The sequence below is a fragment of the Diplotaxodon limnothrissa genome, linkage group LG1, assembly GCF_057381915.1.
Source record: "Diplotaxodon limnothrissa isolate DT_005_m linkage group LG1, D_limnothrissa_male_GT1.1, whole genome shotgun sequence".
NCBI classification, from domain to species: domain Eukaryota; kingdom Metazoa; phylum Chordata; class Actinopteri; order Cichliformes; family Cichlidae; genus Diplotaxodon; species Diplotaxodon limnothrissa.
In genome coordinates, this window is record NC_140596.1 from 10,805,286 (window position 1) to 10,877,374 (window position 72,089).

The following is a 72,089-nucleotide window of genomic DNA, read 5'->3' on the forward strand; positions in this document are numbered from 1 at the left end:
GGCCTTGTGCACACACAAAATGCCAATCAAAAGTCGCAATTCTTTGATTCATTGCAGTTTGCGCTGGCAGTTGCATCTGAGAGAAGAGCGGTGACACAATGTGGAACAATAATTACCCCGCAGTGTTAAAGTCCTCCAGTGTCTTGGTGCTTTCATAAATAAAATATGTTCAAGATAATGGATTTATGCTCAATAATTCATCATCAGAATGTTTCAAACCAAGTGATATGTGTCGCAGTATTCTGTAACACAGCGCTTAGCCAAATTAAGTTATCTTGAAACAGATTTATTGACAGGGCTACTGCTGTTTTCATTTACTCAGCAACCATTTCTTAATTACCCCTGCAAAACACATAAAACAAACAATGCCAATGGACTGATTCTAAACCACTCAGTGTCATTATTAACTACACACCGTGCATTCGAGTCCGGACCAAAAAGTACCAAACATTACAACTCGCTCAAACACTTTGAGTGGCTCTGAGTTAGAGTGAGAGGAGAGCAGTGGGACTGTGATATTTGTCATTCATGACCTTGGTGCTAGCCAGCCATACAGGCAGTTTGGTTTGATGACCCATCAGAGAATCTGTCTGGGTCCTTGCAAGAGCCAGAGGACCAGGGTGACATCCAGGTCTGCGGTCTGTTCAGCTGGACGGGGGTCAATCAGTGGAGCTGAAGATCCAAAGCCAGCTGGAGAGCCATGATTTGACTGGCCTTCATGTCCAGAGTGTCCCATTCCCAGAAGCAAGAGGAGGCCTCACTGGCACGTTGGAGAAGGCTGCTCATACTCATAATTAATTGCATGAGTTTGTATGGTGTAGGACCAGCACAAGCATATTGCGGTTTTGCATTAGATTGCTAGAAAGACAGAAAACACATGCATATATATAAACAATGAAGTACAAATCATCTGTGTTAGTGTAAAGCAAGCCCTACCAATGTGATTATGGTTAAATCAGTTGTCTCAGCCACAAACAAATACAAATGGGACAGATGCACTTGCAATCAACTGCAACAAGATACCCACTTTAAATAAAAACAACTCCATTTCATCAAAACACACATATGCGGTGCTTAAATCTAGAAAAGGCTTAAGCATCCAGCAGAGAATGAGGGAGAGAGAAAAACAATTTACATGCAAATCAAACCTTATCATCTCCATCTCTTTATGCCACTTTTGCCGACAAAATTGCATTCATATGCACAAAGGCATTCAATTACTGTAGCTGTGGCTCAACTTTTCACATACCAGCATTTTCTATTTGGAGAGGCAGGCCCATGTACATTTAATAGGTAGCCATTCTGTTCCCCGGCTCTGCGAGAGATCACTGCCAGTGTGTCAGTTAGAGGAGATGGCAGCATGTATCAGTGCATGAAATAAAGCTCATGCTCCAAAGTGACAGGTCCTGGATATTGTTGGCAAATGGATGTTAAATTCACTCTGCAACCACCAACAGCAGCCCTGGCTATGAAAAATTAACTGTACTCTGGCTAAAGGGAAGGGAAATTGCTTTGCTAGATATACCACAAAATCCTGTTTGTGAGCTATCCATCTGTCAGATCTCTTTGCAAAAAAAGTCCTTCAGCTCTCTCTATTAAAGAGTCTGCTCTCATATGCTGTTCAGAGTAATCCAGTATGAGAGCGGAAACAAAGAGATGTCAAAGAGAGTTAGAGTAAATCCTAAATCTGTGCTGATTACAAATCAGGAAAGAACACTGGCTCCAAGGGCCACAAAACAGACCAGGTACTTGTTATATGTGAACCACTAGAGGGCACCAATCACCACTGTTACTATTCAGTAGTTAAAGTAGGTTAGTTCACTTAGTGTACATTATAGTCTATAACTGTTGGCTTTGGGAAGCAAAGTGTTATACACCAAACTACATAAGAAACATTGTAAAGGATACATTTTCCACTGCACAAGAAATATTTTGTAAACCTTTATTTATCCAGGCGCGTGATTTCCAGGGGGTTTAGGGAGGTTATGACCCCCCCAATAATTAGACCCAACCAATATAATCCTCCCAATAAAATTTCAGGTATTACCAGCAAAACAGTATAATGTTTAATCATCTGGGAATTTACCCAGATTTATTTCAGCACAAAGTTACACTGATGTATATATACACAAGGCCTGGTATTATATACATGTTTTATCTGCAGATTGCTGTCGTTAAGTAAAATATCTCATGAGGTTTGAAGTCCACTCATGGTAAGCAGCAGTGTATTTATTTATTGTTTTGTTTTTTTTGTTTTTTTTTACCGTGTATTTATTTTCTATAACATGTATACTGGGATAAGTCAGCATTAGCAAATCTCCCCCCGGCACACACACACACTCTCACCCTTATTAGTTTTCATGGGTACAATACATATGGTTCACTTGGCTCTTTCTAGCTTCCAAATATTGAGACCAGTTTCGCATCCTACCAGTAGATGTCAATCTACCACTTTGAATAACTTCTGGCCTTTCTGCAACTGGGTGTCGCTGTTTTTCTCTCCTGGCAAGGTAATATATTGTGTGGTGACGCTCAGCAGCTTTGCGTCAATGAATTCCAAATTAATCCAGTATAATGATTTCCTCCCTCTCCCCCTACCCACCGCATCGCGAATGATTATTTAGAAATTCATGAATAGGGATAGAAAATCGGTCGCTGGAAGTCAGAAAGTTAGAAGGGAGGCGTGGTGATGCTCTCAGACAGCAGTGAACAGTGCAAAAAAAGTACCAAAAAAGTCGCCCACTTCTACCAGTTATAAGGTTATTGGCTGAATTGGTTGGCAGAACTTACTTTAGTAAACAAATAGGTGATTTTAAGTCTGGAAAGAAAAATCATGAAGATCATTCCCAAACAAACAAAAAAGTCAAACAACATGCTGAAACCTCTTGGCATGCAGGTTATAGTTTATCTTGGAATCTGCACATATTAATTTAAGAAATGCACACTTAAAAAGCAGGTCTTCATTGGTTTAATTGGTCAGCTTGGCCCAAAATTGGTTAATTTCGCCTCTAGATGATTATCCTACTCTTTAAAAAAAAAAGATAAAAGAAACAATTTAAAAAAAGAACATTTTTATTTGTTTGTAGACGTTTTCTGGTAAAAGCGAGTGACTAAGAACTGTAGTCAGTGAATCATTCAGCATTTGATTTGCTGGTTCGTCCCCATTTCTTTCCCAACCTGGAGACTGCGCAGAAGGCGTCGGGGGAAAAGTGCATGTGCAAGCAGAACTAAGAAAGTTCGCAGACCCGAGGTGCAGGATGTCCCGTTAAGGAGAAAAAAAAATCCTGCTGAGGAGCAGAAGCAACACAAGCTGACGGGCTGCAAGGACTGCGAACGGCACTTACCGCACAAGATATACTGTTAACCAGAGAAAATGGGCTTTCCGACGATATTCAGTTGTCGTCGGAGTCTTCTCAAATTGTTTTTGCTTCAGTTCATCGTGTTCCAAACAGTAAATGCTCGTCCTTCTCCTATTATCAGGTTTCCTGGAGACGATACCCCCAGAACAGACAAAGAAGTTGCTTTGGTAAGTTTCTGTCTTTTTTTTCCTTCCTTCCTCAGGATATGTCTAAGTAGGTCAGGCAGCAATGAACTGTTTTTACCCCTGGAGTACCAGAAATGAACAGGAGTAGTTTTCACATTATTTATTTCTTATTGCTCTAATTTTATATAAAGATACCATAAGAACGCTAACCTATTATTTTATGTTTTTATCCAAACTTTAGCATTATCTAAACAAGTTTTATGGATGCCCACAAGACAGATGTAATCTTATGGTGCTCAAGGATACCCTGAAGAAAATGCAAAAGTTTTTTTCTCTGCAAGAAACTGGAGAGATTGATGCCAAAACTGTAGAGATCATGAAAAAACCCCGCTGCGGTGTCCCAGATGTGGCCAATTATAACTTCTTCCACAGAAAACCCAAATGGCAGAACAAGGACGTCACCTACAGGTCAGAGAATTAACAATAACACACATGATTAGAGAGGCTATGGATTATGCTATAATGGGAGTGAGTGCCAATCCACTGTGACTCCAAATTAGTTCTCAAACAATTGCGGAGGTTTTAATCAGCTTTGCCTGCAAAATGGTTATGGCATTACCACTGGGTGTGATCTAATAGTTTTTGAGTTACTTGGCATGCTGCACTTTAGGAAACCGTTTACTGCACAGCACTATTTTAAAAATCTGTTGCTTTAACAATTGCCCATAAATCAAAGTTGTTGTACTGAGACATATTTGCCCCTGTCTAACCCTCTAAAACCGACCCCACCCTCTCCACAGCCTCCATTCCACACTACCCCCATCCACACAGTCTTGAAGTGCTTGCATCTTTATGTCTCGCTAACACCAGCATTCCTACACAGTATGTGTCAGGTCCTTTGTTTTCATTCTGTTTGAGGTTTACTATGATGTGGATGTAGTTTATTTATATCAGCGGTTTTGCATGTTCTGATCATTCCAGCCTCTCTGTCTGTGTGTTTATAAGAAAGACTGGAAGCCAAAGACAATAACAACTATGAGATCTTAGACTGTTTTCAGGAAAAGGACTGTGTAGACAGGCATACAAATGGGTTTGCGGCTGAACATTGTTTCAGGAGGTGCTTTTACAGATTACTCATATTGGCCTCTTTATTTTCCATGATCTTTAGTAATGAAAGGAGAATTTGCAACACTCACAGATTGTCCTGATTGGACAATTCAAGTCATGCTTGTTTTTTTTGTTCTACTCAATTTGTAGAATCCTGGGTTACACTCCCGATCTGGATGAAGAAGTCATAAATGATGCTTTCTTCAGGGCCTTCAAAGTATGGAGTGATGTCACGCCACTCACTTTTACTCGCATCATGGATGGAGAAGCTGACATCATGATTAATTTTGGCCGCAATGGTATACTATGTGTATAAACATCACACTATATAGATATTCCATTTGTTATTTGAAAACTATTGTACATCTGTACTCAGGTGGGTTTACGAGAATCACAATTAATAAAGAAATGTATCAGTTTGTTTTATAATAATACAATTGTAAGCCCTCAAAATCCTCCTTTTATTGGATCTGCCACATCTTTGTAATAGAATAAAGAGATTGTACCACAGGATAAAATTCTAAGAATGTTCCTATAATAATTAGCACAAGTCAATATTTAAACAGAAGCTCACCGAGTTCTAGACTAATGCTGAAGGAGCAAAAACATACATCTTTTTAAAGTAACATTCTTTTCAAAGTGACTCTACATCCCGCCATCCTGTATTTTAGGAATTCTTTAAAGACAGTGGGGATTATGGTATTAACCCAGTTCATTCCAAACATTCCAGCTAAAATAACCACTTGATATTTACCCGCATTCTGTCTGGTCACAGCTGACTATATTCAGAAAGAATCTAGTAATTATAGGGAAACGCAACTGAAAATCGGCCGCTGAAGAAGACATGGAATTGTTGTTTCAGAAACAGAAATCTTTGAATACATGGACAAATGTCACATCATGTCTTAAGCAGTCAGTATACATGTTTTGATTGGTTAATGATGTCATCAATAGAGCATGGAGATGGTTACCCCTTTGATGGCAAGGATGGCCTCCTGGCTCATGCCTTTGCTCCAGGCCCAGGAATTGGTGGAGACTCTCACTTTGATGATGATGAGCAGTGGACACTTGGAGAGGGGCAAGGTAATGCAAGAATGCTAGTTACAAAAAGTGCATGCAGCAAAACCACCAGTGATGATTTCTTAAATTTATTTAGTTCTTCATTTTTTTGCTTAGACTGTTATGTAAAGTTAATTTAAAACTTTGTCAGGTGAGAATTTGAAATTGTAGAAACTAATATAACTTTCAGATGCTATTTTCCAAGCATCTTTTTCTGGCACCTGACATCATATCAAACTACAGCCATCTGGAAGCTAAATTAAAAAAAAAAAATCTCTATTGCACACATTTGTATTCGCATCCATTGACCCAGATAGTTTTACTCCCAAGTACTTCCCCTTTTTAACATCCTTATGTCTGGATATTTAATTTGTGTGGAAATAATCTATAAACCTATTTTCCATTTCTCTTGGTGCTAGTCTTAAACAGATGAACAGATGAGGATCTCTTGGATGAATTTTTATTTTCTCAATATGTGTTTGTTGTTCATACTGTTACATACAAATCATTTGTACCCTGCATTATACAGTTTGGTTGGACATTTTTCAAAGCCTACTTTGAAACTGCTTTCCAAATTCTAGACAACAATATTTGCTTTAACTTCCAGGAAGTTGAAGCTTGCTATGTTATGTTAGCTTGCTTGCTATTATTGTAACAAAAGTTACCTTCTAAACATGTGTGAAACTAATGCTACAAAGTTTTATAGTGAATTGAGAAACCATCATATGAAATCAAACACCATAGAGCAAATATTCATATATCTTCACTCCTTTCTATGTATGCATTCTTTGTTTTACAGTGGTGAAGGTGAAATTTGGCAATGCTGATGGCGAGTTTTGTAAATTCCCTTTCCTGTTCATGGGCACTGAGTACAACAGCTGCACAGCTCAGGGTCGTGATGACGGTTTCCTATGGTGTTCCACCACTTACAACTTTGATGAAGATGGCAAATATGGCTTCTGCCCTCATGAATGTAAGCTTACCCAGTGGGTCCCTTTTTTGTTAAAGCATATACTATATGTTTGACATGCAGCTGTGATGTCTGTTTGGACATTTTGCTTTTGAAACTTGTGATTTTTGTGGCCCCACATGACCTTAGGCGTGATGTGCCCTACTTGGATCTTATTGAACCAGACAAAACATTTAATTAGTCTTTCAGTACTGGTAAAGCAATACTTAATATCACATCATAGCTATACTCAAAGCTGTTCTGTTGTTTTTGAACATGAAGAAAGTAGGTTGGCCAGGAAAATGCTTTTTTTTTTCTTTAAATTTGTTTTATTTGGAGTGAATTATGGAACATTTCTTCTCCAAGTTACTGCCCCACTTTACAACATGAGGCTTTGTCAAACATTTTGTTTATCTCTGTTATGTTGCTGTCCATGGTACTAACATGATCAGATGCTATTACAACTAACTGCCAAAATACACATGTTCAAAGTCATTTTATGTGATAAAAACACGAGTAAGGCCTGTTTGCACTGGAGTTTTCTATTTTGTTAAACTTTAGTTTTGAAGTAAAAAAAAACCAAACAGTTCCAATGTACCTATTTTGTTAATTCAAGTTTATTGTGTTCCCTTGTGTTATATCACTACTTAGTGATCAAGGGTTTTGTATTACAATTGAATTTCTTATTTTAGTTAGAAGAATGTAAAAACAAATACTGTTTTTAAATTTATTAGGCCATCTGTAACTTCATTTGGTTTGTGATTTGCAGTACTTTTCACCCTGGGTGGAAATGCAGAAGGGGCTCCATGTAAATTCCCCTTCAACTTTCAGGGGGAAAAGTATGATGGATGCACCACTCAGGGCAGAGATGATGGTTACCGCTGGTGTGCCACTACTGAGGATTATGACCGCGACAAAACGTATGGCTTTTGTCCTGAAACTGGTAAGTGGTGTGTCATGTGTTGTCTCTTATTCACATAACATATAGTAAAATGAAAGATAATCACATCAAGTTGATGTCCACTTAGGTGTGCATAGTGGTCACGGCCTTCATTATGCAATAACACTTAAATAAATAAATATTTCACTAGCGGTGCTTTTTTTGATGAGCAGTGCATAGTGCCTTGCCATATGTTGGGCTACAGGAATTCTGCAGCTGCGGTTTTTGGTTATGCTCGTGGTGGGCTGAATAGCTATAAAAGTATTTTAATGTGCAGTAGCAGGGCCTATTTTCCATTCTGTCAGTGGGGCTTGTTTTAGGGTTGAGGTACTGGGGTAGGGAGAAAGGCATACAGGGAGAGGTACTACCGTTGGTGCTTTCATCTGATTTTATTTGATTAGGGATGAAGCTTTGCTGTAGAGTCCTGTGTGAGAACTTGTACCGAATAAGAAATTATACTGTTTTTTTGTTTTACTCTTTCTTTCTTTCTTTCTTTCTTTCTTTCTTTCTTTCTTTCTTTTTTTTAACACAAAACCACTCTTGCCAGACTGAAAATGATCTCTCTTTGAAAGAAAATCAATTTGGATGGGTGCATTTTGGTTGTGTGCCTAATGGATTAGTTATTGATGTCGTGTGTGTTGTGCCAGCTGCTTTCATCGTGCTATTTCTGAACATCATCTGCACTCATTTCATAATAACCCAAACTTTTCCAGAAAGAAAAAAAAATCACTTTGCATAGTGAATTTATAAGATAATTAAGCAACTGAATTCAGTGCTTATTTTGCATTTACTGTTTTGCATTTTGTTGCTGTTACCAGCAATGTCAACAGTGGGAGGCAATGCAGATGGAAGCCCCTGTGCCTTCCCTTTCACCTTCCTGGGAGACACTTATGAATCTTGCACCACCTCTGGACGCAGCGATGGCAAAATGTGGTGCGCTACCACCAAGAGTTACGATGATGACCGCAAATGGGGTTTCTGTCCTGATCAAGGTAAAAGAATTTGCCAGTGGTATTTGGGGATATTTTTCCCAAGAGCCAGTGGATTGGAAGACACTGAATCTATCTTTTTCTTTTTTTTCTTTTTTTTACTGTGGAAAGATAATAGATATTTGTTTAAACTAACTTGTTTCTAGGCTACAGCCTTTTCCTGGTAGCAGCCCATGAATTTGGTCATGCTCTTGGTTTGGAGCACTCTCAGGACCCCGGTGCACTGATGGCCCCTGTTTACACTTTTACTAAAGCCTTCAGGCTCTCCAATGATGACATCAAAGGCATCCAGGAGTTGTATGGTGAGAGAAAATGCCACATAGAGTCTAATACCAATAAGTGCCTGGGAAAATGATTGTGTTGTCAGTGGATAATTTGCAGACCCCTTTAAATAATAAATACTGTGGTAAATCTGACAACAGGTGTGCCAACAGACAAGCCTTTGCCTCCAACCCAGGGTCCTGTCACTCCAATGGATATCTGTAATGAGCCAGTGATCTTTGATGCTGTAGCACAGATCAGAGGAGAAACATTCTTCTTCAAAGACAGGTAATCATCTCAGTTAGCAACTTGATGTATCTTTAAAAAAAAAAAGACTTCAATGTAAGAAAAGTCTGAAGCCCAGGCAAAGTGTTCTAGATATGCAAGCTGTAATGTTCCCAGTTGCTCTTTTGAGTCTTAAATGTGATGTAAAGGCTGAGTTTGTGAACACTGAAAGCACTGCCAAAGTCCTGTTAAATTTCCTGTCTGTGATCTGTGCGAAGAGCGATAAAGAAAACGAAATTGCCTGCTTCAGGCTGTATCGCGTGACTGAAACACAGCAGCCTGCACCAACTGGATTTCACAATCACATCACTGCAAACAATGAGCAGTTTAACATGAGGTTTCTTGTTAATTATGGTTTCTCTTTTTACAGTCTTGTGCCACTTGAAGATTGTGAGCATATTGTTGTTTTGTGATATGACAATTAGTAAGAGTTGAAAACAAGCTATCCCTCTACTCACGCAGTGACAACCAAAGTAGTCATCATTCATAAACAGTCTACACTCCTCTTCTCCACCGGCGCCAGTGAATCCAAAGTCATGTAGCTTTACTATGTGTCTGCTGGCTGACTCTGTAGAAAAGAAGTTGCATAAAGTCCTGTGGTTCGGTCAACAGTCTTCGTGAGTCAGGGTACTTCCCGTAGAAAGATGAACAGTTTCATTGCAACAGCTGAAGTTTGTTACAAAGAGCTTACCCCAGTGGCATGTTACAAAAAGGAACTGTTAGGACAAACAAATGATGGGTTAGCTGTTGACATTGTTGACACAAACACTATAATTTCAACGTTAAGAGCTGCATATCCTGTCACAATCATTTGGAAATCAGCTAAGAGTAGATGCATCAGCAAAATGCTCAAGAGTCAGTTAGCTTGGCTTTTTTCACTGAGTTACAATATTTTTCACCTTGCTGTGGCTCTAGCAGAGAGTGTGCAGCGAACCATGAAACTTTGGATCAGTTGTTGGTCATCAAGTCAGCTGAAATGATCTTTTTCTTCCATCTGAAACATTATATATCTTATTTAACTGTTGGGACAATTTTTTTTTTAAAGTGAAAATTTTATTTTCACTTTAAGCATTGTTGAAGTCTGAAAATGCACACAGTCACATTAATGTAAAGGCAAGAACAAGTTTCCGACATACCTCGGCTCTCAGGTCACCGTTGTTTAAATGAAGCCATGGAAAAATAATATCTTAAAAAAGAAATGACATTGTGTCTAAATGATAGGATGACAGCAGTGCTAAGCATCACCTACCTGGGTGGAATGTAACAGATGATTAAACTGTCATTTTGCAGAGAGATGGTATTCAGAGCAAACTGGTTCAGTTTAAGGTGGCTAAAAGTTCCATATACATATGTTACACTGAAATTTAGCTGAGCTGTAACATATTTAGACATTTTCCTGTTTGCCAGATTTTTTAGCACCATTGTGCACTAATCTAAGCTGTTGTGTGATGTTTTCAAACACATTTAATTCAATATGACGTGAATTTTAGGTTGCTATGTGAAAATTTAATCAAGCAAAGTTTAAAAGTTATTCTGAAGATCAGGGTGGGAAAATGAGGACATAGTATTATGAAGTTACTGTAGTGAACAAACAGTATATCTCACTGAAATCTGGGATCGGTAAAGTTTTAGTACAGGCCTGTTGGTCCAACTTCATAAGTTGCCTGAAGGGCATGTCAGAGTTGTATGCTGCAGAGTTCTGGTACATGCTAAGTTTTATAGCTTTACAGAAAGAGCTGTACCCTCTGGGCTCTGGGGCTAAGCTCACTTGACTCTCCCACTGTAAAAGTGGAATCTCTCATTCTGTTAGCTCAGCATATTTATGTTGTGAGACAAATCTTAACGTGATGCAATGAGTAATACTTGCAGCACTCCCTGAGCTCAGCATATAAGTGGGTCTGTCTGTCTCAAGGCTTAAGGAGAAGGTACTTAGAAAGTCTGACTTATAGAAAATGTTTGGCCAACCTGCTGGTTAGGTCTGTTCTGAAGCGTAAAACCAGTAGAGATTGTTGTGACTGTTGTGCAGAGGCTGGTGAAAAACTGTTAAGAAAGACTGCTGTTTTATAGAAGCACTTTTGTTGAATGGTAGTAGTTAAAGATAATGACAGTATAAAAATACAATAGGCCTCACAAACACTGCCAAATACCTGTGACTGAACTTTGCTTTTGAATGTTTCATTATTTTCTGACTTTTTTGGTGCACTTTAAACATATTTAGACTCAAAAATGATAAAGATCTGTTCTCCATCTACTTTATTCTTTTTCTTCTGGTTTGTGAATGTCGAATGTTTTCCTTTTTTATGTACACCACAATCCATGTCTGAGAGGATGTAGCGTTAAACCCCACAAACCAAACTTTTTGTTTTACCATCATAACTCTCAAAGAAATACTTTGGTGTACCTTTTCCAGCTTCCCTGACAGATACTATTGTTACTCTTTCTTCAGTTGTGAAATTCTTTCTATCTTCTTTTTTGTTTTTGCTCTGTTATACAATTTTAGTGCCTTTTCCACAATGCATTTTAGGCAAACTTATAATGTGGGTCAGTACATTGAGCCATTTAAATCAATGTGTTAAAAACTTATATTTCTCACAAAGCTCAGTTGCATTGTCATAATCATCAACCTGTATTTTTACACAGTTCAAACAGGACTTTGTTAAGAACAAATCCAAGATCAATGGATTATCTACTTCAGATGTTCGGGTTATTAGTAATTACCTGTATGAAAATACAGGTAAATAAAAAAAGAATAAAACAGACTCAGAGATCTAAAACAACAGGAGTGCTTTAGAAAAATCACTTGAATATTTTCTGTACACGTATTCCCCTTACCACCCCTAGGCAGATCTTGTTTTTCCTTTTATTGAGTGCATACTGGAAGAAAAGAGAGGGAGGAAAGGATAAAATTAAAGCTCTGCTACAGACTGAAAACCCTCTGGATATTGTTAGTGCACGAACAGCAAACTGATCTGCAAGAACACAAATAAAATAATGACATTCGTAGATGGTTGGTTCAGACTGGAATATGTCTCATCTTTCATCCTGACAAATGTAACTTTGGGCAAGTGTTATGTATGCACACTTCTATTTATGCTTGTTTGTAAAGTTTTATTCTCATCTTCACTTTATCATTATGACAACTGATCTTTGTTTTTGGCAAATCTTTGTCTGTCTAAAAAATAGGTCAGTGGAAAAGAGTATGGTAAGCTGCTATTGTTGCGCAGCTGTGTATTGGAAATCCGGGCAAGATGGGTCTTGTTCCGCTGGCGTCTGCAGCCTTAGTCCTAACGAGAACCAGATGCTCATGAATCAGACCATTGTGGCTGGCTCGGCCAGCGAAGCACTTGCACTAAAACCCCGATCTCTTATACACACAGACACACATGCTTTTTCTCTCTCTTTCTCTCCCCACCTCCTCATCAGCCCCTCTGGTCCTTTCACTCTTACTTCTTCACTCTTATTTCTTCCCTAGCCTGTCTAACTCATGATTGCTCATCCACCCACTCTCTCTGCAGGTTCCTGTTCAGGTCAGTCAACTTTAGAAGCAAACCCAATGGGCCAATGCTAGTGGCCACCTACTGGCCTGACCTGCCCGCCAAGATAGATGCTGCCTATGAAAATCCAGAGGAAAAAACAGTCTTCTTTGCAGGTATTCTGAGGAAAGCAAGAGACTTTGAAAAATGCACATTTAGATCTGTTTTAATATTGACATAACCCCGCACTTATAAGGTGATGAAGGAAACAGATGCATTACTTTTAATGAGTAATGAAGATGTGTCTTCCCCATTTTACCACTTGGATGCATTTCCCCTAATGGTCAGCCATTTCTATTACCTGAAACTTTAGGAGGCACCAGAATGTAGGCCAAACACTCTTAAGTGCAGTGTGGACTCTTCCAGCATACTTATTAGTGGTTTATGAAATATTCACAGCATTTTACAAATATGACAACTTTCCTGAATACTGATGAGACTTACATGATATATCCATCAACTCTAAAGACATTAAGATGGTTTGGTAAATGTTCGACTTATTATCTCACTGCAAAATTGGTTCATAGAGTTAACCCTTGTGTTGTCCTCGGGTCAAAATTGACCCCTAGGTGAATGGCAAACAAGTATATGGGAATCCCGAGGACAACACAAGAATAAATGATTAAATGTTGATTTAAAAGTTTAGTGATTTTCATTAGAATAACATATTGTATGTATCCTAAAAGTGAGTTCTCTTTTTATCTTACTCTTCTCTCCCAGGCAATGAAATTTGGATTTATAGAGCTGATCAGTTGGAGACAGGCTACCCGAAAAGGTTGTCCAGCCTTGGCCTCCCCACTGACCTGCAGCAAATCGATGCTGCCTTCAACTTTAGGAAGAACAGGAAGACTTACTTCTTTGCTGGAGACAAATTCTGGAGGTAAGGAGAGTTAAAGTTTGTGCAAAGATTTGCATTTAATGTAATTAAAAGCCCTGTGTGACTTGACCTAGCTCTTGCAATTGAGGTCATAAACTGTTGCAGTTGTGTGCTATATCTGAACTGAGTTAGTGTTTGGTGTGACCTAAACGGTACAGTAACTCAACAGCTTGTAGTTTTTGCACATATGAAGCCGTAGTGTTTGTTTTATCTGGGAAAGTGCCATCATATGTGTTTCTGATGCACTTTATCAGATGCAAACCAACGAATGTCATTCAACAACAGAGGGTCTTTAAAAAAAAAAAGTGAAATCATGGCTATCTCACTTCTATTGTGCATATTGCACTGGTCTGCAGGCTCTTTGGCCTAAACAAACAGGTACAGCATGCTGGCCATGTCCACAGTCCCTGTCCAATTGTAAATTGACTTTTTGGTGCATTTACAGCCACAAACCTTGAGTAACTGAGAGTAAATCATAATAACAATGCAGCCAGAACAGTTTGCCCTAACTAACGTCCTATGTTATTAAATAGCAATGATATTAGTCATTATCTGGCTGATGTGCACACACCCAATTTTTAACAGGCTAAAACAGAGAGCAAAGCAAAGCAGCAACTGTACTTTGATAAAAGGACTGTGCATTATAAAAAAAACATTTTTTAAATTCTTTGGGTATGGGAGCGACCTAGTTAACAGTCTGGATTGTTACTCTACTTCTTTTACTTTTATTCTCTTCTCTAAATGATGCAAGAAAGGAACAACAGTTTATGAAACTGATGGTCAGATTAGCTACTAAAGCTCTGAAGGCATCCTCTGACAAAAATGTCAATACACTACATATTTTTGGCACAGCATAGAGTTGTTCGGTGCTAAATTAATGCTATTAATGTAATACATGTCATATGTAAAACCTCAGATGTGATTTCATTGTTGTGTGTTTACAGATATGATGAGACCAGCAAGACAATGGACTCTGGCTTCCCAAAACTTATTGCGGATTCCTGGAATGGCATCCCAGATGGCATTGACTCTGCCTTCAGTCTTAATGGCATTGGTAAAATAATACTTTTAACAAGTAAATTTGACCAAAATATGGCAGGAACAGTTATTAGTATGTGAATGAATTTGTTGCACGATTCATACCATTGTGCCATTGCTGTACTCTATTTTCCAAGAAAAAGTGATTTCAAGTTTTCAAGATATGGCAGTATTTAGGGAAAAGGATAAAAAGCTACACCTGCAACTTTGTTAGTTACAGAGCATTGTAGTTCTTTCCACTGAAAACAATATATGAGTATAAGGTTTCATAGGTATATCATTTTAGAACACTGTCATATTTTAATTAGTACTAAACAAAAAGAACAGCTCAAACTAAGCAGGAGAAGTTTGATTCCGCCACATTTCATGGCAGCCCATGCCAAAGGAATGTCAAGACATTTGACTGGAAAATATGAATCAACCTCACTATGGTAGGAAAAGTCACAGGTTCCCCAAAAGGTCTTATTTTCTGGGAATTGTGAATGTTTGTACCAGATAATATAGAAAGCCTTCAATAGCTGTTGAAATATTGGAGTCCTGAGCAAATGGGAAACTTCCTGACTCTACCGCTTCTAGAGCCATGGCTCCAATATGCCAAGAATATGCCACACAACTGTTGCTATGCTCTGATAACGACACTAGTGTTTTTATGTGTGTGTGATTACTGTCTGCACAGCAGCATTCCTTCTGGTAAAATTGCAGGAAAATCCAGTCAGCTCTATCAGTGAGTCTGGCACTCTGCCTTTGTCAGTAAAACTCCTCATATACCAGAATTGAGCAAACAGTGACGCCTTCTAGGCAAAAAAAAAAAAGTGTTTAGAGGAGTTGGCTACACAAAGAATGTCAGGAAGGCAAATAGACCATAAGGAGTATTTCTGAAGTCAGGGAGTGATCAGTGGTTTTATAATGACAGAATTGTTGCATTTTTTGTGATCACAGGTTAGTTGACACTTACTTTTACTGCTGGTGCAAAGTGCATTGCAGCCACTGTAAGAAGTAAATGGTGAATTTTTAATGTGAGACCACCAGTAAATATCTTTTGAGATTCTCACTGTCAGCCATGTATACTTGAGGTCAGAGGTGGTTAGCAAATTTTTGCCTATGGCAAGCAACCAGGGACTTTTTCATTGCTTCTCTCCTAACATACAGACAGTGCTGTAAGTGTCACATAGCCCCTTCCCCACACCGTAAACAAACATATTTATATAAAGAAGGTCTTTCACCCTCTACAGAGGCGCCTCTGTGTACCTCCTCCTTAGCATAATTCAGAGAACGCGAGGCTTGACTTTGGCTTCTGATTGGGTATTTTAATTCTTGTACGCTTGTACAGAAGCTTGTTTATTTCACTGTTATTGCGTGGTAGTTTGTTTGACTCGAGCAAATTTAATAAAGAAAATTCTCAGCTTAGTAAATGTTTTAAACACAATGTGTATTCTGCTTGTCTTTCACAGACTACAGCTACTTCTTCAAAGGCAACCACTATTTCAAACTAGAAGACAGCAGCTTGAAGATCGTGAAGTTGGGTGAAATCACAAAGGACTGGCTCGGATGTTGAACATTTCCAAAATGTCTCACAACTAACTTGTGTAATGGTGACCTCTTGAGCCTCATGAGGACATTATTGTAGTATTGAACACAACTTAAGGTCGCTGCAGTGAAAACTGTTGTAATTTTTCTATCATGGCAACTCTGCACGCTTTCCTGCAGCCTGTATAACCGGTCTCCAGATTTGTAGAACGCCACCCCTGAACCTTCTTCGTAGGCTGAACATATGCAACTGGATATTTGCTACATTTCTGTGTGACTGTGACATTTTATTTGTTATGCTGTTATGCAGATTTATTACAATATGCACCCCATCTTTTATTATTTTATAGATTTTTTTTCCCAAGTCAGACATCAGGTATGTCCACACTGCTTTAAAATGCAGTGCTATACTGTGCTGGTCAATATTGCCTTTTTATACAAATTTGATTTCTTTAACACCATAAGAGGAAATCATGTTGGCTTAGAATTATTTCAGTGTAATAAGTGCAGTTTAATAATTGTATCTGTTTAATTACGTTTTTCATTGTTGTGCGCTACATTTGAAAGAATGAATTTGCACAATGTGACCGAAAATGGTGCTTTTAGAGATCGCTTTTTGCATATAGTCATATATATACATTATATTCTGTATAACTATGTCTGATCGGACTACTTAGTATCCTCTGGATGTATAAAAGTAGTATTCCCAGACACATTATCCTTCATTTGATTAGCACTTTGTTTAGGACTATACAAGGGAGTGGCACAATAGGAAGACCAAATTATTTCCGTGTCAACTCCATGTTACATTTCCCTACACTAATGGTACAGAAAGATTAATGGCACAGGTTGCCTCTAGAGGCTGTATAGGTTTCATGCATAATGGAACCATGACAAGAGTACCGCAGTAGTATTGCTTAATTATCTTTTTTTACATGTTTTTTCCTTGTGATGGTTTGTTTATGCTTTTTGCACTGTCATCAATAAAGATGGTCAATATAATAAATCTACAAAATTGTGAATGATTAGCCATGATATGTGATCCTTATCCGCTATAGGTACCAAAAAAAAAAGTGGGAGATCATATACCTTAGTGCACTGTATACATACTCTTGCAACACATTAGTGGTAAAAGTAGATCTATAATGCTTGTGTTATGAACTTACACCAGTGTTGCTTTGTCATAGAGTTCATCTTTATGATATATAGTAATGCTGGCACTTCTTTAAATTTTAAGGTTCTATAAGTAACAAGCGGGCTAACTTTAAAATAATCAGATATAAAATTCATTGAATAGAGCAAACGGACTTTATCTAAACCCCTGCAAAGACTATAATTTGTTATGAAACTGTGCCATCTTGTGGACATTTATGATAAATGTGTAGCCTTTGCATAAAATCAGTTATTTGCTCGTGACACCGCGATCGTCCTAACTTTCTTTAGCATTTACTCCCCCGGGAGTCCTAACCAGTGTTATTTTATCAAAGCACACAACCTACGAGACAATTTTAATCTTTTCCTATCTGAACCAATTTTTTTCGAGGCATCTAAATGGGATACCACTATATTTTAGATACTGTCGAAAGGGTACTGTCTAAAGTCAGTACCTTGCAAAATTTAGTGACAGTGTACAAACATTCACTTAACAGTCTTAATTCCCCACTGCACAGCGGAGGTGGAGCTTGAAGCTACCGGTTTTGCTCTCGCGTGCTTGAGTTTTGTACTCGTCGTAACTCGCGCTTGATACCGTTTGGCTCAGCAACAAATGAGAACAGGTTCTCTGTTGAGGAAGTGAGATGGTAACATCACGGGGCTACAAATTAGAACTTCAGCCGTCATTTCGCTCACTGGACTACGATGCCACCGCAGCGAGTAGGTGCCTTGCCGAGGCAACAATCTCTGCTTTTGCCTGCGGTCATCAACCCGTTTGTCCAAGACACCAAACTAAGCAACGCTGCTATAATTAAAGTGAGTATTTCTTCTTCTTTTTCTTTTTCTTCTTCTTCTGCTTTTTTAAGAGATTGCACAAAGGCAGGATTTTGAAGAATGCTCGTTTGGTAACAGTGTTTCATAGTGTGACATAGTGCACTCAGGCTGCTGTATCCAGGGCCTGTAATCTTCTCCAACACGGCTTTGACAATCAGCTTGTAAAGCCTCCTATGCAGCACAACAGACTGAGCCATTGGGAGCTTTCTAGAAAGCTTTCCAGCAATGTGGATTTCTAGGCTCGTGCATATTTCTGCTAGGTGGGAGGTCAGTTTTCAGCCAGGCAGCAAGTGACTTGAACACCAGGGAGGTTTGGGCCTGTAATTAATATGCATAAATGTACTCCTCTGCCTGCAGTGTGTCTTGTTGGGAATTTTCTTGGTCCCTCTTCGAGCTATCTTTATAACCCTGGTTCTGATGGTGTTATGGCCAGTGTCTGTCATTGTCACCTTCAAGCTGCCTCTGAAAGGAGCTGTGGAGCCAAGCACAGGATGGAGAAGGTAACTATGGATACCAGTAACATCCAGTCTTTCTCAGAGTTGGCCACGACTTTATCACACCTAAAGCAAAACAATAATAATATATTTAGCTTATTCTTGACATCAGTTTTGTTTACTTGCAAATGATCTTTTGCTTATTTATTTTTTCAAAACTTGGTTGCCCAGAAAAACTGTTTGGCTAATCTGGGACATCAATAACCCATTTGCCTTTTTTACTGCAGACATTTTGTTTGCTAAGCAACTGCATTCACCTTGCACGCCATCTTATCACCATCTGTCAAAGTGAATTGAACTACTACTACTAAACGCTTTGAACATATCTATCAAACAATAAACATATTGAACTTTAAGTTTTGCAAAAGTAATGAATTGTACTGAGGTGAGAAGAAGGATAAAAAGTCAGTTTTCGCTCATATGCTTTACAGAAGCAAAACATGCCAAAAAAATAATAGTTCCTGTAATAATGAATTAGCAGCTACTTGTGTTCATGTCGACTCATGCTTTTCTAGATCATATCCTCTTCACAAGCAATACCTCACCTCAGTTTCCTTCAGAAAGGAACTAGTCGGTGGGGGGTTAAGGGGAACTGGAAATGATGTTTTAGCCACTTTGTTCACCTCTGATGTCCAAAAGTAATAACAGACATTATAATTATAATAATTTTCTATATCTGTTTATATCTTGTATGAAAAGGACTCATTCCACTGGACTTATTAAACAGTATGTCTGTACATATAGTCTGAAAATGACAATTAGTTTTGTAGTCTATATTTTACTTGGGTGTGTGTTGGCTTCTTCACACTTGTTCACAGTGTAAACAGTTCTTGTGATCTTAGACTACAACATTTTTCATACATTTTGCAGATGACTGACAGAAAAAAATATATAAGTTTAAACTATTGAAATCTTGTAATCTTGTGTCTTGTCTTTTTTTTGACAGACAGGTTAGGCTGTTACTACAAAGCTTTATATCAATGAATTTGTGTTGTATTGCAGATACCAGTGAAAATCGCCACCCTGCTTTGTCGAACCACAGGTTTTTTTAACCTTGATAGTTTGTTTGCATTAGTAAAATGATGAACCATCCTTCAGCTTAAAGGCTGTATACTATTTTCGGAGCCTGTGACAAATTGCTCAGAAGCACAGAAAGTGTGACATGATAGTTTAAAGCAGGGCATAAGCCCACACTGCATAATGAAGGAAGTGAAACTTAACCATAATAACTTGACTGATAGCATACGTTAAAACGTTTTACTGTAAGAGCCGATTGATTAATGTATCTTTAAATATTCATGTTTGTATTCTCTTTAATTTGTTTCATATTAAGTATGTGAAACTAAGTTCATAATGTCATTCATCATTTTGTATCTCTGACTCCATAGCAACACCCCTTCCTTCCTTTCTACAGTTTTTGAGGAAGCAATTGGCAACAGTAACATACTTTGCGCTTTAAGGTTAAAGAAAAGCACGAAATTGTGAAACGCATCCTGTTACCACAACACATCAGTCAATATACTGAACCGATAAACAAAGAAGGTCTAAATAGACCCATTAAAAATATTATACCAGCCCTTTTTATGTAAAGAATTTAGGATTTTCTCATGCAAAGCTTCTTGCACTGTTGTGTAGAATAGACAGTCACTTCCCATTCACATTTTTTTTCATTCACAAAAATTCAGCAATTTAAAAAAAAAATTTTTTATCTCCAGATTTTTGTGTCAAAGAGTGATGGCTGCCTTGGGGAGGGCTTACTTCTTCAGCATGGGTTTTCGAGTGGTGGTCAAGGGTAAGCAGGCCAGCAGCCATGACGCACCCATCCTGGCTGTGGCCCCCCACTCCACCTTTTTTGATGGGATTGTCTGCGTTGTAGCTGGCCTGCCCTCCACTGTCTCCCGTGTCGAGAACCTCGCCACACCCATCTTTGGCAGTAAGATACTTTTTGCATGATTGTTTCGAACAGGAAAGTAGGGACAAACTGTGTTTGTTATAGTCCATTTCCATCTGCCTTCACCTGAATGCACAGTTTCCCACTCTCTATGAAACGTGGGAGAGCTTGTAATATATATACAATGGAATGTCATTACTTGCTGCCTGTACTGGGTATCAATTAGTCCAGTACTTTGGAGTTGTCATTGACATAAATCCTTGTTATAGTAAGTAAAATTTACAAATGCACTCTATGAAGTAAACACGAGCTAAGACATTGATTAATATAAGCCTTTTCATCCATCTTTTTAAAAGTAATAACAACACATAACTCATTTCATATCTGTCACATGTGATTTGTTAAACAGTGATATCACTCTGTCTTATTTAACACTTACAAACGAATGCAAATAACTAAAGCCTGTGCACCAGATTAGTGGAAAATATGATCAAGATTACTATATTCTTTTGTATGTTCATTACCATTAATCTTTTGTTCTCTCTTTAGGGTTCCTTCGGAGTCTCCAGCCAGTGCTGGTATCTAGAACAGACCCAGACTCCCGGAAGAACACAATCAACGAGATTAACAAGAGAGCCAAGTCAGGAGGCCAGTGGCCACAGGTCTGGCACTGCAGTCATTCTCAATAAAAATGACTTTTATATGAATTTATTCGTTGTTTCCAAAGGAGAAAAACTGTATTCAGTGTTGACTCAGATTATTTTAAAAGCAATCTTTGCAATTTTGAGGGGTATTATTTTACCATTCAGCAAGGATGCTTTTTTTTTCAGGTTCTTATATTTCCAGAAGGAACATGTACAAATCGCTCATGTCTTATCACGTTCAAACAAGGTAAGATATAAAATGTACATTTTGTGTAGTGTAATCATTAGTTTAATTTCTATCAGCATGTCAAATGCATTTAAAAAAGATAACAACATTTTACTATACAAAACTTAGATCTACTACTGTATTATAGAACATTTAGTATTTTCTCTTAACATAAATCAAATCCATTTAATACATCGATTTCATAACAGAGAGTGCTTCTTCGTACGTTATTCCATTTAATCAATATTTGATGTGGTTTGTGTTTTAACTTTTGGTTAACTGATGCCTATAAGAGTGGTTCTGTATGTGGTGAGAGAATGGAGAAGTCAGAGTAAAATCATATAGTTTTACAGCTATGCACTTCATGTTTAACTACACGCTGTGTGTTTTTTTTTTTTTTAATTTTAATACCTATTGTTCCCCACGCCACTTTTAGGTGCCTTCATTCCTGGTGTTCCTGTGCAGCCTGTGCTTCTGAGGTATCCTAACAAACTGGTAAGTAGGGTTGTGACAGTAATAGATATTCATTTTTCGTACATATACATACACAGCCAGTAATATCTGTTCAGTGATGTAGTGCAAAACTATAGGAATAGTGTATATATTGGATTCCCTGTTGGATTTGTAGATTTGCTCACAAACAAATGAACAGTCGTATTTTTTATGATAGTTTCATTTTATTGGAGAACGACTTACTTTCTAAATCTTTTACCTTTTTTTGGTTGTGGCTCGGCAGTTCAAAGCTTCAATTCCCTCCAGATTTTCGTGAGGATTGTGGGCTTGTCTCATCATTGTGTTCACTAGGAAATCTAAAAGCATGACATTCCTATATATTTGTAAATGATTTTAAAATTTATACCAGTGTTGTAGTGGATAATATAATATGACACAGTCCTATGTGCAGACTGTCTTATACCAATGTTAAAGATTCAGGAATGAATGAATAATATACTTGTGTTTTTTCTCTGTAGGATACAGTGACTTGGACATGGCAAGGATTCAAGTCGTGAGTATGCTTTATAGAGTTTTGCCTCGTCCAGTATACATCACTCGATCTATAAGTATGCATGTCTAAATATGCATATTTATAAATTGCATGCATTTGTAAACTGTCACTTTTTCCCAGAAAATAAACATAATTATTGCACAATTATATGGCTGCCTTATTTTTACAACACTGTAGTTCTAATGAATGAGAATGTATAACAGTTTTTTTGATTATGCAGGAAAACACTTCTGCTTTTGACACTGTGCCAGCTCTACACAACAGTAGAAATTGAGGTAAGAGATTTTCTGATTTCTCGTAGTGTTTGTATAATAACATTATCTCATGAAGTCGTTTAAAGAGTTTTAGTTGTTTTGGATATATGATGTACTCAAAAGGACTCTTTTAAACTAAGGCTAGCAGAAGTTTTTATTTTCCTTTTTGGTTTAAGTGTACTTTTTGTTTGACTGTTCTCATACACTTCTCATCTGTTTACATGCTTCCCAGTTCCTCCCACCTCATATCCCCACAGAGGAAGAGAAGAAAAGCCCCGCTCTGTTTGCCAGCAGAGTACGAGAAACTATGGCCAAGTAAGTGTTCATTAGTCTTAAGCGTATAATGTATTATGTAAAGCAATTTATGTTGCCTTTTCGTAAAGAGGTTCTGTGCAAAACCACATTGCACTGCATATTGCTCAAATGCAAAGTGGAACAATTTGCTATAGAAAGTAAAAGTACTGTATAAATGTTTAAATAAGTCATAAATATAGTGTTATGCACATGCAAGGCTACTAAGCTGATAAGAAAATAAACAAGTGGTCAGTATTGGAGAGTGAGTGCAATTTGTCAAACTAAATTTGCATTTTTTTACTGTCTTTAGGTCTATATCCATGCACAGTGAATCTGGCTATTGCTTTGCTATAATCTTTGTGTGCCTCCTTTGACTACTATAGTGAGTTGATTAAATGTCTGCAAACCTTCTATTTTTAGGGCTTTGGGCGTTCCTGTGACAGACCACACATATGAAGATTGCCGCTTAATGATCTCAGCTGGTGAACTCACACTTCCGATGGAGGCTGGCTTGGTTGAGTTCACTAAAATTAGTCGCAAACTCAAGTAAGAACATGTAATATGAGCGTTACCAAAAATTGCAGTTAGTACTGACCAATGCAGCTTCAAAGGGTTCTTATTGTTGTTAATGTTGATTATGATATAACCTGTCACCATTATGTTTGGCTCAACTAGTCTGAAGTGGGACAATATAAGGAAGGAACTTGACGGTTTTGCAACCATGGCCAGCACCTGTAAGGGGGGACGCATAACTATTGAGGAATTTGCCAGTTTCTTAAAGCTTCCTGTCAGCCCAGTCCTCGAGGATCTGTTTAGACTGTTTGACAGGGTGAGAAACTTGTATGTTAAATATTTGTTAAACATTATATGTTGAAATCAACTGAACATTACCCTTTTCAAATATCGCCGTGGCGTGGCACCACTTCACAAGGTTTTAAAACAGCCAGTATTTGGCCTGGCCAAGCGAATGACATTTATTAGATGGACACATTTGAATGTGAATGATCAGTAAAATAGTGAAGTTCATTTTACTGATAGCTGTAGTATTTATGTAAGTTTAGGCACTTTAGAAAAACTTCGCTTGCAAACCCTTAAAAAATAAAACACCTTTTATATTTATTTTTATAAAGCTCTAATAGGGTATGTGAAATGAAGTGAAAATCCAATACATTTCTGTGTCACAGTGCTGCACCAGTTGGAGGGGGAAAGCTACTGAGTTTCATACTTTCTGTTCTCTTATCTGTGTTCATCACTTTCAACATGAGTCAGAGAGCATGTGTTTACTAAAAACTGAATGTTACCTTGTATCATGTGCATTTCATAAACTTGTTATCAAATCACTATAGTAGTAAAGACTTAATCAAATAGTATTATCACTATTACCAGACACCGAATAACAGCAGACAACAAGCGCTTGCACCATAAATGATTAAATGCTGTCGATCATAATAATCTTTACATTTAACAGCTCATCTGTTCTAATTGACCTCTCTCTCTAGAATGGAGATGGCACTATAGACTTCAGAGAATATGTTATCGGTGTGAATATCCTGTGTAGGCCATCTAACACTGAGGATGTTCTCAAAATGGCTTTCCAGGTGAGACCATACATTTCTCATACTGATGTGTTCATATTGGGGGCTGAATATTATGCAAATCTCTTGGAGTGAAGCAAGAAAAATTACAACAGCTCCTTTATTGACTCGCCCAAGGTAGCACTACTATGGTTTTTGCAAGGCAAATGACCTTCAAGGGTATTTATACATTTCTGTATAAATACCCTTCTGTACACCTAATATGTTACTTCTATTGCATCATGCATTTCCTGCTGATAGTAGTTTTATCACTCTATCATGATAAACTAGTAGCTATGAAGGATATATCTGAGATGCTTAAACTGTAATCTGTGACAATTTGTGAGAAGTATAATCAGTGCAACTGTTATGAATATGAATATATATGATGTTTATATATGAAATATATACCCCAAAATATAAAAAGCATATACACTTTGCAAAAGGAATAAGTTAAATGCAAAAAATGACCAATGTTAAGATAAAATCAACCAGCCCAGCCCTTACTGTCTGTGCACAGCAGCAGCTTTAGTATAGCAAGAACAAAGGCAGCATACAATTCACAGAAGGTTGCATAATGTCAGGCTAACAATGTGTGTCTGCTGTGAACATTTTGCTGGCCATAAAGTCAGATGCAATTTGAACTTACTAATCAAAACTTACTTTCTCCTGCTTCGTGCAACGTCCAAGATCATTTTGAAACCTTTTTCTTGAAAGTCGTTACTCATTTCTCACTTTTTATTATCTTTCATGCAGCTTTTTGACACAGATGAAGATGAGAAAGTCACCCATGACGAGTTTACTGCTCTGCTGTGCTCTGCTTTGGGTGTGTCAGATGTAGACATGACCAAACTTTTTGAAGCGATTGATGCCGACGGCTCTGGTTTCATTACCTTCAGTAAGTAGAATCTAATTGAAGAGAAAAGCCTAATGCAAAGCTCCCGTTATGTCTTGTGGCCTCTTATTTGATTCCTGGTGATATTTTGTCAAGAAAATGTTAAATAAATAAAATAATAATAACAATAATAATGGATTGCATTTATATAGCGCTTTTCGAGACCCTCAAAGCGCTTTACAATTCCACTATTCATTCACTCTCACATTCACACACTGGTGGAGGCAAGCTACAGTTGTAGCCACAGCTGCCCTGGGTCAGACTGACTAAATTGTTCAAAAAATAGTTCATTATTATTGTGTGTACAGCACTCTGTAGTTTTTCTCTGTTCTGATTCTTTAGATGAATTTCAAGAATTTGCTGCAACCCATCCTGAGTATGCCAAGCTCTTCACCACCTATCTGGAACTTCAGAGATATCAAGCTATCCAAGAAGCAAACCCAGGTGATCTGGAACTTGCTGGTCAGCCCAGTTCAGGGGAAGAACCAGAGGAGAGCACATCTGACAAAAAAGATGACTAAGACAGACCATAACTGTGACTTTTATTTGACTTCACTGAAAAGAGAAATGAATACAAGGCTGTTGCAGTCTTGTCAGCATATTCAAGTCACTGCAGCAGAAATGGTCATATATGGTGAAGCGCTTGCATTTTTATAGTTTTAGAAAGCTTTGATTTTCGATTTTAGTGCCTTATAGATAAAAAGCAACTTACCCCCAAATTTTTTCTGTCAGTGTATTTTTGTGTATGCTTTGCTATGACACGAAACACAGATGGGGTGCGTCATAGCAGGACAATATGTCTGAAAACTGGTCATTGTTTTAAATAAGGTTTACACCTATTCTTCAGTCATCACTGTGGTTTTTGCTGGGTTTTTACTGACGGAGATGAGCACAGCCTTGTGCACCTTATCCTTTGTCTTTGTAATTTTTCTTTAACAGAGTGGGAAATCTTGCCAAATCAACACAAATTTTAAATGTAAGCAAAGAGTCCTTGTGCTTCTTTATTACAGTATAATTAGAGTACTGTGAGCAACCCAGATATGTTCTGTTTTAAAATTTTGTCTACAGTGAGCATAGATGCTGTGCATTACACTTTTCCCACCCTCGGTGCTCAGGGACACAGAACTTGTAACTCAGCTGTATAATTAGCCAGAAGTTTGCTTTGCATGTGTATCTATTTGCATTTCTACTGAAGATTGTTGTTGCTGAGACAGCACCACGTCTGTGCAGCTTTAAGTTTACTAAAGCAAATCAACCACTGAAAATAGGGCAATTTGTGAGCAAAAAGGCAACGGTGCTTCTACACAACAGCATATTCCAGTGGGGTATGCTTTCAGACCCGATTAACTAGAGGCATTGTTATTTATTTAGTGGGTTGTATTGCAATTATGTTTTGCTTTTTGTTAACACTGCAAAATGTTATTTTTAAAATAAAACAAGAACACAATCCTCTTTGCCATTTTTTTTATTCATCACAGAGGAAACTTGTAATGACTTTCATAGACTTTGTTTCTATTAAGGCATAAGTGCAATAAACAGGCTACAGCTGAACTGCTGTTTTTCCAAAATCACCACAAGGTGTCAGTAGTTACCCATTGCAGTTCTGTTGTGTGTGCCTTTTTTCTTCACCCACTTGCCAATGTGAGTTAAAATACCTTGTGTCTATTTTGACTGTACCTTACTTTGATGTTGGCGCTAGACAATGAGGTTTAAACTGGGGGAGGAATTAAAGGCAGGCATGTACTGATAAAATTGGATAAATGTTGTTGTGCATGTTTGTAAGATTTACCTCATTACTGGCCAACATGGATGATTTTTTTAAGCTATGGATATCTATAGCATGATTCAGGGGTTTTTTCTGATTACACTTGCTATGGATTTAAATGTTAAAATTATTTGAATCAGAGAAATATTTATGCAAATAAAATAACATCCTTGCATGTCTTGAAAGAATGTGTCCACTTTTATCATTTAAGAATTTGTGGAATTTTCAATTTCTAAAAAAAAAAAGATTATAATCACTTATCATTTGGTACATATTGATCTGTCAACTGATTGGTGAAACTGTTGCTTTTACGTTTACCTTACGTTTTAGCACAACTGTGTGATCCTCCTCACCTGATCTCAGCAGAGAACAACCACTAAATGCAACTTTAGTCTTAATACAATTTTGGTTACTTTGTTCTCACATCTACAGAAACACAAAAACGCACAGTCTTGCTTTATATGCACAGACAAGGCAGAAATGAGCGATGGAGAGCGGCCTCTTCATTGAAAGCCCGCTGTTACACAAACTGTGATTACCAGCTGTGATTTCCACCTTCAATTTGTTTTAACCTTTTCAAACATACAGACGCTCATTTAATTTTAATCAAAATTGATGAGGTGGCATGGAATCAATTAAATCACATTGTCGCCGCGCTTACAACAGTGTGACTCCCTCCCTACCCCCAGCTTCTGCTCTTCTCTTTGGCCACATCTCCCTCCATCCTCACACTTTCCTCTGGATGGTTCTTGTATATTGCTGTATCCATTTGAGCCATGCCTGCAGGGCAATCCTGTCGCAGTAGATTGTGGGAGAGATGTGTTGGTAATCTGATTTGGTCTCCTCAGGACCTGAGTGAGTGATCAGCCTCTGTGGATGCGAGCTGGACACAGGCCTCATACGGATTGGGGACTCACCGTGCCAAGCTGGAAGGAAAGGTCAAACCCGACAGGCCTCACTCCTAAATTAATGTGACTCAACTTTGGGCCTCAATTTAACCGAGCTGCCTTCTCAGGCAAAATCAGAACCAGGAATCAGTCTTGGCGGAGTTCCACTCTGCAAACTGAAATCCATCTGAAATCCATTTAGTGTATTTCAAAAAGTTTAAGGATGATTTTTATGTTGCGCTGACAGGTTTGACTTTCAGTATACAAGGCAAACACTCTAGTCCAAGCAATCCCAAATATCATGTTTTAACATCTACAAATGCTGACCATATCCAAATCCACATTTTGCTCATGTAACTCCAGAAACAACAGAATAGTCTAATTCATCTGCTTTTATGTAATATTAATAAAAAAAAATATGTCTGTGAAGGTTCTCAGTCATCCAGGTCATCGTAGTCAAAGGAGCTTGCAAAGAAAAGCGTCTGGACTTCTTTAAGAAGTCTTAATAAAAAAAAACAAACAAACATGAAAAGTCCCCAGCTTTGTTATTGCAAGGATGTTTTAGGAATCTTACATAAGAGGAAGAAATCAAAATAACTTCATGTTCCTATAGAATCGACTTTCCTGATTATAAAAACAGGATACTTGGGTGTGTGTATACATAGTCGTCTGACCCTCCTTCCTATGAGTGACGAACATGGACATAAGGTTTCAAAAACACAGTATTAACGTTAGCTTACAGGTCAGAGGAGTGCACAAAAGTTCTGGCAAGAAGAGGTTGGCAAGCTGAAATGCTGGAAATGTTTGGATGAAAGTATGTAAAAGGTATTAACGCTTTTACCCCACCCAAGCTTGAAATTAGGCCTTAAAAAGATAACATGTAAGAAAAATGATAAAGGCTTTGATCTCTGGTCCACTACAAATGCTTTGTTCTTCCTGGTTGTATCAATTGTAAAGTGGAGATCTTTTCCACTGATTTGGCATGGCATAATGGGCTTTCACTTTGAGATGTGCTGCATAGTTTACAAAAAAAAAAAAACAGTCTATGAATGTTTGGCAGCATTATGGCCCTCTGTAAAGATGAACCCACTGTTTAATCTGCTGTCAGTTCAGCTGTACTAAAGCCAGCTGGAAAGGCTGAACGTGATACAGGTGCTGGGTTCAACTGTAGCTCAGTGTAAATGTTTAATTTAATTCTTTTGGATGGTTTCCTCTCTAGACGCTGGTATTTTGATTTAATACATTTTTACTGCGATCGGTGCACTCATTAGTACACACCTTCACAGCTCACATGTTGGACCACCCTTGACTTTTGCTAGCTTAAGCTTAGCAGTCTTTCTCCTACAGCTCTTCAGGGAGTTCCTCCAAATTTCATTGTTACATTTCCTTATCACACCAGATGACACCTTGTTGATTTTCATTCTCCTATTATTCTCTCAGAAAAGTGATTGCGCCTCATTTCCTGTGTAGTGGTTTATAGAAACAGTGAAGGGCTCGGTGAGGGCAAGGTTCGGGGAACCTTATAAAACATCAGTTATCCAGCGCCAGTATCTGCAGTGAAAGTTTGTTTTCTTGCTCAGTGTTTAGGGTGTTTTACATCTCTGTCTGATTTCCAGATGGTTCTGTGAATGAAGGGCAACAACTTTTCCTGCGTAATAGTCGAGGATGGGTCAGCATGAGGTTGAAATAAAGAAATGTGTCTTTTATTTGCCAGTGAGACTGGCCAACAAAGGTGTGAAAGTGTTTCTATTTTTCAAACAAACCCCAAATAATGCCTAGATCAGTGGTTCTTAACCCGGGTTCGATCGAACCCTAGGGGTTCAGTGAGTCAGTCTCAGGGGTTCAGCAGAGCCTCCACCGTGACATGCACGGCTCATTTTGTGCACCAATAAAAAAACATATCTATGTCTTGAATTTGAAAAAAATCATTTTTTTATTTTTCACTAAAGAGGGGTTCAGTGAATGCGCATATGAAACTGGTGGGGTTCGGTGCCTCCAACAAGGTTAAGAACCACTGGCCTAGACACTCATTTTCTTCCTCTTTTTCCTACTTGATTCCTATTGCCAACAAAACTTGATCATGCGTTACAGTGTTTACAACAGTTTCACAATATGTATTTATGGTTACATCATAGAAAAGTAGAAGTTGGAGGATGGAAATTGAAATGTGTCTCTTAGAGGAGATGTTAGTGTAGTCTGATTCTAATCTATAATTTGAAATTTTATGTAAGACTTCCTGATCAACTGTAGCCTTTTTTCAAACCATAATCATGTCAATCAGCATGCTATTAGGCTTCCCCTTTCAGGCCAATGATTACTACCCACAACTGAAGGGTTGAAAGGATGTGACCAACTGAAAGATAAAAGTCTTTTTGATATACTGATGAGGACTGATGGAGGACTTTTTAGAGACAATGGCATTCTTACAGATTTTCTTTTGTGTGTACGTGTTGGCTGAAGCTCTCTTTACTAGTCTGCAAGTTTGGATTGTCTTAGGCATATTTTAAGGATGTGCTGTGTGCTGCTCGGAACATGGCTCTCTGTCCCCAGACATCTGACTCAAACTGCTGTTTCACTCACCAAATGTATACAGCAAGAAGGAAAAAGACTTAACATTGCTGAAGTAGTTAAATCTTTGCAGATACTACTAAAGCCTAGAGGGGAAAATTTAATGACACTCCTCCCTTAGTGAGGCCTGGAGAGATTTAAAACAGAGAGCTTTAAAGGGGCAGCAGAACAAAACAAACCCACTCAGTACTAATACCATGAACTGATTGCCATGTAGTAAAGACCTGGTAAGTTAAGTCTGCGGAATGACCACGTAAGAATTGCATTTTTGTTTTTATGTGTAAGGGCAAAGGTCCTTTACGTTAAAATTGTGGCCTATGGATTTACAGAATAGCCTGAAAGTCTCATTTAAGCTGTGTCATATGTGTCTGTTTTGAACTTAATTATAAGGTAAGACAGAAAGGTATATATTTGTCATTATATTTATAATATTACCAAGACTGAAACTATTAAGTAGAATAGGTGCATATGGCATTGTATGGAAAGAAATGTTTGTGTGGTTTTAAAGGGCATTAGAAGGGAAAAGTCTTTGCTTTGCCCCTAACTAAATGTTCAGGTTAATTCTAGAGGGTCATGCTGTGGCAGCTGAGAGATTGCCTCTCCGTTTATTACAGTTTAAGCCTAAGGTCAATCAGGAAGAATCCAAATCTTAAGAGAAAAAGAAGACTGAGGAAAAAGTGGAGGATAGAAGAGGACTTAAAAACTCCATGGATACAGCATGATTAGGGTTATAGACTGATTTGCCCATTCCCAGTATTTGACCTGCATTATGCACCTGCACAGCAAAAAACTGTGAGGACTATTACCTTTAAAATAAATGTGCTATTGTATAATATTTAAGATGACTGAAAATTTGAAGGAACACACTTGTTGAAGGTACATCATAACAAAACGCAGTACATGCAATTTAGCTGATTATGGTCAATTTTATTCTTACCTAGAGATGCCATTTTCAAATGTAACTGGCACTGCAAAATAAAGTGCAAAAGAATAGAAGTAATTCAGAAGAAAAGGGCAGTAATAACACATTATCCTACCTTGTTACCTGGTCCTTTGTCTTACCATCACTGCAGTTATTCAATCTTCACAAACAAAACGCCTCCAACCAGCCCTGTTAGGGTTTTTTAAAACAAGCACTGGAGAGCAAAGAGGACATTCATTGACTTTAATGGGATGAACTGATCAACCATATCTAATAGAAATCATTGCCCCTGGCAAAAGCTGCTTTAGAATTGAATTACACATGGGACACAATGCTTTTATGGCTTCTTAGAAAACTGTAATTCAATCTGTTTAGTGCAGAGAAGAAACAGATAAAGTCCAAATGAAAACATTAAAAAAAGTTTTGGTGTATGTGAAATTTACGTGCTATAAAAACATGAAGGTAAAGCGATCATATGTCTCTTGGACAACGTTAAATCCAAACACCAAGTAGAAATGCACATAGGCCTACATGCGCTATCGTTTTACCCCATTCTTGACACGGAAAACTTAAACATCAAATAAATCAACATATTCTAACAAGTTTGTGCTGTGTACGTTTTGTGTGTTTGTTTTTCTCACATACTTGATTTATAGAAAAAGCAATGCTTCGTATAAGTTCGTACAAGTTTCGTTCCAGGTGGAACAATCTTACCACGACTGTACAGTCGGATGTAGGCGTGCAGATTTATGGAAACTTGAGCTATGACAAGCCAAAAAAAAAAAAAAAAAAAGTCGACATCAAACTGGAGAGAAAGCGTTCAATTATGAAATATCACGTGGAAGGGAGAGGGGAAAGCGATTTAAAAGCTCGCATTTTATATCGTCTCTGCTGGAGAAGGCGAGCCTTAAAGTTCCTTCAGAATGGGCAGTCGTCCCTCAGAAGCATCTGGACAACAACAGTATCGGGTCATAGAGTCGTGTCCTTAACTTTACCAAGTATGGGGGGAAGCCTTTTATTTGCAGGACTTTAAATTGCGTTAGCAACAATGGCATTCAACCATTTATCTTTTTTTAAATTATCCTTATGATTAATGTTTTAGGTAATTGTTAAGTAGATTGTTCAGCGCACAATGCGCTCAGTGCGCGCTGTGACGTAGAGAGGATTTTACTCTGAAGTATGCTTCACTTGTCGCCTCGTATTCCTCACTACATCAGATTCCACAGGCATTTTCCTTAATGGTTTACTAATAATAGTAACTCGGATTCAGTAGGTCTGTTTCCTACAGGACGAATAACGTCGCTTTTTCCATCTTCGCAGTTCTAAGAAGTTTCCCGCTGTGCGTAACTGAAACTTTACGCACAAACACCAAATCTCTCTAAACTCTTTTTTTTCTTTTCCCTTCTTTTCAGCCCATGTACACGGGAGTATCACCTGTAGTGTCGGCGGAGAACACTTGCGTATCCGCTTTTTGCCGGCGGGATAGCGGTCCTTATTCAAGCGCACCGACCCAGACCGTTAACTCCACCAGAACCCGCAGGGGGCCGTGAGAGCGCCGCGCCAGCGTGTGCTTCGTACTCACTGCAGAGAAGATGAATATCCAGGTTATGCCAGAGCACAAGCTCTCATCGGTTGCCCCAATGAAACAGTGCAATGTGGAGAAAAAAGAGGTAGAACTGATTCTAGTGAAGGATCAGAACGGCGTCCAGTACACAAATTCCTCGATCATTCCCACCAATGGTTGTCGCGTAGGTCCACCCGGATCCTCCTCCGAGGACAACCGAGAAACTTGGGGCAAGAAAATAGACTTTCTCCTGTCGGTTATTGGCTTCGCGGTGGACCTGGCTAATGTCTGGAGATTTCCTTACTTGTGCTACAAAAATGGAGGGGGTGAGTATGTGGCCTCTGTTTCTAATACGAGTGTATATAAAGATGCTTATTTATTTTTTTAATTACCAGACTGATTCTGTCACTAAATAGTCGTAATGTAACGGCAAAGATAGCGGACAGCGAAAATGAACTACAAATTACCCTAGGTGCCCTTAGTAAAATTTTCTTCTGTACTGGTGTTCCTTTATTGATGAGGATGAGGATGATGATGAGACGTGTGTGTAAAGTGTGTGTAAATCTGTTTTTATTTTATTTTATTTTATTATTTATAAAAATAAATTTATGTTTATTTCCTAAGCAAATAAAGTAAATATCCTTTAATTAACTAAATGAGCTGATGACAAGACATGAAATTAATGATTTGAAACTGTCAGATAAATAATGGAAAGTGACGAAAAATTAAAGTGGCTTGTGGCTCCTCATAAATTCTGGGGACAAGATAATCAACTTAAAATATATATTTTTTCAAATGTACTTAATAGCTTTAGCCAATGTATGTAAACTGGACTTTAATGGACTATGGATTGTTTACAAAACTACCAAACACTGCATTGATGCTATACAGCAGTGAGAGAAAAAAAGTACAGTGTGTGGTTAAATAAACAAAGGAATTTAAAACAAAGTGGTGTTTTACTTTCAACACTAATGACAACAGAGTGCTCACTAGAAGGTGCGCCCTATATGTTTGTCTGCATATGCATTCACAAAAACATGTTGTGGTCTGTGTTCACAGTGGTCACCTCTACCGCCAACCTGTCAATCATATAGGCCCTCAGCAAAATGTATTCATTACTGTGAATAATGTGTCAGTTGTGATGGACAATGTCAAGAACAATTCAATTGTGAGAGGTTGTTTCCATTTTGGTGGGTGTGCTACTGAGGCACAGCATGAAAATAGCCATGAGCCATCCCACTTCTATGTTATAGTGTGCTGCTTTTACAAGTATGTTATGGTTTGTGGCCCCTACCACTTCCTTTCTCCTTTTCTTTTTGAATATTGTGTTTTGTTTGGCACTTATTTCACTATCAGGCACCCTTGTTAGGTTTTTTTTTTTAATATTTAATTGATATTATTTCTCTCCTTCCAGGTGCCTTTTTGATTCCCTATATTCTTTTCCTGTTCATTGCCGGGATGCCATTGTTCTACATGGAGCTTGCCTTAGGCCAATATAACAGAGAAGGAGCAGCTACGGTTTGGAAAATATGCCCCGTCTTTAAAGGTGAACTGTGACACACCCAAACACAGAGACACTCTACATTTACCTGCACAGCCATGTATGTCTATATACTTCACCCTTCACTGATCTCCTAATCTGTGTACCTGCTTTGGTCATGTTGTTTTTGCTTCTGTTCAGTGTCTTGCCCTTTAATTTTGTCCATCTGTTCTTGTCCTTTCGCCCTCAGAGGTGCATAGTGTCACTTTAAACTAGTGTCTGTCACATTGGCTCTTTCATCTCTCTGTATTTTCTTTAATCCCTCACCTATTGTACTTCCAACCTTGCAGCCTTCTGCAAATGTCAACTTTCCACGAGTGAAACAAAACCACACTAGGCCAATGTTAACAGTACGCTAAGGAAAATAGATGATTACAATTTAATCACTCATATTCGACAGAAGAACACTGAAACAACTCCAATAAAACCCAGTCTATTTTAGATTTACAGAAAAGGACAGTGACCTCACTGGAGTTTGCAGCTAGCTTAAAACCTTTAATTTATTACCACCAAAATGACAAGTGCTTTTCATATTATGTAAACCAACTGTAGCCGCTCAGAATATTTAGATATTTTGTCAGAATAAGAGTGAATTGTTTTTCTCTCCTTGTATTTTTTTTCCCAAAGTCTTGCCCTCCATATTTTCGCTGGCACTGATTCCCTACTGTTATCTTTATGAGGATAACTGACTGCCAATATGTGCCAAAATCTTCAGATGCTGATTTCAACAGCTCTTTGCAAAACAAAATTCTGCAATGGTATTACAACACAGTTAAAAAAAATCAGCAGGAGTGCAGAAAACATGTGGATAGTTACTACCTAAAAACAAAACAGATCTACAGCGTGCAATAGAATGCTATAGTCTGAATAGCTAGTGGACACTGTTTGGCCACACATTTTCATAGATTATAGGCCTTGTACTAAAGTTTGTATGCTCTCTTTTGCAATCTAACAGTGAAAGAACCACTGTTAGGCTAAGTCCATCACTATTACCTGCATCAATAAATTATCTTCTGCATCTTCATAGCAACAACTCAGGGTAGCAACATGTTGCTACTCTGCCACATGTTATTATGTATCTTACTGTTCAGTGAGGTAGGTTGTTGCTTTCATATAATGTTTATACAAGCTACTCCATGTTCATATATTGTTGTAACTCTAGTGTCAGAAGCTTTAGAACTTTGTTTTACAATACTCATACACATGACTTACACTTGTGCTCCTGGCAGACTTTAAATATTAGTAGACTAGTGTGCACCTGATGACTTAGACCAGGGGTCCCCAATCCCAGTCCACAAGGGCCGGTGTCCCTGCAGCTTTTAGATGTGTCCTTGATCCATCACAGCTGATTTAAATGGATAAATTACCTCCTCAACATGTCTTGAAGTTCTCCAGAGGCCTGGTAATGAGCTAATCATGTGATTCAGGTGTGTTGACCCAGGGTGAGATCTAAAACCTGCAGGGACACCGGCCCTCGTGGACTGAGATTGGGGACCCCTGACTTAGACAATGAAATATGTAGGAGAATAAAACTAATCAACTGAGAAGAAACCTAATCTTTTTTTAATCACGACTTATGCAACCAATAACTGTTTAAACTTCATTTGACAAAATGTACAAAAAAAGTTAGTATAAAAACTTGAAAAGTTTAACAATAAAGGAGGTATTACAACGTGTATCTTAAAAAAATGCCAGAGAAGTCCCTCTGTCTCCACTGTTAAAACAGCACCAGTCACTGCTTTTGTTGGCTTTTGTGCTAAGGCGGATTTGTTTTTTTTCCTGCGTAGAATGAGTGGGTGATGGGTTTATGGGCTTCTCTGCTTCATGCAAGGACATTACATTCCAGAGTAGGCAAAATAACCCACCCAGAATCCATGAAAATATAGTGGATATATTTGTGTGTGTGTGTGTGTGTGTGTGTGTGTGTGTGTGTGTGTGTGTGTGTGTGTGTGTGTGTGTGTGTGTGTGTGTGTGTGTGTGTGGACAGTATTTCTGTTTTCAAAATACTGGTAAATTTTCAGATATGTGTATTTACCATTTACTACAGTCCCAATGAAAAAATATAGGTGCAGGTCATGGTAATGGCGAAACGATAAAACAAAAACTTGTTCCCATGTCTGCAACCTCTAGTGCTTATTTGCCTGTGTTACCCATTGTTTGTTGATTATATCGCTTTCTCTTGAGTAATGGGTGAACTCCACCTCATTTTCCATAGTTTATTTATTATACCTCCAGCTTTATACACTTATTTTTACAAATTATCTTGAAAAAAACCACATTGGAGTGTTTTTTAAAAAGAACTTGACAACTGCATGAATTCCATATTGTGAGAATAAGCCGTAATTTCTTTCTCATTAATAACCCGATGTTCCTTAGGTGTGGGCTACACTGTGATTCTCATAGCCCTGTATGTTGGCTTCTACTACAATGTCATCATTGCTTGGTCACTCCACTACCTGTTCTCCTCCATGACTACTGAGCTGCCATGGCTCAAATGTGGGAACAGCTGGAATAGTGTGAACTGCACTGAATTCAATGGATCTCTTCCTGATAATAGCACATCATACGCCAAGAACAAGAATACACCGGCAGCAGAATACTATGAGTAAGTGATTTCTGAAATTAATTTGTCAGACAATAAACTATTTAGAGTACTGGATTTTAACAAAAATGAAAACTGGCAGATTTTTTAAATTCAAAGCAAAGGAACATCCTAGCATCTAGCTTTTTTGATGAGTGACAAAATCATTAGATTAAAAACCAGAAGCATGTCTACATCTGTTTTTTAGTAAAACTCTTATGAAAATCTGAAGGCTAAATGTATATTGAGTATATAGTGTAAATGAAATAGTAAATCAGTAAATAGTAAACGTAAAAAATGTAGTGATCTTCATCACAGTATTGTATATAAATGGGTTTTTTTTTTTAATTGATGACAGTGCTTTGACCTGCTTAAACAGGAACTTGCTGTCTTCATAAGACAGTGTTTAAATGTTTTGTTCATTCAAAACTCAAGTATTTGTTTTTTTTGTATTGTTGCTTTATTAGATGCAATTAGCCTGAGTCAGTAAACTGAATACAGTATAATAATTTACATTTTAACTATGACATACTGAAGTGAAGCATTCTAGTTTTGAAGTTGTTCTCACAATAACATTAGAATAACATATACACCTGGCTAAAATAACCCAAGTAATACTTCTAGAGGGAAACTACCAGTTATGGAAACAGAAGTAGAAGACTTCAAAATTGTCCAGCTATAAATGTTTTCACTGTAAAAGGCTTAAACATAAAAAGTTGAAATGCACTCTTTGAAGTGAATGAAAACACTCCATCTGTTTATACTTCAAAGACAGCCAGTTCTTCCCCAGCTTCTGTGAAGACTGACTGTGCAGTCCAGAGGAAGTCTGTGAAATGATTTGGACAATACAAGGGACACATGCTAAGCATGACGCACAGAATACATTGACAGTGCACCACAGCCAATGAGCTTTTCAAGATTTTTCACTCCCATTCGGCTGAGCATGTATGTTTATTTAATCAGTATATATAGTTATCTTTCAAACTTCAGGAACCCTTAAACTTGATTTGTTTTAGGTACCAAATACTTTTTATTTAACACAAAGAGGTCAGTATTCACATGCAGGCTCTAACCTTTTGGATTACGTCAGATCCTCAAAGAAGTGATGCAATATTACTTAAAGCATAGACAGGATCCATAAAACCACATCTCAGAATATATATTCCTCATGTATTATTGAGCTTCATTCACAGACAACAATGGGGTACTTTAAGACAGATCTCGCACTGCAGGGGACAATAAATCCTCCTGCTTACAGCTAGCTTTGAACACAGGAGCAATGCCAAAGCACAGCATGAGGAAGGCCAACTGAGTCAACAGTTCTCTTGCTTCACCTTTTGAGCTTAGTTTGTAACACGAAGTTAGTGTGTATCAAAGTTCAACAGTAAAACAAACTGTAAAATATAATGCCTTCAAAAAACGGGTTGTACTTTACATGGTTTACCAACCTAAGTGCCAAATACAGCATTTCAGTGCAGTACATTATAGGCAGAAGACAGCAAGCGTGTACACATATTGTCAACCAATTAAACTGATATGACAAATATTTTAGGAAGTAGCTGTCAGTTGATTATTCTTTGGTGTAGGGTCTAATGATCCTATACCAGCTTGTTTATTGGTTGTTTTCAACCAAAATTAAAAAAAGCCTGATTATTGATACAGCCTTTGTACCCTCAGAGTAACACTAAAATATCTGACAAAGACCTAAAAAGTGTTTAATAATAACTCATTTGAGGTTTTTCACCTCACTGTTACCTTTCCTGCAAACATCTGATGGGATTTTATTATAGCATAAAATAATGATTTCTAACTATTGTTAATTTTGAATAAAATTCAATGGAATTTTATTCAATGGAAGTTTATTCCACTGAATTCTTCTAGAACCAAGTCTTTCCATTTGACAGCTATCTTGCCAATGGCTCAAATCAGATTGTGGACACAATTAAACTATCTGGCTTATGAGATCATTGAACCAAGACCATGTGATTCATGTTATGTTACTAAAGCAAAAAAAGGAGAAAAGAAAGTATACTTGCGTACATTCTTAGTATGTTAAAAAATAGAGCTAGGTTTCTGTAACTACATAAGTGAAAATGTGGTGAACCTCTATTGCGTCAGTCGATCAACAAGAATTTCCTCTTTTGGCTTTTGATTGGCTCTTTATAGATAGAGGTGAGACAACCAATTCTGTTGCATGGATTGCAGTTTTCTCATAGATTTGTATTATTTTGAATGATGTCCCTGATGATGTCCTTTTTAAAAAAAAATCTTTTTCCACTTCTTTTATATCAAGTCAGTTGAGAGGAAGAGCTTTTACATTACATATACAGCAAACATACACTATGGCTGACCTGGCCTTATATAGGTGATATCAAAGTAAATTTTAAATCATGTAAAAGGGTTTAGCTTGGAAGACGTCAGCTGCAGGAGTCACGTAAGGACAGCCAAAAACATGATCTCTGCCAAAAAATCTGACCTGGGGAAAAGAGATTTGCTGGGCACTCCTCTGTGATTAATATGATAACTTTTACAGTATCAGATCAAAGAAACCTTCCAAACGTTAAATACCCAGATCACTGAATCATTTCAATTACCATAAAACATAGTATCTTTGCTGTCTCATTGCTTAAAGCCATACATGTCAAAAAACCACCGGCTTTCACTTAATATTTAGTCTAATAGTTTGCTTCAAAGTACTTTTGAAATGGCTAAACTGCTTTGGGAAACCTTACACAATTCTAAATTGTATTTCTGTAATTTCTTAATAAAATAACATAATGACTAGGCTTTGTTTACAAAAAACAAACTTGTAAGAAATATAAAACTCTTTTCCATCTGGTCTGTGCTGTAATTTGGTTTTTTAAGCTTTCAGTAATATTACAGTATGATTCCTCTTATAACAGCAATTTCCGGTCTCTACCAACTCCTGAAACAAATATCTGACACATTAGATGTGATTCTATACTTTTTTGCTAGCTATATAATACTAACTAATATTTTTTTAAGTCAGCAACACTAACTCCTTTCATTATCGTACACAATATCTATTCTCTACAGATCTAGCCTGAAAGCAATCACATCTGATGTTATGTCAAGGATAACTAGACTTGATAAATAGCTCTCATTTGAACTAAAATATCTAATTTCACAGACACTTGAAGAAACTGCCTTTGCTTCTGCCGCACACATGAATTTAACATTTGTTGAAATAATTGTTCCAATCACATGTAATTTATTAAATAAAGCAGATTAAAATTACATAGAGGTGTAACTTGACACTCAGGACTTTGGTCCTGAGTTTTACATGTGCTTTTTCAAATTTTTTAAGCAACTTGAAAACCAGGCTGAATGTAAAGTAGTGTGCTAGCTTCAAATATACAGAGATGAGTAATGGTAACAGTGAGTGTTGGGATAGCAGAACAACTGGCTTAGTGAGTGACGATTAGACTAAATGTGTTTAGAGTAACTCGGCCAAAGGGGCCTGGATTTATGTTATAGTGCGCATGTACTGGCAGTGCTTTAGCAATGCTATCAGATGAGCAAGGAGGCTCTGGGGCATTACAGCATAACACTAAGACGAGGCCTACAGGCCAGAGCAGAGACTCTCAGCTCCTCTCCTCAAATAAACTGATGTCTTCACACGAGCATCTTCTTCCCCAAAGACCATATAGCTTTGAATACATTATCTGAAAAAGATCAGCAAATGTCTGTCTCTGAACAGTCTTCAGTTTGCATGTCCTTGAGGATACTTGTGTCGGGCTGTTGTGTAAGCAACCTGAATATCAGATCCAAATCCAGTTCCACTGCTTATCAGCCCATAACATTGCATGCCAATTGAATTTTATCTTTCTTGAGGAAAGTCTTAGGGCAAATGTGAAAGGAACAAAAGTGCTTTTAAATGTTTAACTGCACGATAATGATATCCAATTAAAATCAAACCAACTCCCAGTACTTATCAGCTCTGGAGCAACATCTAACAATTTATAATATCATGACCTGGCTTGTTTTTGGGTTGTTGCCCATCACAAGCGCTCATTGGGACAGGCTGATCTCTTGGGGTCCATGGATGCAGAATCCTAAATTGATGCTTTGGAAAGCATTTTTTCATGCATTCCAACAACCGCCTCCTTTCACAGTGCTTTTGAGTAGATCTAAACATTTTATTATTATCCATCCATCCATCCATTCTCTTCCGCTTATCCTTTTCAGGGTCGCGGGGGGCGCTGGAGCCTATCCCAGCTGTCATAGGGCGAGAGGCAGGGTACACCCTGGACAGGTCGCCAGTCTGTCGCAGGGCTAACACATAGGGACAGACAACCATTCGCACTCACATTCACTCGCACATTCACACCTAGTGGCAATTTGGATTATCCAATTAACCTATCCCCACTAAGTGCATGTCTTTGGACGGTGGGAGGAAGCCGGAGTACCCGGAGAGAACCCACGCAAACACGGGGAGAACATGCAAACTCCACACAGAAAGACCCCGGCCTGATGGTGGAATTGAACTCAGGACCTTCTTGCTGTGCGGCAACAGTGCTAACCACCGTGCCACCGTGCTGCCCATTTTATTATTATTATTTTATAATTATTATTATTATTATTACTATTATTTTAAATAAATTCCAGATGTTGCAACCACACCTAAAAACAGCAAAACCAGCATTTCATTTATCTGTTATCTTAATCTAAAGAGAAAATCATACTATTTTCTATACTCTTCAGCCAAACTGTAGATATTTCTTAGTAATAGTAATGAATAACTGTATAAAAACAGATATTCATTATGTCTGTGTTGGTTCTCATTCATTCAGGTCATGGTAGTCTAAGGAGCTTGGAAGAAAGCGACTGGACTTCTTTACCTAAAGATCTTTAAAAAAAATTCACTCACTTTCTTTTCAAGCTCCTTAGAAGACATTCATAATCAATCCAACATTATGTGGCACTTTGAAACTTTTAAAAGTAAAAATTTCTATTTGGTTAACAATAAAAGAAAGATCTCATGAGTTTATCCATCTATGACCAGTGTGTAGTCTTATAATCTTTGCCCAAAATTAATTTGATCATCAAGAAAAGTCACTGTAAAGATTCAGAAGAAAATGCACTCATGAAGACATTGTTATCTCATTTAATTCCTCTATAACTTAAATTTGCCAATTTTGTATTGCTTCTAAATGTGTTATGAAAGAAAAGTGATTTTTTGATGTGCTGGAAGACATACTAATATTTTAGGATGACATATTAAGTAACCTGAAAGATGAACTTTTCACCATACAATATGTGTACAGGTTTTTCTAAGCATTGGACGCTGTGAACTTCCTTCCCATTACTCTAGAGCAAACATTCAAAGAATGGCCTAGCAGATGAAAACAATATTTACTGTAGATAGGGAAGGAAGAGATACCATTTGTCTGTCTTTGTTTCATTATGTCATAACACTGCACTTGAATCTTTGAACCACGACCTTTAATCTTACAGTAGCATTTTGCTTGAGGAATAGCCTTATAAAAGTAGAACAATGCCATAGGTCTTTATTGACAGTTTCAAAGCATTTGTGTGCAGTTGGGTGACAAAGGAAAGCAGTTAATTCACTTCGAAAGCCTGGAAGCTAGATGCGTTTTCATCCAATTTCAAACAACTTTCATCCCTTAAATTTACTGTCAGAGCCGGGCAGGCCGAAGTGTTTGAGGTGTGGACCCAAAAGCAGACACTGGAGAGAAAAACTAAGTATAACAAAAAGCAAGCTGTTTTTTAATGCTGATATCAAAACAAAAAACAAGGCAAAGAGAGCTTAGAAAAAATTAAACTAAAACCTAAACTGGGATAAACTAGGTTTAACAATGAAAACCATGACAAGAAAACATTAACATTAAACTGAACAGAAGCATAAAATAATCCTGGGACCTGATGTGACATGATCTAAGGCGAACAGACGAAACAACGCTGAACAGAGGGAGACAGAGGACTTAAATACACAGAAGGGTAATGAGGGAAGTGGAAACACCTGGGAAAACGCAGCTGACACAAATGAATCTGAATCAAAAATACAAAATAAACTCAAAATGCTGGGACACAGATCAAGCCCCCTTACATTTACAAGCCAACAATGTTAAGTGACAAACTAAGGAAACCATCAGCTACTAGTTGGAAATGTTGGGACACATTTGTCCCACAAGTTGTTTTTACCCAGGACACTTGTTAACTTACTATTTTTAAGACTACCCGAACTGTTGTAGAAAATGAATGAGCTTATTCATCAAAAAGCATGTCTGGTAAGATATAGCTTCAGTGTAAAATAAATACATAAATGAATTTAAGATGCTTTATCTGTGACAACCTATGCTAAAAGCAGTGTTACACGACAGTTTAAATTGATATATAGCACTTGTTTTTTGTATAATTTTTAATAGATATATGATTTATGGCTTTGTTATTTACCAACAATGCTGTGTAATTCTTCAAAAATAGCTTGTGAAATACTAAAAATTGTTTGAATGGAAGTATACACTGCATGAAAAGGGCAAGATAAACCCTCTTGGTGTCATGATATAATGCTATTTATCATCTTTTGCAGACGGGGTGTGTTGAATCTTCATGAAAGTAGTGGTATCGAGGACCTGGGCTGGCCTCGCTGGCAGTTGGTTTTGTGCCTGGTCGTGGTAGTCTTCATCCTGTACTTCAGCCTGTGGAAAGGTGTCAAGTCGTCCGGCAAGGTACAGCCATGGATCAACAAACAGTTTTCTTAGTTTTTTCTCAATCGTTTTATACCAAGTGGGATGATTGTTCATATCCACAGTTCATTGTATTGCACGTTTTCACTGAAAAAACGGTTCACTGAAAAAAAAGGAAAGTATGATTTCCTTTTTGTTTTCTGTTTGTTCCCTACTCAGGTGGTGTACATTACAGCTACAATGCCCTATGTGGTCCTTTTTGTGCTGCTGATCCGAGGCATAACTTTAGATGGGTCTATGGATGGCATCAAAGCTTACCTCTCTATTGACTTCAAGCGACTAAAAACTTTAGAGGTCAGAGACAGACTATGAAATTCCCTGTTTCAGTGCTATGCAGATTTACACTTTTGTGCTTTTTTCAGATGCTGAGTTGTTATTGAGTTGTTGTTAGGAGTTAGGTCATGAAACCCTCAGGTGCATTACTTAACCTGCTGCTGCAAAAAAACAGTCATGTCAGTGTCTAAGTCGATTTACACAGCCCACTTTCTGAGTTACTGTTATGTAGTGGGTGGAGTATGTCATGCTTAGGGTTAAATGCTAAATTTCATTAGTGCCTCCCAGACTGAATGAATGTACAGTATATGAATGAATGTGCTCTATACACACAATCTTGAGACACAGTCTTCCACTGTCTGAGCTCATGTATGTGTGTAAGGGTTGATATTCATGTTTTGCAAAACATTTGCACAACATCCATAAATAATATACCTGACATGTTTTGTAAAATAGAGCCTGGTGTTCCTGGCTGATTAAAAAAAGGTGCAGGTAGACAATGATTTGTTTTCTCAAAGATGATATTCAGGGAAGTAATGAAAGTTAGTGTATTCACGTCAGCCTATGGCTGTGTGGCATTTTAGGTGGGAACCCTCTCTTTAGGAATTGATACATTTTCTTGTTACTTTTGGCATAGGTGTGGACTGATGCTGCAACACAGATATTCTACTCGCTGGGTGCAGGATTTGGTGTGCTCATTGCATTTTCTAGTTACAACAAATTTGACAACAACTGTTACAGGTAAAAGTTTGCATTATATTTGTGATAATCTGAAATAAGCCCACTGCAAAATTTATCCTGCTGCTTTTAAGCTGCCCTGTTTTTTCAGCTTTTAATTGGATTATGCTGCAGAGGTGATCTTAATCTGTCTAACTTACCCCAATGAACAGGTGTTAGCAGAGCAGATAAAGTACAGGCCAGGAAGAGCTGCCAAATAATAGCCAAAGGCTGTATGTTCACCGGTCTGTTTAAATGCTGCTTTTCCTCAGGAAACGTAGGAAATGTGGTTGGAGACTTGACTAATCTTTTCCACATAATTAGGTTGCAGTTGTCCTCTTACAGGGAAATGTTGTTGGCAAAACACTTTGAGTTTGACCTATGGTATATATATGTATATATATGTATATACATATATATATATATGTATATACATATATATATATATATATATATATATGTACATATATATATGAGACGCCCTCTAGGATGGTAGAGAATGTGAGTGTGTGTGTGTGCGTGCGTGTGTGTGTGTGTGTGTGTGTGTGTGTGTGTGTGTGTGTGTGTGTAGAGTGAGAAAGAGAGAAAGTTGTCTGCTTTGTGCAACAGGCAGACAACGCTTGCTTAAAAATAGCTTAAATAAGTGAATATTATTATTAACTGCTTATATTGTCAAATAAGTAGATAATAAATAATAGTCATAACAGAGGCCTCCAAGCTAAATCTTAACTACACTCTGATATATGCATTATGGAACCTGCTGTCCTGTCCTCTCTCATTTATTCACGTTTGCTAAACCCCAAACTAGGCCTCTTTTGCCTTCCTCCTCTCATGTCCCATTTAGAAATGTGAGTGGACTGCTGGCACATGGAATTTGCATTATGCCCTTAGTGGCAAATGAGCAGATTTGAACTATTTGAAAGGCAGCAGCCTGGAAGAACAAGCAAAGTTGGAAAGAGTTTTGTTTGAATACCAACAGAGACAGAACACCAGCTAAATAGTGAAAATAATGATAATTAAATAATGAAATAAAAGTCCTACTAATTAAAACTTAGCCTAATAATTTTCAATTAACAAATGGAAAAGGAAGTTATTATGACAAAGAAAAACAGCTTAAAATAACAGGAAGTCTAATATCAAAACACACCAGATTCCAGTTAAAATCTAATCATGTTTGTGTAATCATTAAACTATTAATAAACTATGTTAATTTGTCTTATTAAATGAAAATTGTAGGGGATCACATACAGAGACCTGTTTAACGAGACAGATGTAAATGATTTCCCCGGGATTGTGATAAGAGAGGACCCAAATGCGGGCACTGACTTTGATGAGATGAGTGAGCTTTTCTTTATAAGTAGAGATACTACAGACAAAAGTGGAGGTGTTGAGGACAGGAACTAAGAAATAACCTAAACTGGAAAAACCTAACAAATGAAACTGAAGCCAAAACTCACAGGATGACATGCAGAGGAACACAGGGAGACTCAGGGAGACAACACAGACAAACCAGCAACAAGCACGAGAAAACACAGGGCTTACATAGTCACAGGAGATATCAGGCAATGGGGGACAGGAGGGGAACAAAGCTTGGAGAAATCAGTGCTGACAAGACAAAGAAGCAAAGCAGAATACACTAACATGAGACACAGACCTACAAATTAACACGGCACCAGAACTAACATCACAATGTAAACACAGATACACAGAGGGCAAGTACACGAGGGGAACCTACTGAATACACAGGGAACTAAACAGAGAATACAGCACAGGTGTCGAACTCCAGGCCTCGAGAGCCGGTGTCCTGCTAGTTTTAGATGTGTCCTTGATCCAACACAGCTGATTTAAATGCCTAAATTACCTCCTCAACATGTCTTGAAGTTCTCCAGAGGCCTGGTAATAAACTAATCATTTGATTCAGGTATGGTAAATGTATAGCGCTTTACTAGTCCCTAAGGACCCCAAAACGCTTTACACAATCAGTCACCCACCCATTCAGACACTGGTGACGGCAAGCTACATTGTAGCCACAGCTGCCCTGGGGCGCACTGACAGAGGCGAGGCTGCCGAATACTGGCGCCACCGGGCCCTCTGACCACCACCAGTAGGCAACGGGTGAAGTGTCTTGCCCAAGGACACAACAACCGAGACTGTCCGAGCCAGGGCTCGAACCGGCAACCTTCCGACTACAAGACGAACTGCCAACTCTTGAGCCACAATCGCCCAATGTTCACCCAGGGTGATATCTAAAACCTGCAACCTAAACTAGAACACTGGACACTAAGGAATAAACTAAGATTAACAAAAATAACCTGAAACATTAATCATAATGCAAAATCACAAAGACACAAACAACTCAAAATGCTGGGTCGAGAGACCCAGGATCCTGACATTAAATACATTTACAGAAGTGAAATGAATACAAATAATTGAATAAAAATAAATTTTTCACAGCCTATAAACTAAAAATAAATGTTGAAAGGGGTGGTGTTAGGGGGTAGAAAATTTTTTGTTGTTGAGATGAGTCACTCACTAAACCAATAAAGATGTCAAGGTCAAGTTGGATTTGTTCTTTTGGTCTAACAGCAGCAAGTTAGTGACCAAGCACCATAATCGCCTTTCCAACCATCTACTAGAAGCAAGGGACAAAAGTTTCTCATTATGTATTATATGTAAATCAATCCATGAAACATTTGAAAGATAACAAGTAACATTCGGCTTCATTTTAGCTTTTTTGCCTTCTTGACCCAGTACAAACTGTGATGCAGATTACCATAAAAGAGAAGCACTTATATTAGCAGTGATTTAACAATGTTTGATGCCATAGAATGTGAACGAATGATACTAGCTCATTGGAACTATTGTGTACTATAAAGATCGAAAAGGTCGGATAGTTGGCACTTTTAAAAATAGAAGGTATACCGAAAAAAAGAAAACTGTTCCTTCTTAACTTTTTATTTTTGCATGTGCTTTCTTAATCTAGGGATGCTCTCTTGACCAGCACTGTGAACTGCGTTACCAGTTTCTTCTCAGGGTTTGCCATCTTCTCTGTGCTCGGATATATGGCTAAAAAACATGGGGTGAAAGTAGAAAATGTGGCAACAGAGGGTAAGTTTTCACATAGCAGCAAAAGCATTCGTAAGACTGACATCACTCACTAACCTATGTTGCTGTAATGCATTTTATATGTGATTTTTAACTTTGGAACGATTGATACAGTATTCGATCATCTGTACTTAATACTGAATACACATAGATACATACAGGAACGCTGAATTGTTCATTGTATATACAGGTGCAGGTCTGGTGTTTATAATCTACCCTGAAGCAATTTCAACACTTCCGGGCTCAACATTTTGGGCCATTGTGTTCTTCATCATGTTGCTGACTTTAGGCATTGACAGTGCAGTAAGTACTACAGACTATTACAGCAGCTCCTTAAACTAAACTCATATCCTTACAACTGAAAGTGGACCGCTTATTTATAAACAGTTATTTTCCAATTATCTCTATATTTTATATATAAATATATAATTACTCACACACACTGTTGGGGAGTAACGGAATACATGTACCGCCATTACGTATTTAAAATACAAAATATGAGTAACTGTATTCTGTTACAGTTACCATTTAAAAAGGTGGTATTCATAATATAGTTACTTTGCTGAAATAAAGGGATTACATGGCGGTCTTTTCCTGTTTCATATGTTAGACTATGCCCTCTCTATTTTTGGTTTCAACGCCCAGACAAAACACGCATTAAGAGGCTCTATTGCCTGTGTCTCAATCTCACGGCCCATGTCACCTCTACTTGCAGCCCGCATAATGACGTGAAGAAATATTATTAAAAATTATTGTTCAAAAAATTATTTAATATGAAGGCAATAGGCAGAGTGTTTACAATCATAGCTCTAAAGAATGTAGCCTCATGGGCAGTGTAGTCCAGTTGTAAGTAAGCTATTAAGACTGGACTGTACACTGTGTTCGTGTTTTCTTCCGAAACAATAAGTTCCTTTGGAGCAGCCTTTCAACGCTTCTCTCTGTCTCTCGTTAGCAAAGTTGACCCAGACAACAAACTAAAGCTAGTTTTCGGCTACGAGCCCGACACGAACCCGATGTATTAGCCAGAGGTCCCTTTATTACGGTTCGGAGCCGCGGACCTGTTTTATATACGTGCGGAATAGTTTTCTATAGATCGCTGCAAAAAGTGCAGCCTTACCTAATGTCCACCCTACTGTTACTCATTTTATATTAAGATTTAAAAATCTAGTTGTTAAGTAATCCAAGGTATTCAGAATACGTTACTCTCATTGAGTAACGTAACGGAATACGTTACAAAATACATTTTGGGGCATGTATTCTGTAATCTGTAGTGGAATACATTTTAAAAGTAACCTTCCCAACACTGCTCACACATTATGCAAGTGGAAAATAAATATGTTAAGTTGTAAAAATATATAAAAGCCCAAAGACAAAAATAAGGCAGCAGTTGTGTGGTGAATGTTACAGCTGAAATACATTATTATGTATGCACAACAAGAAATAATTTTATTAAGAGAGAAAAAAGTGTAAATAATAATGTGCACTCTGAGAAAAATGTGTTACTGTGGTTCACAAATGATGCAACAAAAGTAGACACCTCCAAGCACAGTTGTAAATGCAGCAAAAATACATTGAGGAGCAATAGAGCTCCACTCACACCATACTCAGAGGTCACATATGGCCAAGTTCCTTTAGCACTGTCTACACAAAAGTGTCCACAATGGTTTGACCTTAATGTGTACACAATTCTCTTTCAGTGTGACATGTCGTATGTTGCTTGGCAGTATTGTCGACTTGACAGTTAAGTTAACATTGTCAAGTTAAACTACAACAACAGGATAGATAAGATAGATAGATAAAAAATTAACTTATCGATCCAATCACTTATTGCATAGAACAGATTGGGGTGTGTAATAAAAATATTAAACAGTATAACGGTATTTATTTCATTAGACTCTTTATTGGCACAAAACATGAAAAATGTTGGTACATTTAAACAAAAGGAAACTAGCATAATGTATGTGTGGCTTCAGGTGTCATCAAATGATTAGCGAACAACATGCCAGTAAAAGAACAGAAATATAATAATAATAAAATGAATGAATAAAATAAACAGATAATTGACAACTACAAACATAAATATTAATAGAAATATTGTTACACTATAACCAAATGAATTTTTGCATGAAAAAGCTCTTATATCATAAGTCATCTAGACTGTCAGTCATGCCAAATACCTAAAGTTTGTATTTTGGATATTATTAACATATTTAAAGATGATCTGCATCCCTGTATCCCACTCTAATCTTAGGACAGAGTAATAACTATTTCACAATTATTATTATTTCATAAAATATTGTACAGATTTGAGGATTTCCAATTATTTTATAATATACCATATCTATCGCCATTTTGTGTGATATGTAGATATTTCACTAAGGTTTTTCTCCTCTGAAGCCACCTCTTGTAGCTAAAACACTGCCATGACAGTATTGACTGAAATTGCAAAGTTGCAGTTGTATGATTGCCATTGGAGTTCACTTATGGCTCAGATTCAGTTCTGAGTGTCTTGTGTCTTTTTGTGTGTCCCCTCCCAGATGGGTGGCATGGAGGCAGTCATCACAGGCCTGTCAGATGACTTTAAGATTCTCAAAAGAAACCGAAAGCTTTTCACCTTCGCTACAGCTTTTGGAACCTTCCTGTTTGCTCTGCTCTGCGTTACCAACGTCAGTATGACTGGATGTTTATCTGCTTATTTACTTATTCATGAATATCTAATTAGTAAATATTGTTTTAAATATTTTACTTTTGTAATATACTTTTGCTTTGTAAAACACAGCTGACATTTAAAATGCAAGGGACTCAGTCTCATGACTTGATGCCATCACGAAACAAACTCTTTCAAAGAAAAAGACCAGCTCTGATAACAAATCATAATTTAATTAAAGCCAATATTCAGTTTTCATTCACATGGTATCACCAGCAAGGTAAAATTCATGCTGACTGTGGAAATATAAACTTTGGAGACAGGATGAAATTGTGTTAGTGAATCACATGGTTTATTCCCTTTATCAGATCAGTAAAATTATTAGTAAAGTGAATGATGCCTTTCTTTTGGCGTATCCTTGAGAAAGGAAACAGACCAAATCAAAGATTTACTTACGTCAAATGTGCATGGCATATCATCCTGAGATGCCAACTCCACAAACTCAATTTTAAATAATCTTTTAGAACAAAATTTGTATATGACGTCTATTAGTTCGTTTACGTTGAGAGAGACTTGTTGGTTGATTTCACCAGCTGCATTATCTTCAAAGTAAAACAGTTATATATGGCACACACACTAAATGATGGTTCTTTCCTGCTTTGTAGGGTGGAATGTATGTCCTGACCTTGTTAGATAGGCATGCAGCAGGGACTTCAATACTCTTTGGTGTGTTGATCGAGGCCATTGGAGTGTCGTGGTTTTATGGTAGGTATGCCCATGGTGTTCTTTATTATTTAATATTCTGTTAAGTTATTTATCTGTATATCTGTATATGTATCTATATTATACAGATAGGTATCCAATTAAAGTGAGAGGATGAACATTTATCCCATTAAAATCCTGTTAGGATTTTACTGGTATGGAATTGGTCCACTTGTCTCCTTTGAGGGAAAGATCTCTGCAAATCAGTGCAAAACTTAGTTGTTCTCTGTCCTGTGAACCTGAATTGGATTAGCAGAAGAAAATGGATAGATAAGACAGAAATTTAAATGGTGGAAAAAAGCAGACAGTCTGTCATAGGTTAAGCAAGGGAAGACCAACAAGCAGAAAATTAAGTTTAGTGATGAGTTTTGCCTTAGTGGAACACATATCCAGTTTGCATTTGTTTGTATTTTGCACTATTGCAGCACAGGGATGAACAAGATAACATACTTGACTTAAAAGTGTCATTAAGAGAGTTGTACAGAGGCAGAGAGAGAGAGAGAGAGAAAAGTGAATAAACCAAGTCCAAGACAGAATACTTTTTGGCACATCACACCTATCTAATCTTTTAAGTCATCTGTAGACAAGCAAAACTGGATAGATATAGATAGATTAAAATATCTAGGAGGCAGAAAGAAATGTTGATAACAACATGGTCATTTCTTTGAAATAATGATATGAATAAGATGCTTGATGGGTTATGTCAGGTTTAGATTATCTCAGGTCACTCATGAAAAATAATAGTGGACTATGAGGGTGTAAACCATGTTGCATTTTCTCCTTGAGAAAATGCAACATGAGACTACATGCTTGGCACAAAGAGCTGGCTGAAGCCTACACTGATTAGTAACCTTCGCTGTTTAACTTTTTATGCTCGCCCCAGGTGTGGATCGCTTCAGTGAAGATATTGAGCGAATGATGGGCTTCAAGCCAGGACTCTACTGGAGGCTGTGCTGGAAATATGTCAGCCCTGCTTTTCTGTTGGTGAGAGCGGCAACAACAAGAAAGATTGTAGTCCGATACTCTGGGACAGGCATAGTATCTGAGCTCAGACCAAGACACAAACTCAGCAAGGCCAGATAAAACTAAAATGTTTCAAGAATCAGTGACTGGATTTCTTGGAATTATTATTTACTTTATGTATTTATTTATTTAATTTATTTGAATATCTTGCATTCTTAATGTTTGAAAGCTGCATTGAGGTCCAGTTCAATTCAATTTAATTAAATTCAGTTTTATTTATTTAGATGGCCTGTATTTGTATAGCGCTTTTACTAGTCCCTAAGGACCCCAAAGCGCTTTACACAACCAGTCATCCACCCATTCACACACACATTCACACACTGGTGATGGCAAGCTACATTGTAGCTACAGCTGCCCTGGGGCGCACTGACAGAGGCGAGGCTGCCATATAGCACCAAAGCACAACAATAGCTGCCTCAAGGTGCTTTATATTGCTAGGTAAAGACCCTACGATAATCCAGCAGGTCCATTTCATTCCAGCATTAAGTTTCCTTCTCAGTGATACAGTACTGGTTAGCTCATGCAAGATGTAACATGAGAAATAATAAAAAACAGAGAAAGAATAGAGAACTTAAAAAAAACAAAAACATTTACTACACCAGAGAGAGCACATATGCACATAAGCACAGAAGGAGGGTGGGATAAGGGAGAATTGTTTGAACCTTAGCGTGCCTCCTGGCGAGTTCCTCACTGGCAGGTGGATTTAGCAGTGCGCTATTCCACGTGCATTAGAGGAAGCGCATTGCTCGATTCACTGTTATGCAAAAGTGGGTGTAGACAGCCATGTGCTTCCTTTAATATATATGCGTGGTGGTTTGCAGAAATTAGTAAAATTACATATTGTAATGAATAATAACAAGTTACCATTGTTTATGTATACATTTTCGTATACAGGGAATTCCCCGGGTTACATGCTTTTGTACACCAACAGAATACATATCCTTCCTGAAAACTAAAAAGTTTAATTTGTTAGTAAGCTAGGAGATAAGTAATATGGCAGCGATATGGCAGTGAATTCAGTATTTACTTTTTAAGTCAGTGAATACACTTAAGTGTCCATGTGTTTCTCTGTGTGAAGTAATAATTTGTTCTGGACTATAACTTAGATTTACAGGCAAAAATGTCTTACAAGGCAACAAACTCTTGTGGCCATTAGAAGCATTGCTGTTTTTTTTACAGCCAACTTCATTAAAGAATCTGAATGCATTCATTCATTCACAAGACTTGGGAAAATACTGTCTCAATGAATGCTGAAAGAATTTGGGCTCAATCACATGCCTTCCTCTCATATATTAGTACACGAGAGATGGAGAACAGTTTATTGAAGCATAAACAGTTAAACAGATTAAATTAGTTTCATAAATATCATTTTTCAATCATGTTCTGCACATATTTTGCGGTGTGTGGTTTCATAGAAGTGTGTTGCTTGTTAGGGATAAGAATTGATAAGGAGTTAGTGATTCCAATTCTATTATCAATGTCTTATTGCTTTAATTCCTTACTGATTTTCTTTTTGTTTTTCACTGGGTTGTTATTGGCTCTGTTGGTGTCACCACCATCACTAGGCAACATTTCAAAGGCATTCCATTAATGCAAATTAATTGCCTATTGTGTGGGCAAATGTTTGTGCATGTGGGAGAACTTTACTGTTTTTACTGTAATCAGTATTGGGGTTGTTACTCAAAAAAAGTTATTTATTACACAAATTACAAATTTGTGTAATATGTGTAATATGTGTAATGGAGTATTTTGCATAATTAATTTGAGGAGAAAGTAATTCATTATATTACTTGTTACATTACTTTTGCATTTCTCTGTAAAATGACCCAAAACACATTGTCTTAAATTACAATTTAACAATGTAAATCTATGGGCTATAGTCCCATACACCAACACAAATCTCTATCCTAATGACACATACAGTATATGATCTTTATCGTAGTATTGAGATATGACCACAAACCCAACAACACAAAGCAAAGATGGACACAAAGAGACTTTAAAGTGATCGCTGCAGTGATTCTACTTTAGAAACATGGACAGGTATAAGTGGAGGCTGCAGCCTGATTGCTCATCTGTTTGCTACCTTTTGAAATTTTGGGTCTGGCTGCTGGGCTGCCAGCTTTGAGCACTCAGCTTTAACATCAGTCTGGGTTTTTGGCTAGCTTAGCATTAGCACAGTGTCTGTGCAGATGGTTGCAAAAAGCTAGGGTTAACAACATAATGCAGTTGTTTCTGTCCTGGTTTTCACTTTACCATCGTGCTCTCGTCCTTTTAAAAGTAATGGTCATATCCACACTCTACACTCCACAAGAAATGAAATCAGCTGATTGTAGCAGTGCAAGTGCTAAGTGGAAATGAAAAGGGGAATCAACAGGCAAGCAATTTAACAATTTTGAAGAACTGATCAGATCAATTCTCAATTCCCATCCCTATTGGTGATTTAAATGTAGTACTCAGTTTCTGATCATCTAATTATGCTTCTCACTGGTTCTCTAAATTGTCTAGAAACCTTTAATTTTACCATACCTAAATTATTAAAACACAAACGAAATCATAGACCCCTTGTATAGCTTTTTGCTTTTATGAACATGAGCACAATTCTATAATGAGCAACAACCTGCAATATGTACCAAAAATCTTCATGGTTACACCTGCAATTAAAGACCAGATGCATTTTATATCCGTTTTAATTCTTCCTTATCTAAAACCTCCTCAGTTTCAGGTTAGTTTTAATTAGTCTCAATTAATAGTTCTAGTTGTATTTGCAATCTCCCTACTGCAAACTGCACAAGAACCTTACACATCCTCTCCAAAACACTCTCCCGCCAAGCTGTAACCCTGTGTAAAAACATTAGTCAGCAGTTACATGTTAAGCTCCTTCAACTCCCCATTCACCTGGCTGAGCTTTTATTTCACTCTTCTGTTTACATTCCTGCCTTTTATTCTTTTCCTTTTTTTTTTGCCTTTGTTGCCTGTTTTACAATTCTATGCATGTTTTATTTCAGACATTAAGACCATTATCACTCCAAATAGATCTTACCTTTATATTGTGTCTATTATTCTCTTTTTCTTCTCTTTTCTGTTCTATTTTCAACAGTTTGTGGTAATAGCCAGTCTGACATCATCAGACCTGAGCTATGATAACTACGTCTTCCCTGAATGGGCCAACCAAATCGGCTGGGGTGTGGCATTGTCCTCCATGCTGATGGTTCCTTCTTATGCGATGTATAAGTTCTGCAGTCTATCAGGAACCTTCCGAGAGGTTTGTATCAGGATATGTTCAGCACACAACGTTTAAAAGTAACTGTATTAATTTCGTGACTCATCCAAGTGACTTCTTCAGTTTGTCTCTCCCACTGAAAACACAATTTCCAGATAAACAGGTTCAACTTTCTTGAATTTCCTTACCTGGATGATTAAGTGTGTATCAAGACATATATATATATATTGACTAAGGTTTTCAGCAGGCTGATCATTGAAAAGAAGCAAATATAAAAGACGTTTTCACTGTAGGAAGCACTTTGTTAGAAACATTTTAAAACAAAAATCTAATTTATCTATATTCTTTGATGGATATTTTCTCATGGGTCTCATCTGTCACTGGAAAAAAAAACATTCTTTCTGATCATTTGCTAGTCCAATATTTCACCATGGACTTCAATCTCGCACCCAAAGCAAACATCATTTTTTGCTTAGATTAACCTGTTTTTGATTTGAAGGATCATCGCTCAGAATTATTATTTCTTTTTTAGTGCAAAGAGCAACTAGAAGTATAAATAAGTAGTTGGTGAAAAAAGCATCACTCTTCATACGTATACAATACACATAAAATAGAGCATCAAACACAGTGAAAATTAATCTTACATAAGAGTAGCTAGATTCAGTCACTTCCATTGGTGTACACTAATGCTGTGTGAATTTGCTTTTGTTAAACTCTTGAGACCTATATTGAACACTTAGCAGTTAACTATTGTTAACGCCACTCCATTGTAACAATTCCTTCATCCTTCTGGCATTTCCCATTGATCCTCAGTGATAAATATTATTCTCAGGTTTCTCAGGGCATGTGCTGAAAACTATTATGATGCCTATTCATTTTTTTGGCTGAAGTTTCCTCATGATAAAGTATTTTGCATGTTCTTTAGAAGAACTCATTCAAAAAATCTATCTATCTATCTATCTATCTATCTATCTATCTATCTATCTATCTATCTATCTATCTATCTATCTATCTATCTATCTATCTATCTATCTGTGTGTGTGTACTTAATAGAGGACATACTTCTGTTAGAACTGATTTGTCGTAATTACTTGTTTTGCAGAGGATAGCTTACTGCATCACTCCAGAACATGAACATCACATGGTTGCTGAAGGAAAAGTCCGGCAGTTCAAAGTAAGGCTCACATTTTTTTGTTTAAATATGAACTGGCTAAATGGCTGTAATTAATTTGGATTTGAACACAGGTGTGTCTACTAACTATTGACTATTGACTATTGTCTCAAAGTGTGCATGAGAGGCAAACAAAATGTATGGTAGACTTACAAATGTAATGTAATGTCATTTTACTGAACAGAGAACAATATCAAAATATAATAAGGTACTTTTAGCATGTTGATAAAACAGACCCTTGTGAGTAAGCAATGAAGTATGGATGAGTATATCTATTGTGTTACAGCTCAGACACTGGTTGGCCATCTGATCACAAATACAGTACCCAGAATGCTATCATCCATCCTCACATCTGGTGTCTGAAGTTCCTGTGTGCCACCTGTGGTCAGACAGACAAGAAGAACAGTAGGTTCCAACCTCTCTCAGCAGCCTCCCTCTTCTCTCTGCATTTACCACCCAAGGCCTTTGTTGTCAACAGTGGCTTCAAGCATTTTGATTCAAGAGCCTGCCTGCTAACATTTGGAAATCATTCTACAGCTTCCACTACCAAGGGAGGATCACACTGTGGGAAAAATTTACAGTTATTTGCTCATGATTTTTATACACCTTAGTTTTCATTTTGTACACTTTTCATTATCTCTTGGAAGGTATAAAACTTAAAACAGAAGCAATCCCATTTCCCTGTATACTACTAAACAGGGGACTAAAAATGTTATAACTTTGAAACTTGTTTTAAAGATTCTTTATTATTGCGTTGTTATTGGAAGAAAGTCTTTATTCTTACCATTCTGTGTGCACAGTGACTTATCAATGTCAGTGCCTTATCAAGCAAGACACTCTATGTTTCTTACAGTTCACAGACAAAGAAATAAAATACACTGTGTCGACTCAGGAACCCACTACAATCCAACCGCTTTGTGGATGGCAATCTCCTAGTCCTTTGACACAAATTTCAAAGAGCTGGGAGTCAACAGTGCATCAAGGTCAAGCTCTTTATCAAATGAAAAACCAAGAAGAAACAATCCTTTTGTGTCACACTGTGTTATAGTAAAGGGAATAATGCATGTATTACTCCAAAGCTTCAAAGAACAGTGGCAGGCTTCGTTCAGCTCTTACGCTTTCAGAAGCATAAGGAAAACTTATAATTAAATCTTAGCCTCAAAGAATGGCTAATTTATAACCTGGTTAGTCTCTGGCTGCTCACTTAAGGTGCAGGGGAAAAAATTCACCAAAACAAATGGCGTAACTGTTACAAACAGCTTTGTATTTGTGTTGTGTGACTTTTATCTTCCATTTTTTTGTCTGTTTAGTGCTTCTAAAGAATCTCTGTGGCTTTTCCTTCAAGGAGACAATGAGAGAAAGGACAGTGAGAGCATGTGTGTGTGTGTGTGTGTGTGTGTGTGTGTGTGTGTGAGGGTGTGTGTGTGTGAGTTGTGTATTGGGATTATGTTGCAAACCATGCTATATGCTGTTAGCGCACATTACACAGAATACAACAATCAAATGCCTCGTTTTCTTGTGCTGTATATTAATGATTATTATTATTTGATTATAACACTTATATTTTCATTTGAAACACGACTTGTAGTGTTCCTGTTTTCATCATCATAGAAGTGCCAACAATTTGTATTAGTGATATTTTTTATCTTCTCCTGTTTTTTGTTTTTTTTTTGTTTGTTTTTTTTATTGGGATGAAGTTGAAGGAGTCTAACCTTGAATCATAACAGAAAAAGGAATAAAGCCACAAAGAAAAAAACAAATATATGTGGAATATATAAGAAGATATAGAAATATATGAATATATTCTTTTGTTATAGCTAATATTGTATTTATCAACTTGTTTATAGCAAACCGTGAATGTAAAGTATTTTAAACGTAACTGTCCATAGTCATAATATAGTGTTTGATGTATAGCTAAGAAAAAAAATTATATTCCATGTAACCTTGGGCTACTTTGTCACATATGAATGTGAAAAAAAACCCACCCTGGCTTTACTGGACTACGTTTAGAGTAATGCTATGTACAACACCAATGTCCTATTGATCGTGAGTGACAAATGTCTATGAAGAATTCTGAAGTATCAACACGATGTTAATAAAGAATTTCTTCTATACAGTTTAACATTGCTTTTTCTTTCTTTATTTCCTTTTGTTTTAGTTTTTAAGCATTCAGCTATCGCTAACTTCATCTGTTTGTCATAGACATTATGAACACAGTTAGTTTTACTGTTGGATAAGCACTTCTAATACTGGTTCACTGTGCCTTTGTACTCATGCTACTAACTCTGTTTTTTAGTTAATGCTTACTAAAGTTCAGTATCCTTAAGGTGGTATCATTTTCATGTTCATCAGTTACTCTAAAAGAAACTCTGAAACTATAATACAAAGTTAGTAAATTACAGTGATAATCTGCAATACACACCAGGTTTTTTTTTCAACATGATGAGTTTAAAAAGACCACTTCCCTCTGCTATCTCTGTGGTTTCATTGAAAAAAAGATACTTCTAAATACTATTTTAGAATGGATCAGGCATCGCTTTCTAGGCTTCCTGAGCACTGCCCAGGATGATTATGAGTGGTTTAAGTAAAATCAACCAGAGTATTTATAGGATAATATTACATCCAGCAGTACGACAGTACTCTAGAGGTTTGTTTCCAATACTAGCACAATCATACTGCAAATGACAAGGTCTACATTTAACCTTATTTAATTTGATGGAAAGGTGATGCTAAAGCTTAAGAAAGATTCCAGTGAGTAAGCAAGCCATCACTTCCATAACTACTATTTTCAGTATTTCATTGCCCACCAAACATACACCATGTATGAATAAGGATGCTCTAATAAGTCTGATACTGGTCTAATTGTGTCTGCACAGGAGGTATCAGGTCAGTAATCTTTTTCAGGTCACTAAAAATACCTGAATAAATAATAGTACATAGTACACAGAGGTACATACAGGTAAATTTAAAAAAACCCTCTTTGGCCATTGTGTCACACACATAACTGGGCTGAATAGTACATACCCTTTCAATCAGCTGCACAAGATAATTAGCAGAAATACATGGCTGATTTTTTTTTTATTTGTAGACATGAATAAGGCACAGTTACCTTTACCTTTACTCGTGTGTTTGGACTGCAACGCCATAGAGTCCATAGCTATAATTGGTTCTGTCTATACATTAACCCTGTGACTGGCACCCACTTGTTCAAAAGTTGATATGGAAACAGACATAAAGATATCTTACTTTTAAGGAACTCCTTAGCTTGACCAGTTTCAATTCATAGGTAAAAGCATGGCTGGAGGACATCCAGCACCCTTACCCTATTATCTTGCAGGCCACTAAGATAATTCACAGGCTCAGTAGCACATAGGTTAATGAGAATCACGGTGAAACAGAAGGTTCTAATATTGTTTAGCTCTTAATTGCTGTATAGAGCTTGGGGGGCAGCATGTATTGGCAGATACGGTAATAGTCGCCTTTTTTTGTCTTAAGGAGTACTATTTGAATGTCACATGAGGTCTCCAAACAATTTAGAATCAACCAAAAGGACCTGGGTGATAGGCCTGGGGTGATGTAAGGAGAGTCTACATGATTTAGTCAGTCACAGTGATTCATAGCCAGATGGATGGAAGAATTGTATATATTTTCATGTGAATCCATTCAGGCTTATAAATCCTTATGTATATACTATATATATATATATATATATATATATATATATATATATATATATATATATATATATATATATATATATATATATATATATACCCAATGTATATACTATACTATATATATATATATATATATATAGTATAGTATATACATTGGGTATATATATATATATATATATATATATATATATATATATATATATATATATAGTATAGTATATACATTGGGTATATATATATATATATATATATATTTTTTTTTTTTTTTTTTTTGCACATGTCGAGGAGTGTGTCAGGCTACATTTCACTGTGTGTTATACTTGTATAACTATGCATGTGACAAATAAAGAACCTTGAACCTTTAAGGAAAATGTTTTACATCTCCTAACATGAAATATGCAAAGGAAAACTAATGTTATTATTATATAGACAATAAACAAATATTAAATAAAATAAATGGTTAAATAAATGGAGTGGTTATTGTGTTATTCATTTATGAATATCCAACATCAGCTCTGACTTGACAGGAATGCTATCAGTCATAATATAAAATGTAAATGAAGCAGACAAAATGAATAAAAACACTTTTATTTAAAGAATGTATGCAATGTGCCAAGAGGCAGTAATCTAGAGTATGACCTAGTCTCAAGGTGCAAGGTTCACATATTGCAGCAAAGCTAAAGGAAACTGCAGTTCATTACTTAAAGAAGCTACCACTTACATGTGCAGGTCCAATCACAAAGAACCAAAGTATACCAAACAAACGATTGCCAATTTTACAAACACAAGACTTGTTACAAACTATTAACAACACTGATAAGTAAACGCAGAACAAATAGAAACAGTGCTAAGTGTTCAATATATGACAAAATAACCACTATGTGTTTATAGCAGGTACAGTGATGGCATCTGGATTAGATTTTCTCTGTTTTCTATATTGCAGGGTCTTTACCTTACAATATAAATAGCCTTGAAGCAACTGTTGCGGTGATTTGGCACTATAAATATAAAAATGATCTGAATTAAATTTAAGTTTAATTGAACTGGATCACAGCACTGGGGTGCCACTGTTCCAACTAGTCATGGAGGCAGGTGGCAAATGTAGGTACCGTCCTAAATAGTGCATTTTCAATAAAAGCAAAGAAACCAAAACCTTCAAAGGGCAATTTATGATCCCAAATTAATATCCATTACATAATATCCATGGTGAGTTTGTTTATATTGTTTGGTTTGATTTGTGTGTTATCAAGAGAAAAGATGATACTAACCTCACTCTCCATTTTGAAGTGACTGTTATTCATCAAACAGTGATTCATCTTTTCACTAGCTTGAATATATTGCTCTTCAGGAGATCATCAGCTACATTGAGATTTTAAAAGGCGTAGCTTCATTGTGTGAATGAGTTGTGTAAAAAGTGCTCATAGAAAAGTTCTAGTAGAATGCAGATTTTTAAAATAAAAATTGGAACTTTTTTTTTTCTTTAAGTATTATTTTAAACAAGTGACACAGCACTGTGCGTAAGCTGGAACTCATAACCATTAACATCAGGCTGAAAAGCAGTCTTTCACTGATCTCTCTGGCTAAGAACTGCAAGAGTCTGTTCTACCTTCCATTTGCATGAAGTCTGAATGCAACCCATCTGTTGTCTGCACAGCGTACTGACATGCCCTGGGATACATTTCTATATTTCCATAACCAGACGAGACATTAAACATCTAGAATAAAAAGATTAAAGGAACATCAAAAGGTTAAAATGGAGTTGCAAAATATTTTATTTCATTTGATGGATCTTTAAAGTCCTTAATGCTTTTCTTTGACATGCTGTCTGATTATATGTTATAAAGGCCTTTTCAGTAACAAAACTATGCAAAAGCTGCTTTGGCTCGGTCACAGAGAAAAGATCACTGTTTTGTTTTCTTATTATTATTTCAATGATATGAAAAAAAATGGAAAGGACATTTTTTAATAGATGAATGAATTTGGGGGTGTAGTAAAAAAAAACAACCCCCTCCCCCAACAAGAACAACAACAAAAGGCTTACTTTTGCATACTTAGGCTAACAGTGATAATTCAATAAATGGCATCAACAGTATGGCAATGTTTATGTTAACAAAAATTACTTCACAAACACATTTAGAAGGTGCATACAATTTCTGGATTTGTTTGACTGTAGTGATGAATGGAAAACATACTTGCAAAATGGAAATTACATAATTTCACTGACTAAGAAAATACTGTTTTCTGCTTCAGAATGACATAATTTAATGATTAACATTTTATAATTGATCATTTTTTGATGATGGGCTTGAATAGTTTTAGTTCTACCTTAATGCAGCAAAAAGGTCAAAACCACAAACTTTCATCAAATTTGTTAAGCTAATAAAAGTCAGGCCAGACCAACATAGACTGCTTCTTAATTGTCAGCTGTGTACAGCACTAATAGGATTTGAGCAAAGGAGGGTCATTTTTTAATCCAGCTCTTCAAACAGAGGACTTGTTCTATGTTCACAATCCAATTGTCTTGAAATAATCCATATGACTGAGCAGTAAAATCCTTTTTTGGTTGGAGGGAAAGTGTTCTGTTTCCTGGAGACAACTCAAAAAAGGAGACACAAGTAGAGCATTGACTGTGCTGCTACAAAAACACTATAAGATCATCGGTTCAGATTAGAAAACCTTTGTTTTCTACAGCTAAGAAGTGCTAATATTAAATTAATAATAATACAGAAACAGTAATATGTCTGACTTCAGATAGTGTTAATAATGTCAACCCTTTTTTGTGTCACATTAGCTTGGCAATCATGCAGAAACCTATTTAAAGTTAAGAGTTCTTATTTGTTCACACATGTTTGATGCATACAGTTTGAAGAAAACCTTATTTGTGTTGATGGATAAAGTCTTAGGTTAACAGTTACTGTGGACGTTGAAGGTTAAACAGAATGCCAGACATCAGTTCCTCCCCTTAGTGCAGCAAAAATGCCTTGTTTTTCTTGGAAATATAAAGGAAACTCACCAAGCAATGAACTTTTCCATCATGACCTCCAGCTGTGAGAAAAATAATCTTTTACTGTTTGAGCTTTAACAACATTTCCCGGTTCTTTAGCATGTGGCATTTTTTTTTAATGAAAAGAATGCCCCATTAGGTATTTTCCATTATTGGGTGCCAAATTTGACTATTACATTAATTTAAACCTTTTTTATTTTTTTAGTTCTGTCCAACACTTGTAATATTGTGTCTGTAACAAAAATGACAGACAGTAATAGTCACTTAAGTGCTTGGAAGTCTTTAATCACACAGCTGAATTGGAGATTCAGAAATCACAGAGCAAGCATGGGCATAGCACAATGGACAGCATACCTCAGGAAACTCCTCTCCTCCCAAGGGCACACTTCTCTGGATGATGTATTTCCTGTTTATTTCTTGGGGCCCCCCATCAGCTTTGTACCAAAAAACCCCCCAAAACCCTGGACTATATCGAAATTGCTTTCCAAAGAATGAGATAACTCTAAAATTTATGTGACCCTCTCCTCCACTTTTGTAGTTTAAGCCCATCCATTTTTATTATTCTTAGAAGCAAAATTTTCCATTAAAATGAGTAGTGCCTGTTTCCTGTCTTCCAAGAAAAAGGAGACATAAATCTAATAGACGTCAAAATCTGATTCCCACTTAAGATATGGTTACATATAGTTACTTTTCAAAATTCCTGGTACAGTAAACATTTCTGATAGTCCAGGTTTAAAACCAACAAAAGAGTAAATGTTCAATAGAATATATATTCTATCTAATAGAATGTTAATTCATAACTGATCTGTGGCCTTCCGGCTGTGTGATAAACCAGTTATGAAATAGAAGACAAATAGCTTTCAGCTTAAAATTAGGTTTTTGGGTTGTTTTGCCTTGGGTTAAGTAGCTCTTAAAGTCATCCGTACTTTCTGTATACCTTGAGAACAAGAAATTAGTTTTCTTAATTTCTTTACTTTCTTAAGTATATGTCTTGTTTTAATTTTAAAAAAATCTCAAGAGCAAAGAAACATACACATACTGTACACAAGCAGACAAGCATGTGCACATACTTCCAGACATGCAGACCATAAAAATCTGATATAAATCCTTCTGGGAGTTCATGTTTAAAAATAGGCACAGTGTTGGTCTACACATGAAGTAACTTTTGAACATAAGCTGGAAAATCACTTAAACTGAGGTACACTGGTCTGCACCTATGGGACAGGACAACAATTCTTTCCATTCGGTATATTTCTATGTCTGTATTTTATGACATTTACATGCAATTTAGCCAACATTTGTTCTTTGTTTGTTCTTAAATTTTCACCAAAGGTGTGTGCACTCCTATCACTGTTCCTAAATTCACATTAATGTTATAGACATACAGAAAACATAGTGAGCAAAGTGAGTTTGAAGTCTGAGCTCAGTAATACTGAGCTCAAATGTCAGTTTATATTCTTACTACATTCACACTGATGCTATGAGTATTTCACAAAGTATCTGCATTCGCTTTACAAAGAAATGTAAGTGAATCAAACCAGGAACAAAAGACCAGAGAGGAGGCCTTTTACAAGACTGATGAAGTAACTCAAAATGTATTAATGATCCAAACAGCAAAGATTAGGCCAAGGCATTTCCTGCAACCATGTGGTGGTTTTAAGGCCTGGACCTTATTTGACATCTGGCACATCTATTTGGCACAAACAAGTTACATCACCTCATGTGTCCTGATATGTGGAATGTGGTTGCAAAAATCTTATATTTCAGCTTCACTGAATTCAGTGATTTGTAAGCCTGAGTTGATGTAAATTCATGATGTTCATGATTTTCAAAGCAGCATCAAAATCAATTAAGACCGTCCTTAACACATTTTAGATGGCTATGGTCAATCAGCCTGCACATGCTCATCAGGTAATAATATTGGGATTGAGATGTGTTCAGATATGAACGTATATCAAAACATTCAAGCCTAAAATATCATGGCTAAATAAAGAAAACATGGAAACATAGGAAACCTAAGCTTTGCAATTTAACATCAACAAGATTTTTGGCAAAGACTCCTCACACATGACATTGATTTAAATCCAAAACTGAATCAAATGATGTCTCAAGATGAAATTCTTCAACTCAGGTTGGACTGGGTTTAGGACATGGCTTCAAGAGGCTCTTTTGTCTTGTCTTGAAATTTAACTGGGTGTATCTAATTTCACATATGAGCCAGAAACATAGAAGTGGGGCAAGACCCATAAAATGTTTCTCCCACTTGAGTTTTTCATGATTTTGCCTTTGAAAAGATTAACTGGTGTAAATAATAATAAAAGGAGTGATTCCAATATACCCTTTGCATGTGACTTATAATATAGTATGAGGTTCTCCTCAAGGGGTAACAGTGCAGCTCTGTTTGTTTGTGTGAATATTTACGTTGGATGTAAATGTGGCAGGAGTGTACACAAATGGATTCATTCAGGCATGTGAGTGTGTAAGTATGTTTGTACAATATAGTTTACATTTGCTAAGGACTTTTACACCAGTGACTGGCATTTTATGCCAATCTAAACTCGACTAGCCCCAGATGGTTTTTTTTAAAGGAACCAAATTAACACTGAAAGCAAGTTATAAACTTAAACAGACATATTTCGGGTAAAGTTACATTTACTTATCTTTGCAGCATTATGTATGTTGTGTAAGTAACTGCATGTGAATTGGTCTAGGACCACTACACTGAAAACTTAACGTTTTCAGCAAATTTCTGCAATACTTAATATTTCAGAACCTTAGTAAATCCACAAAACACTCTGTAAGATAGAGAGAAAGTACTTAAGAAAGTATTTAAGTAACTTAAGTAATACCTAAGTAACTGATGGACTGGTGTTCTTTGTAACACATGAATGCCATGATGCTCTTCTGTATCTTAGTTAACCAGCTAAGATCCTTCCAGGATTCCCTGATCTTGTTGTTTAGGCTTCTTCTCTGTGGTGGCCTTCTTCTGCATGCATCCTTGAAATTATACCCAAGTGATTCTAGTATTACTGTGGTAGTGTTGTATATGCACTCACTGAATTCAGCGATATGGGTTGTGGGGATTGTGCACAGAGCAGTGTTCACATTTGCAAGCATCTTCGCTGATGGGACTTTGTCAGTGAGCTGAGGGAGTTTGGTTAGAATCTCCATCATCAGCTCAGTAGATGCATCTGTGATTGGAGGTGGCTGAGCATGATCTAGTTCAGTTACATTGCTCTTTTCTACCAGGGTTGGGTCATTATGTCCATACTTTTCAGTATTGTTCCCACGATGCTGTAGCCTCTGGATCTCCAGCTTCGATAGTAGCTGTCTTCTATTAAAGTTATTGTAATACGCTACCAGGTGCTTCTTGGTCAGGGTAGATGTTGGCTTTCTGCTCATTCATAATTCCCACATGTGTTCCATAATTCTCTCCTTGGGTTGGGTTGGTCAGGACAGTACTATTCCATCAATTGTTAGTCCTTGTCTATGTATAGCTTGCTCCATTAGATTATTTCTCATTAGTATATCCTGGTTCCCTACACTTGACATGGACCTTGTTAAGCCAGCTGGTGTAGATTTGGTTATCCAAAAGTCTTACTGTACTTAAGTAGTCAAAAATAGCTCAATTGCTATCAAAAAACTGATATCTGGCTTAATACTTACTGGAAAATTAAATGTTGCAAAGACATAGTAAGTTACCTAGGGAAGGCTGCATCTAATGGAGTGGTAAATTGTTATGTAATTTGCCAAGAGTTAAACTCTTCAAAGCAGAACAAAGTGTAACAATGTGTATTCGTGGAAAGGAATGCTGTGTAAATAGATGGAAGGGTAATTTGGTAAAAATAAGTGCATGAAAGAAGAAGAAGAAGGAGAAGAATTCCAAACCTACAAGCAGCTTGAGAAGCTCTGGCAGCCTTTGCTGCTCAATGTTCTTTATCATTACACAGTGTTAAGCAGTTCAGAAACTGGATGACGTGCAAAGGATATGTACTATGACAAAGCAGAAAAGAAGAGGACAAACAAAAACGTCCTGTTGTGACTGAGAACAGAATGTTTGTTTTCACCTAACCCTGGCTTAATGTCTCTATCACTCCAGATCTCCAGTCCATGGCTCTTTTTCAGTTTTCTTTCTTTCTCTCTTCTACATTCTATTTTCTGCTTCTTTATGTTCTCCATTTTATCTCTCCTCCTCACTGTGTCTCCTTTATTCTCTCATTTGAAATCCTGTTTGAGTTGATTCCTAGTCTGCAATCTGTCAAAGAAGGAATATGGTCCTCATGTTATCATACCCATCAGCAATACATTTCCTGGGAGGATGGTGTCTGTTATGGTGTATGTGTGGGTGTGTATCTGTCCTGGACAAAAATTTAAGCGTTAAGCCCCAATCTTTCGTAAGATACGTAAACTATATAAACTAAACAGAATTATCATGTAAAACAAGAATAACAAGCTGTTAAAACACCCCGTATGCATGGATACAACTGTTAACTTTTTTAAAAGGTGAAAAGTACATTTATTTCTACTTACAGTGGCTTGCAAAAGTATTCGGCCCCCTTGAACTTTCCCACATTTTGTCACATTACAGCCACAAATATGAATCAATTTTATTGGAATTCCACGTGAAAGACCGATACAAAGTGGTGTACACGTGAGAAGTGGAACGAAAATCATACATGATTCCAAACATTTTTTTTTTACAAATAAATAACTGAAAAGTGGGGTGTGCGTAATTATTCAGCCCCCTGAGTCAATACTTTGTAGAACCACCTTTTCCTGCAATTACAGCTGCCAGTCTTTTAAGGGTATGTCTCTACCAGCTCTACCAGCTACCAGCCCCCTTTGGTCTGAGTGCAGTCAGTTGCCCATAGACATTGCCTGATCTGTGCCAATGACTAAATAAAGTGCAACTACAGCTGCTCTGTGACGGCCTCAGAGGTTGTCTAGGAGCTTATTGGGAGCAACAACACCATGAAGTCCAAAGAACACACCAGACAGGTCAGGGATAAAGTTATTGAGAAATTTAAAGCAGGCTTAGGCTACAAAAAGATTTCCCAAGCCCTGAACATCCTGAGGAGCACTGTTCAAGCGATCATTCAGAAATGGAAGGAGTATGGCACAACTGTAAACCTACCAAGACAAGGCCGTCCACCTAAACTCACAGGCCGAACAAGGAGAGCGCTGATCAGAAATGCAGCCAAGAGGCCATGGTGACTCTGGACAAGCTGCATAGATCTACAGCTCAGGTGGGGGAATCTGTCCATAGGACAACTATTAGCTGTGCACTGCACAAAGTTCAAATTCAAATTCAAATTCAAATTTTTATTTGTCACGTACACAGTCATACACAGTACGATATGTAGTGAAATGCTTGGACAACTGCTCGTGACCTAAAGAAAACAAAAAAGGAAAAGGCTATGAATAAGAAAGGAAATAAATATGAAAAATTAAAAAGGGTAAATTTAACTAGGAAGGAATAAAATATAAATTAAGGTTAAAAATGAAATAACTGTACAACACAAATTAGAATGAAGGGTAAATTTAACTGGGAAGAATAAGATAAAGATAAATATATAAATTAAAGTTGAAAATAAAATAACTGTACAACAAAATACACAATACACAATATAGAACTATATAAGAATGTATGAAGAAATCTAAATATAAATAAATATATACACAATAACAGCAGCTGTACAAGTATTAACCGGAAATGAAGAATATAGTGACCAGTGTTGTGCAAAACCAAAGTCCAGAAAGTCCAGTGTGTGTGTAAGAACCATATGTGTGGGTCAGTACTGTGTGGTGGTGTGATTGAGAGACCGTATCGCCTGCGGGAAGAAGCTCCTCCTCAGTCTCTCTGTGTTGGTCTTCAGGGAGCGGAATCGCTTTCCTGACCTCAACAGAGAGAACAGTCTGTTGTTGGGATGGCTGAGGTCCTTCACGATCTTCCTGGCCTTGGTCCAGCACCGCCTGCTGTAGATTGAGTGCAGGTCAGGGAGCTCGGAGCGGATGGTGCGCTCAGCTGACCGCACAACCCTCTGTAGAGCTCGTCTGTCCTGCATGGTGCTGTTCCTGAACCAGGTTAAGATGTTTCCCGCCAGGATGCTCTCTATGGTGCACGAGTAAGTTGGCCTTTATGGAAGAGTGGCAAGAAGAAAGCCATTATTAACAGAAAACCATAAGAAGTCCCGTTTGCAGTTTGCCACAAGCCATGTGGGGGACACAGCAAACATGTGGAAGAAGGTGCTCTGGTCAGATGAGACCAAAATGGAACTTTTTGGCCAAAATGCAAAACGCTATGTGTGGTGGAAAACTAACACTGCACATCACTCTGAACACACCATCCCCACTGTCAAATATGGTGGTGGCAGCATCATGCTCTGGGGGTGCTTCTCTTCAGCGGGGACAGGGAAGCTGGTCAGAGTTGAGGGGAAGATGGATGGAGCCAAATACAGGGCAGTCTTGGAAGAAAACCTCTTGGAGTCTGCTAAAGACTTGAGACTGGGTTGGAGGTTCACCTTCCAGCAGGACAACGACCCTAAACATAAAGCCAGGGCAACAATGGAATGGTTTAAAACAAAACACATCCATGTGTTAGAATGGCCCAGTCAAAGTCCAGATCTAAATCCAATCGAGAATCTGTGGCAAAATCTGAAAACTGCTGTTTACAAACGCTGTCCATCTAATCTGACTGAGCTGGAGCTGTTTTGCAAACAAGAATGGGCAAGAATTTCAGTCTCTAGATGTGCAAAGCTGGTAGGGACATACCCTAAAAGACTGGCAGCTGTAATTGCAGCAAAAGGTGGTTCTACCAAGTATTGACTCAGGGGGCTGAATAATTATGCACACCCCACTTTTCAGTTATTTCTTTGTAAAAAAAATAAAATAAAATAAATGTTTGGAATCATGTATGATTTTCGTTCCACTTCTCACGTGTGCACCACTTTGTGTTGGTCTTACACGTGGAATTCCAATAAAATTGATTCATATTTGTGGCTGTAATGTGACTGTCATGGTCCTGGGTCTCTTGACCCAGCGTTTTAAGTTTGAGTTTATTTTGTTCATTAGGTTATCTAAGTTCATTTGGTTATTAGACTCCTTGTGTTTTCTTCCCCTGTATTTAAGCTTCCCCTCACCCTTCGTGTTTCATGCTGCGTGTCTTATGTTATCAAGTTTGTATTATCATGTCTGTCTCATGTTTCCTGTTTTATTTTGAAGGAGTCGTGTGTTCTTTGTACATTGTATTTAGTTTCACTTCCCTTGTCCTGTCATTAGGCTCATGTCAGTCAGCTGTTCCTCCATGTGTTCCCACTTCCCCTAATCACCTGCTGTGTATTTAAGTCCTCTATTTTCAGTGTGTGATTGTCAGGTCGTCTGTTGTTCATGCCATGCTTCCAAGTTTCTTGTCTAGGTTTTTCTTATTGCTTGTTTAGATTCCCCAGTTTAGGTTTGTGTTAATTTTGCTTCAGTTTGCCTTGCCCTTTGTTTGTACCTCTTCTACTAGCCTTATTAAACGGCTCGCCTTTTGTTAACATTTCAAGTTCTGTTCCCTGTTCCTTGGCGTCTGCGTTTTGGGTCCTTTTTCAATTCATACAGTCTGCCCTCGCCAGACTGTGACAGAACGACCTGACCAGAATGGACCCAGCGGACATCTTTGAGGATTTTTGGGAGTTCAGCACTCGTGTGACCATTCTCCATGGACAGTGGAAAATCTATTCTGCGTGCAGACAGGAGAGTGAGAAGGAGTCAGTTAGAGTTCAGCTGCACCGGATTCTGTCTGCATACCCGGCTTACATGGAGGGATTGTCGGAGGATTTGCACGGCTTCATCCGCACCGTGTTGCCAAAGCAGCCCCCCAGCATGCAGACTGAATTACTCCAGCCCCTCTGTGACGCAGCCCTCCCTATGCCAGCTATAGGAGCTAAAGTTGGCGTGTTGAGTCTCCCGCCTGTCTCCATGTCGCCACTGCAGCAGACAAGTGCTGCGTTTTCCTCACCTCAACCGGTGGCTGCTTCCAGCGCTACATTCATCTCAGCCGTAGCGGCGCCGGCCTCCACAACCACGGCTTCCAGGAGGAGGTGGCGTCCAGGTCATCACCACGGCTCACAGCAACATGAGGTGGGTGATTATATTCTGAATCCACGCGTTTTTTTCTAAGGACAATATTGGATCAAGCACTGCCTTAAAGGTTCATGGGCATGTTTATGAAACGACTAAGACTGAAAACTCACCAGCCAAGTCTTCCACGGAATATCTTATCCCTCTGCACAATTACCTAGCATCCCTGTGTATTGATCATGCTACGAACTTTGCTTCCAAGAAGCCAAATTATAAGACATTTTGCACTGGAAGTGCTAGCCATGAGGCTCAGCTAAGCCACTGTGGGACCGAGATCCAGGCCAGGTTGGAGCCAGGGGCTGAGTTGGAGTTTGTGCAGCCTTTTCCTGTGTCTGCTGGAGGGCCCGAGGAGCCCGTCCAGCCTCACGCCACGTCAGCTGGCGGGCCCGAGGAGCCCGTCCAGCCTCACGCCACGTCAGCTGGCGGGCCCGAGGAGCCCGTCCAGCCTCACGCCACGTCAGCTGGCGGGCCCGAGGAGCCCGTCCAGCCTCACGC

General features: G+C 37.6%; 3 protein-coding genes across 4 annotated transcripts; all 3 read left to right on the plus strand.

Moving 5' to 3' along the window:
• Positions 1–3,205: 3,205 nt before the first annotated feature.
• mmp2 (matrix metallopeptidase 2) lies at positions 3,206–17,038 on the plus strand. Its single transcript, XM_085364020.1, has 13 exons — positions 3,206–3,526; positions 3,726–3,952; positions 4,742–4,890; positions 5,546–5,674; positions 6,450–6,623; positions 7,369–7,542; positions 8,358–8,531; positions 8,675–8,830; positions 8,951–9,077; positions 12,590–12,723; positions 13,328–13,487; positions 14,429–14,538; positions 15,974–17,038. Exons 1-13 carry the CDS (start codon positions 3,374–3,376, stop codon positions 16,075–16,077), a joined length of 1,971 nt encoding a protein of 656 aa, XP_085220146.1. The 5' UTR covers positions 3,206–3,373; the 3' UTR covers positions 16,078–17,038.
• Positions 17,039–17,906: 868 nt separating this feature from the next.
• On the plus strand, positions 17,907–25,885 carry lpcat2 (lysophosphatidylcholine acyltransferase 2). The gene is made up of 14 exons (XM_085352504.1): positions 17,907–18,017; positions 18,393–18,535; positions 20,245–20,462; positions 20,970–21,082; positions 21,251–21,311; positions 21,727–21,785; positions 22,262–22,296; positions 22,517–22,571; positions 22,783–22,865; positions 23,265–23,390; positions 23,520–23,673; positions 24,344–24,442; positions 25,175–25,316; positions 25,656–25,885. Exons 1-14 carry the CDS (start codon positions 17,907–17,909, stop codon positions 25,832–25,834), a joined length of 1,578 nt encoding a protein of 525 aa, XP_085208630.1. The 3' UTR covers positions 25,835–25,885.
• Positions 25,886–29,736: 3,851 nt separating this feature from the next.
• slc6a2 (solute carrier family 6 member 2) lies at positions 29,737–57,141 on the plus strand. Of its 2 annotated transcripts, XM_085352527.1 has the most exons (15): positions 29,737–29,748; positions 33,045–33,345; positions 34,434–34,565; positions 36,936–37,164; positions 43,715–43,853; positions 44,031–44,165; positions 44,782–44,885; positions 47,845–47,969; positions 48,157–48,269; positions 50,504–50,632; positions 51,279–51,378; positions 52,259–52,359; positions 55,499–55,663; positions 56,724–56,795; positions 57,079–57,141. In XM_085352527.1, the coding sequence occupies exons 1-15, from the start codon at positions 29,737–29,739 to the stop codon at positions 57,100–57,102; spliced, it is 1,881 nt and encodes a 626-aa protein (XP_085208653.1). In that variant the 3' UTR covers positions 57,103–57,141. The 2 variants fall into 2 exon arrangements, with proteins under 2 accessions (XP_085208653.1, XP_085208643.1); XM_085352517.1 differs by lacking the exon at positions 29,737–29,748 and having other exon boundaries at positions 33,048–33,345.
• Positions 57,142–72,089: the final 14,948 nt, after the last annotated feature.

Excerpts from the sequence above, each read along its gene's own strand:
- mmp2 (XM_085364020.1), top strand. The coding sequence starts at position 3,374 with ATGGGCTTTCCGACGATATTCAGTTGTCGTCGGAGTCTTCTCAAATTG. Across the intron at positions 6,624-7,368 it reads TGGCTTCTGCCCTCATGAAT|TACTTTTCACCCTGGGTGGA; the intron begins GTAAGCTTACCC and ends TGTGATTTGCAG. Across the intron at positions 9,078-12,589 it reads ACATTCTTCTTCAAAGACAG|GTTCCTGTTCAGGTCAGTCA; the intron begins GTAATCATCTCA and ends CTCTCTCTGCAG.
- lpcat2 (XM_085352504.1), top strand. The coding sequence starts at position 17,907 with ATGCCACCGCAGCGAGTAGGTGCCTTGCCGAGGCAACAATCTCTGCTT. Across the intron at positions 20,463-20,969 it reads CGCCACACCCATCTTTGGCA|GGTTCCTTCGGAGTCTCCAG; the intron begins GTAAGATACTTT and ends TTCTCTCTTTAG. Across the intron at positions 21,312-21,726 it reads TCTTATCACGTTCAAACAAG|GTGCCTTCATTCCTGGTGTT; the intron begins GTAAGATATAAA and ends CGCCACTTTTAG.
- slc6a2 (XM_085352527.1), top strand. Across the intron at positions 47,970-48,156 it reads AGAAAATGTGGCAACAGAGG|GTGCAGGTCTGGTGTTTATA; the intron begins GTAAGTTTTCAC and ends TTGTATATACAG. Across the intron at positions 56,796-57,078 it reads GAAAAGTCCGGCAGTTCAAA|CTCAGACACTGGTTGGCCAT; the intron begins GTAAGGCTCACA and ends ATTGTGTTACAG.